The sequence below is a fragment of the Durio zibethinus genome, chromosome 20 (genome assembly GCF_047325235.1).
Source record: "Durio zibethinus cultivar Kanyao isolate XHJ-2024 chromosome 20, ASM4732523v1, whole genome shotgun sequence".
Taxonomy (NCBI): Eukaryota; Viridiplantae; Streptophyta; class Magnoliopsida; order Malvales; family Malvaceae; genus Durio; species Durio zibethinus.
Window position 1 is genome coordinate 9,883,333 of NC_143181.1, and position 72,089 is coordinate 9,955,421.

General features: G+C 28.5%; 2 protein-coding genes across 4 annotated transcripts; one reads left to right on the forward strand and one right to left on the reverse strand.

The window, feature by feature from the left end:
- Positions 1-9,113: 9,113 nt before the first annotated feature.
- Positions 9,114-17,014, forward strand: LOC111315768 (sucrose transport protein SUC2-like). Of its 2 annotated transcripts, none has more exons than XM_022917768.2 (5): positions 9,114-9,335; positions 13,838-15,069; positions 15,779-15,842; positions 15,951-15,994; positions 16,657-17,014. In XM_022917768.2, exons 2-5 carry the CDS (start codon positions 13,867-13,869, stop codon positions 16,828-16,830), a joined length of 1,485 nt encoding a protein of 494 aa, XP_022773503.2. In that variant the 5' UTR covers positions 9,114-9,335; positions 13,838-13,866; the 3' UTR covers positions 16,831-17,014. The 2 variants fall into 2 exon arrangements, with proteins under 2 accessions (XP_022773503.2, XP_022773502.2); XM_022917767.2 differs by having other exon boundaries at positions 9,119-9,335; positions 13,845-15,069.
- Positions 17,015-43,579: 26,565 nt separating this feature from the next.
- LOC111315178 (polycomb group protein FIE2-like) lies at positions 43,580-46,762 on the reverse strand. 2 transcript variants are annotated; one of them, XM_089749517.1, is made up of 9 exons: positions 45,916-46,762; positions 45,656-45,782; positions 45,490-45,569; positions 45,317-45,388; positions 44,683-44,742; positions 44,458-44,554; positions 44,227-44,290; positions 44,084-44,143; positions 43,580-43,988 (listed from the first exon to the last, which is right to left on the reverse strand). In XM_089749517.1, exons 5-9 carry the CDS (start codon positions 44,704-44,706, stop codon positions 43,913-43,915), a joined length of 321 nt encoding a protein of 106 aa, XP_089605643.1. In that variant the 5' UTR covers positions 44,707-44,742; positions 45,317-45,388; positions 45,490-45,569; positions 45,656-45,782; positions 45,916-46,762; the 3' UTR covers positions 43,580-43,912. The 2 variants fall into 2 exon arrangements, with proteins under 2 accessions (XP_089605643.1, XP_089605644.1); XM_089749518.1 differs by having other exon boundaries at positions 45,652-45,782.
- Between the last annotated feature and the right edge of the window lie 25,327 nt (positions 46,763-72,089).

Here is a 72,089-nt window from a genome sequence, read left to right on the forward strand (position 1 = left end):
TATATTCGCTCTGTGGGCGTACTACGCCACCAATAATTGATTTTCAATTAATTATAAAGTAACTAGTTGGGCACACTTTGGGTATCCAAAAATGCGACTTACAAAGAAAAATACCAAAGTGGTTTTCTTATCTATTAAGTCTTGTTAAGTAGAAATGGATTCTTCATTATCTTCTGAGCATCAAATGTAGTGAGATTAATGATTGTTGAAATTTATTTATTATGATCTTCCATATGGATTTTATAAAAAGCAAATGACTTAAATAAAATTTTTAAGATTTAGTTTACTTGTTTTTTTGACATATCAAAAAACATAAGTGAAGATTGATATATATATAACTTTTTCAATAAATTATGAACATAAAAAATGACAAAATTTTGCATATTTCAATTACATTTAGTTTTTTATTTTATTTTAAGTTTGTTTATATATTATTGTATCCTTGTTTATTTTATTTCCATCAGTTCATTCGTTTGACCTTTTGCTTTTGCTCTTGCTCTTATTTAATGCTTTAATAAGAATTTCATCATCTGCTTCTGAAAACTTTTATCTTTCTTTTTTTCTTTTAAATAACCTCCTTTTACAGTCATGCGTAGAATAGTGCATAGGTCAAAGTTCGATTAGCATTTATCAAGGCTTATTCAGGGCCCGACTTAGTCCGTTAAATTTAAATTTATTATTAAAATAATAAAAATACTCATTAATTTTTAATATTAAAAATATACTTTAAATAAAAACAATATTTCTATAATAAAATATTTCTGTCCATCCGATTAGACTCAGGCTTGAAAAATCTTGCTTAGGGTCCATTCCGTAGATAGGGTACTTATGCTCCTATAATTAAAGCAAGTGCATTCAATTATGCTAAAAAATTGTACAGTTCCATGTCAGTGTAAATAATTTTCTACAACTATTTAAATATATATGTTTTAAATAAAATTTCAATCTTCATAAAAGCCATGTGAGAATAAATTTGAAAGTTTTGAATTTTTTTTAAAAGGAAAAAGATAATCCTCAATTCCCAATCAATTATTAAAATTTTACAATTATGTTGATGTGACAGTAATCAATTTCCCACTTGCCTTATTCATGTTGGGTGGGGAGAAAAAGCAATTTATTTTTGAGTCAGACTCCATGGTTGTTTTATTCTGTGTTATTAATATCGATTTGTTAATAGCACTTAATTGGAGTTTTATGGCAATCTTTCATTGATGTCCTCTCATTAAGAAATATTTTTGAGTGTAATGATTTTAAAATTGATCAAATAAGAATATAATGAACCCTAGTTTCAATAGTAGTTCTCATTGAGTGTGAATTTAACCTGATTTTAAGTTGGTTTTATGGTTTTGGTTTGATTATTTATTTTGTCGTAAATTAATTTATTTAATTAAATATATAAAATAAAATATTAAAAGTATTAAAATTTAGAATTTAATTTATTAAAATTATTTTTTAAAAATAATCATACTAATTAATTAAATTAAATTCTAAATTTATAATTATATATTGCTAATATATTGAGAGTTGTTTAATTTCTTTCACGTATAAAATATAAATGTAACCTATTCAAATTTTATTCCTGTTAAACATGTATATTTATCTAATTTTAAGTGAAAAGAATAAAAAATAATTTATTATTGAGGAAAACAAGGAATGACATTTTTTTAAAGACGATAAAAAAGTGATATAATTGGATTGAAGAATATTATTTTTGATTAACAAATAAATATTTATAAAAAAAAATGAGATTTAAAAAGAGATGTATTTGTATAAAAGTAAGAGTGATTGATGAAATTATATAAGTAATATATTAATAGCAGAGAATTATTAGATAATTGGTTAAATAAAATTACAAATTATTTAAAAAAAAAAAAAGAAAAGAAAAGCATTAATTTTGTTGACGCTTTTGCAAGGAGGGATTTCAACTTGGGTTTGGCTTTGATTGCCGAGAGTAGAGGTGCCATTAATCCATATCATTCAAGACTCAAGGCTGTGTGCGTCGGATTCTTTGTCCAAATTCGGTGAATTTTTGGGAGTCGTGATCTTAACTCTCTTTTTAGATGTGGTGTTGGATATGACTTCTTGTTCTATCAGTTGGTTCAGTCCTTACGTAACCTTTTTTGTCGGTGATAGATCAATTTAATGAGTTTTTCGGTCTTTGTGCTCCGTTTTAAATCGTAATATTTATTGAATTGATTTAGCGAAATAAAATTGCTATACATATCAAATTTATGAGCGTTATTCAGCTATATTAATGTAATTATTATTAATTATTTAATTTAAAATTAATTAATAAAATTTAATTTAAATATAATAAAAAAATTTATAATTTAATAAATATATGGTAACACCATTTAATAAATTTCTGTTATTGTAAAAATAATTATTATGTGATAAATTATCATATAATAAAAATAAAAATCACAAAATAAAATTTAAATTTTGATATCATATTGAAATTTAATTTAAAAATCAATTAATAATAAATAAATAAATTTAACTTAAATATAAAATTATAAAAAATCTAGAATTTCATATAATGCTAGTTTAACACATTCTTATTACGTGTAGATGAATCTACACATGATCAAATCGATAAGGATATAAGACAAGAAAAATACAAGCACTCAAAACTCTAAGTTATTCTATGATCATAATTGAAATGCGAAAAAGCTACTTTCTTGAGGTAACCGGCCAACAATGGAGCATATAACTGATCAACTGGCTGCAGCTAAAAAATGGGGAAAGTGGAGCAATATAGTTAAGGAAAGTGATTTAGAACAGGCAACGATAAATAGATGCTTCAATCGTATCATTAAAAAATTTAAAAAAAAATGCAGAACAGGTAGAAAGGAAGATGCTTTTAAGTCACTTAGCCATGTCCGACAAAAGAATTTCAATGTTCCATGGCGAACTAAGCGATAGCATCCGACCATTACTTTATCACAAACTTGGGGTGCTTTTTCAAGAGGAAATAAAATACGACGGAAGACTTGGATTGATAGAGTGGATGGAAGAATATTTTGAAAGTGAAATGACGGAAGACAGTGGAAGCAGCAGAGCGTGGCAGGCTTGAAAGTGGGTAGCAAAATCGCTTGGCTGCTTGTAGGAAACAGTCGAGTCAATAGTCCATTTAGTCGGGAGAGCTCAAGCATGCCATGAGTGGTGTCACAGACTAAGCTTTCTCTCAATAAGCACTAGTCCGTGTGGTACTTGAATGGACGCTTTCACTCAAGTCAGCCTTCAATAGATCGAGATCTGAACAAATAACCATAAATTATGATTAGTCTCAAGCATTCACAATAAGGCACAATATATTGAGGTCAATATCAAGCATACACACACAACAAGGCACATTCACATCGAGAAAGAAAGAAACACATCGAGACAATAATCGGGCATTCAATCGGGGTGAATTTTATTATAAACGAGAATCATACATCGGGACCTCCCACCATCATCAGGGCTAGGGGGCAGCTCTTGGTGGGTGGCCTAAGCTCGCATAGCACCCAGTGAGACAGCCCAATACTACGCTGCCGGCTCACCCCCTAAAGAGCCTTAGAACTTTTAGAGCTATGCTACCAGTAATCGTTACAATGTTTGAAATGGGAACACTTTTCTTAGCACAAGGGATCTACCCGGCCATGGCCCTATACATGGGTGGCTCATGGTAACCTAAGTTCCGGTCATGGCCCTATACAAGGGTGGCTCATGACATCCTCCCCCACCTATTCTATCGACATCCTCGTCGACTTGCTGGCTTGAAATTCTTCAATCTTTCTTTAAAATCTCTAGAGGTCGTGTTCTCTCTCCCAGCTGATTTCTTCTAGTCCTAAGCCCTCCCATTTCACTAAGTATTCTCGAACTAGTCTTCGAGATATCTTAGTTTCCCTGTCGACTAAGATCTCTTCGACTCGACGCTCTGAGGGTGACTTCATGGTGATGACGGCTCTGGTTGGCTCCCTTCGATTAATATCTGTAGGATCTGCATGAAAAGGCTTCAGGTTGCTTACATGAAATACTGGGTGCACCTTCATCCACTTCGGTGAGTCGATTTTTTAAGAAGCGTTTCTCACCTTGGAAATGACTCTTACTGGACCTTTATATTTGCGTACCAGTCTACGATATCTCTTTCTTAAGAACCTGATTTGTTCTGGAACTAGTCGGACCAGAACCAAATCACCAACTTGGAATTGCTGAGCTCTACGATTCTTGTCTGCCCATTTCTTCATCCGCTTTGATGTCTTCTCCAGGTAAGCTTGTGCAATCTCTGTGTTTTGTTTCCACTCCTTGCTGAAGTTGAAAGCTCTCGGATTCTTTCCTCCATATTGTTCCAAGGAAGTGTGGGGTAGCCTTGGTAGTTGTCCGGTGACCACCTCAAATGGGCTCTTGTTAGTGGAAGAGCTCTTGTTGGAATTAAAGCAGAGTTGAGCAACGTCCAACAATGAAGGCCAGTCCTTTTGGTTGGCTTGGACAAAGTGCCTCAAATATTCCTTCAACAATCCATTGAAACGTTCCGTTTGGCCATCGGTTTGAGGATGGTAGCTCGAAGAGATGTTGAGTTGGGACCCCAAAATCTTGAAAAGTTCCCTCCAAAAGGACCCCGTGAATCTTGGATCTCTATCACTGACGATGTTTTGAGGGATGCCCCAATATTTGACCACATGTTTGAACAATAGTCGAGCTGTGCCTTCTGCTGTACAATACTTGTGAGCGGGGATGAATGTGGCATACTTGGAGAACTGGTCAATTACCACCAAGATAGTTCCAAGATCCCCAACCTTGGGTAGGCTCGAAATGAAATCGAGGGAGATGCTTTCCCACAGTTTGGTGGGTACCGATAATGGTTCCAGCATGCCCGCAGGTTTCCTCTTTTCGACTTTGTCTTGTTGGCAAATGAAGCAAGTCTTCGTGTAGTCCATCACATCTTGTCGCATGTAGGGCCAATAGTATCCTTGTTTCAGTAACACTAAAGTGCGTTGCCAACCTGGGTGTCCCGCCCATGGGGTGTCATGGCATTCCCTCATCAGCATCTGTCTCAGCCCTCCTGCTCTCGGCACAAACACTCGAGGCCCCTTGGTCCACAAGACACCATTTTCTTGCCAGAAGTATTTGGACATCCCTTCTTCCACTTACTTCAAGATGGCACAAGCTTGCCATACCGTATTACACAAGTGGTCTTTGGCTCATCTTTCTCAACGATTCTTACCTGATGGTATCCAGATCTCAGGTCCAGTTTGGAGAAGTACTTGGCCCGACTCAATTGATTAAATAAGTCTGTTATAAACAGGATAGGATATTTGTTTCTTACGGTGACTTTGTTCAAGGCCCTGTAGTCAACACATAAGCGTAAACTCCCATCATGCTTCTTTTGGAATAGCACTGACGCTCTGAAAGGAGCCTTTGATGGTCGGATGAACTCGGCTTGTAGAAGCTCATCTAACTGTTTTCTCAGCTCGGTCAACTCTGGCGGGGCCATGTGATAGGGAGCTCTAGCAGGGGGTTTTGATCCTGGGAGGAGCTCAATTTCGTGGTCCACTGCTCGTCGAGGGGGTAGAACCTTGGGTAACATCTCTAGCATCACCTCTTCGAATTCTTCCAACACTCTCTTTACGCCATCGGGTATTGGTTCTACTTCCGACCCTTTTTTGTAGATCGACATGGCCACAAAAGAGGGTTCCCCTCTCTTTACCCCTTTCTTGAATTGCAAAGCCGAAATTATTTTTTTCCCACTCTTTGGCAAGATATTGGCTGGCACCACACATGGGTGTTCTCCTAAAAATAACAAGCAGCTAACAGCGGGGATAGGGATCACTTGAGCCAACATCATGAAGTCCAATCCGAAAACGACATCAAAGTCATTCATGGGGGAGACTGTGAAGTCTACCTTCCCTTCCCATGGCCTCAATCGGGTTGTCACACTTTTGAAGCTTCCACTGATTGCAAAGGCTGACGAATTGACCGCCTTCATTCACCCACAATCTTTATTAATCTGAAGACCACACCTTTTTGCTTCTTCTGGTGTGATGAAAGTGTCTGTTGCACCCGTATCCACCATGGCCTTAGTGGCTTTCCCATTGATCGTCAAGTTCACGTACATCAAGCCTCTACTTTGCTCTTTCTTTATAGTGTTCAATTGGGTGCGGAAGGCACTGAGGAACCTTATTGAGCCCATCCTGGCTGGCTCCTCTTCAGCTTCTTCAACGCTCTCTGGCGCTTTTGAGGACTCTTGGGATGAGGTCCTTAAGGCATTAAGGGCTCCTCGGTGCGTGCATTCAGCCACTCGATGCGGCCCCTTGCAAAGAAAGTAAGCTAGCGGTTGCCTAGGCTTGAAAATCCCTGCGTTGTTTGTCTTGGGCTGGGTGCTATCTCGACCAAAGGACCTCCTATCTGATCCCCCACTGAAGGGTCGGTCCAACCTAGTCATCTTTCCCCTACTCTCAAAGTTAAAGCTACTGCCAGTTGATGAAGGAGTTTTTCGTTTTAAGGAGCCATCATTGTAATCATGAAGACGTTTCGCTGCAGCCATGGCCGTGGCCACATCTTGCACTTTCTGCCTTTGTAACTCTGTCCTCGCCCAAGGCTTGAGGCCCTCAAGAAAATAGAACATCTTGTCCTTTTCGGACATGTCCCGAATATCCAGCATCAGGGTAGAAAAGTTCCTTACGAACTCTTGCACCGTTCCGGTTTGCACCAACTCTCGAAGTCTCTTTCGAGCCATATACTCCACATTCTCCGAAAAAAATTGGTTTTTCAGTTCTCGCTTCAGATCCGTCCAAGTCTTAATCAGGCACTCGTCATCGACAAACTTGGAGTGCCACCACAGTTTGGCATCCCCTGTTAGGTACATCGACGTCATTGTCACCTTGTCTTCCTCTGAACTTGTGTGTACAGCTCGAAAGTATTGTTCCATGTCAAACAAGAAATTTTCAAGTTCCTTAGCATCCCTTGCCCCCTCATAGCATCGAGGCTCCGGCACCTTGAGCCTTTGACCCCTGTCCATCGAGCTCGAATCCGATCTGGCCACAGCCATTTGTAGGATGCTCACCTGGGCCCTGAGCTCCTCAAACTCCTTTTGAAGAATGTTCAAGGCATCTCTAGCCTCTTCACTCACATTGTGGATTTGAAGAATGTTCAAGGCATCTCTAGCCTCTTCGCTCACATTGTGGAGAGTATCGGACAACTCTCGTTGGGTTGTCTCGATCTCCCTCACTCGGTCTTTCGTCACCATATGAGTTTTCATTACGGCCACTGCGGCTTCAAGTTCCTCAATTCTCTGTTGATGATCCGGTCCACCACTTGTGGCCATCTTATCCATTTTTCTAGCACTTCTCAACCGTGCTCTGATACCACATGTCACGGACTAAGCTTTCTCTCAACAAGCACTAGCCCGTATGGCAGTTGAATGGACGCTTCCACCCAAGTCAGCCTTCAATAGATCGAGATCTGAACAAATAATCATAAACCATGGTTAGTCTCAAGCATTCACAATAAGGCACAATATATCGAGGTCAATCTCAAGCATACACACACAACAAGGCACATTCACATCGAGAAAGAAAAAAACACATCGAGGCAACAATCGGGCATTCAATCGGGATGAATTTTATTATAAACGAGAATCATACATCGGGACCTCTCACCATCACCAGGGCCAGGGGGCAGCCCTTGGTGGGTGGCCTAAGCTCGCATAGCACCCGATGAGACAGCTTAACACTACGCTGCCGGCTCACCCCACTAAAGAGCCTTAGAACTTTTAAAGCTATGCTATCAGTAACCGTTACAATGTTTGAAATGGGGACACTTTTCCTAACACAAGGGATCTACCCGACCATGACCCTATACATGGGTGGCTCATGACAACCTAAGTCCCGGTCATGGCCCTATACAAAGGTGGCTCATGACAGGTGGCGTGGTCTATTGACCAATGTGAAATCCCGTTTCCTGTCATCCTGTGTCTTCTAAAACTCTTGTTTCTTTTCTTTTCTTTTCTTTTCTCGTTGGTTCTCAGCTACTATTCTTTGAACGTTACATATGCCCCAATGACAAAATGACCAAATGGCAAAAATATAGATGGGAAGAATGAAGTTAGGCTTAAGTAGGCTACCAAAAGTTTTGTGTAATGTGATATACGATCAATGCATCTAAAAAGAAACCAAGATTGCTTCTCTGTCACACTAAGATAGGCACTAAAGGAGGTAAATACCCTTTACACATGACTGGTTTGTCTTACATTTATTGACTAGCTAGTACTGTCTTGGAGTTAAGATTGGATAACGCCTATATTTACGTCATATCTATTTTGTGTTAAAAATAAAAATTATTTTATCAAAATTTATATTGATACGTAAAATATAAATTTTATTTTTAATTTAATTTTTTTAATTTATATATAATTTTTATTAAAATTTTAAATTATATTATTTTTATTTTTATTTTTTCATATCAATCATCACATTATACTTAAAACTATTAGTTCTAATTGGAACAGATATAATAATTAAAATTTTTATAAATAGATCAAATGTTGTGAACAATTATTTCTATTTTTACTCAAAAATAGAGTCAGAAAATAAGTGCTGCCCCCCTTAACATTTACCTTTCTCCCTTAACAGTTGGACCAAAATTTTCCTTTTAAAAGCAAGAAGCCAAATTTATTGCAATAAAAGGAAAAGAGAATAAAAGAACAGTGTGGATTATGGTTAGCGTAGAACAAAAACAGCAGAAGAACAAAGACAAACAAAGCAATTACAACCAAGCAATATTGACATCTTTATCTTTGCCAACACCTTTGTCTTTGCAATCTCATTGGTCCCAACTCCCAAATGATTAAAATTCTTGCTATATGAGTCATTATATATACTTAATTGTGATTAATTATTTTCTTTAATTATATTATCTTTTTTTTCCTTGTCAGAATTGTGAATTTTTTGCTAGATGAGTTCGTATATATTCTTCGTTTCAAATCATTTTATTTAAAAAAAAAAAAAGAAAAAAAAAAGAATCTCCTTCCAGAAAAATTTCATTGCCCATAATAATATCTGTTAATAACTATACTAAGAATATTTTCTTTGCAGCCAAACAAGTATAAATTCAAGTCAGCTAGCATGATTGAACTATCCATTTCCTATAGAGAAGTACAAAGATAAAGCATGTATTGTTATTGAGCTTGGTTCAAGCCAATCCTATACATATTGATTCTTACTTTCATGCATTCTCAACCCTCAACAAAGCTTTGACAGGAAAAGAGAACTTAGAAGAGATCAGAAGGGTGGTGGAATTTGAAGCAAAATAACAGCAAGCGTTGCAGCTTATAACTATAGCTGGAAAAGTTGGTAAGTTTTTTTAAGCTTTCCCAAGAAAGTCATGGAACCAAAGATTTGATATTATTGTTTTATGAAATGTTACTTGTCAGTCTCATGTATATGCTTTGTCTTTCTAACAAAAGTCATATAGTTAAGTTGGAAAAGGAATGATTTGATATGCTAATGTTTAAGTCATAATATTTCATGTTTAATCTTAAACCATTTGTTTTCAAAGCTTTGCAATCTTTTTTTCAGAAAAAGGGAAAAACAACTTTAGTGTGCTATCCAAATTGTTGTGCAGTGTATTCGAGCAACTGTAGGCATGTGCAATAATTGAGGTTTAGCTTTTATATTATTTTGAAGAGAATGAAAACTCTTGATTTTTTAGTTAATGAGGTTTTGATACTCGAAATATGAACAAAAATATACAAATTTGTATTTGAATATAAATATGTTCTTGAACTTTCAAACTGCATAATGTTTTGAACTATGAACTAACATTGTTAATCAATCTATCGATATGATATTTGACCAATAAAATTATGTCATGTGTAAGTCAAGTTTAAAATAAAAATTTTGAATAATTTTTAAATTTTCACGTGGATGTCACTTGGTAATTTGTGATTGGTGAAGAAACTATTAATAACAAGTTAATTTCTTTTAATTTGTTCTTAGAAAAATGAAAAGAAAAAAAAAAGAAATCGAGTTCAATTTGTTGCGTTTATTTATATATTTAATTATGAAAATATTTTAATATCTTAAATATATTTTAAAAATAAATTTAAATAAAGATTTATTTTTATTAATTAAATAGTAATATTCATGTCTTGATAAATTAAGTCTTATGCCTTACAAATCTAAGTCTAAGTTAAGTAGATCGAATGAGTTGTAGACGTATTTATAATTTAGTTTTAATTAAATTAATCAATCGAATCAATTTGATTTAATTAATCGATTAATCATTGAATTAATTTTGATTGATTATCGAAAATGATTTTAAAAATTTTTTAATTTTTACATTAATTCGATTTGAAAATCGAACTAATCAAAATAACCAAAATATTATAAAACCTATTTATAAAACTAAAAATAAATGAATTTGTCCATTTCATTTTAAGTTATTAGAGTTTTTAACTTAATATTTTAGTATTTAAATATCTTTGTTGGATTTATTTAAATTGTTTCATATATGTGAAAATAAGACTTTAAAATATAATGTATTTTATTATTCAATTAATCAAAAAAATTAACTTAACCGATCGAATTAATTTTGATCGATTAATTTTAAAAATTAAAAAATTTGATTCGGATAATAAAAATAAAATAATATAATTAGGTTAATTTGATTTTAAGTAATTCGATTTGAAATTAATCGAATCAGTCGAATGAACATCCTTCATAATTTGATCCTTAAACAAATTTAATTTTTTATACCAATTAAGAGTTTAATTTTAATTATTAAAATTAAAAATTAAAAATTCTATTAATAATCACGAGACAGTTAACACTTTAATTTCAAACTATGAGTATTTATTCTGAGATTCTCTTAAACTTTTCATAAAAAAAATTCCTTTCAACTTTTGTTATGGTGTATATATATATAAATATACTAACAATTTATCATATATAAATATACATGTATTTTTAATTAAGGCTAGCGTTTCTATTGATCACAAACCCATTTGACTTGTTGCTTACCTTATTATTTGATTATAAAGTAAAAGCAAAAGTAGCAAATAATGGTTGATATTTTCTTTGATATTACCTAAACAAAATTCTTACTTTTGTTAATTAAGTAAATTTTTTATCATATAAAAGGTCAAAATTTTACTATTTTTTTAAAATTAGTTCTTTGGCTCTTTTCACATACTTCCTTTAAAACCAAAAACCCATAATCATTTAGGATTTAAGATAAAACTATTAGTTACTAACCATAAGAATCTTTTTAAAATAATTATTTAATTATTAATTTTTTATTTTACTCATTTAAGTTCAAATAAATATTTTTTATCACTCGACTGTTAAATTTTAATTAAATAATAATGTGACATTGTTACGTCAACTATCAAATATCACATGAAACTTTATATAAATTTTTATTTTAGTTATCAATATATCATGTGATATGATTATTGATTTGATAATATTATAAAACACAGGCTCATGGATGTGATAATATCATTTCAACACATTGTTAAATATTAATGGTTGAATGATAAAAATATTTATTTAAATTTAAGTGATTAATTGAAAAAATTAATAGTTAAATAATCATTTTTTAAAGACTCATATAATTGAGCGATCAATTATAAATTTTATCCTAAAATTTATTGGTAGGGAGGAAAAAATAGAAAAGGAATGAAAAAATTTATAGTTTAATCAGTTAAATTTCATAACCATATTTGCCAATCAGTTCTTAATTCAGTTTATATATATTTTACAAATCCCACGATTTGTTTGGACCGCAAATATTACTGCGGTCGTGGCCAGTCAATTGCCTGTCGCATGGCTGGTTCCGACCTTACCACACAGCCAATCACGAGGAAAAAGGATGAGAACATGACTAGCCTAACCATATCACAGTAATAGGTGTCCATGGATCCATCCATTCGTCTGGATTGTGATACGATTAATTTCGAATTTGATTTTAGATATAAATTTTAAATTATTTGATTTTTATTTGAGAATATTTTTCAATATTAATAAATAATGTATATTAATTAAATTTTAAAATTTTATTTTATTTTAAAAATATTTTAATAGTTAAAGTTTAATTTCCAGGATTTGTTACCTTATTAAGTTAATTATTTCAATCTCTATTTTCTAAGATTTACTAATTTTTTAAAAAGTATACATATCAAGAAATGAATAATAATAATAATAATCTTATAATAATATACCAAAAATTATTTACTTTTTATTTTTGGTCCCTTCAAATAAATTAATTAATTAAAATAAAAATGCCCATATAATAAAAATATTGTTTTCTAAATGAAAAAATTATATCTTTTTATATTTATTAAACCAATAAGTCATATATATACTTCATTTACAAAAATATTATTCATTAAATTTCATTGAGTTATTATTTTTAATAATTTAATTAAATGACAAATAGTAATTGAACTGCTAAATTATTTTTATCAATCACTAATTGAACGCATTGTATGTTTTTTTTCCTCTGCAATGGAAATTTCCCTCAAAAAGAAATTAAGCTTTAATAAAAAAAATAGGACAAATATACCAACTCCTTTTGTAAATATGGTGCTATTTTTTGTGCTACTAACCATATCCAAACCTTAGTAATTCAATTTCCTTTAACGAAAAGAGCCTGCTTTTCACCTCTAATTCGGAGAGATATACAGCTACAAATTGTGTGCTAAATTTAAGTATAGAAAGAACAACTTTTTAATATTTAATTTATTTTTAACTCTTCAAGTTAATTTGTTTGAGAAAAACATAAATTATGCATTTAAATTTTTTCAAATTTATAATTTTTAAAAGTCTTAACCAATATATACATCTTATGAAATAATAATCAATTGCCTTTCAAAGCTTTTCTTTTTTTTTTTTTTTTTTGGTAATTAATGAATGGATTGAACTTTTCAGAACTTAATTATTCACTTGGTCCAGAATCATCTCAAGAATTTAAAATTGGATCAATATCAAACTTTAGCATAAGCTTCTCGTGTCCAAAAATTAAAATAAAAATTAAAAAAAGAAAGTAGTTGTCCCAAAAGGACCTTTGAGAAAAATTATATTTTCGAAATGATTACAAACATGGAATTCAAACGTGTAATCTTTTGTCTTTAATTTCATCTAACTTTTTCAACACATGGTCGGAAAGTGCTTTCACACCATTTATATTTGGTACATATTATCATCTTATAATTTCGCAAAGAAGTTTTAAAACTTTAAAACTAAACTTATATATATATAGTTAACACATATTCACTTAAGTGAATATATATATTAATTTATTATTTTGTATTTAATCATCAAGTGGAAAATTTATAAATCTATTAATAAAATCATTATTTGATTATTTAATAGAGCTTGAAGGACATATTGAACCACAATGATAAAACTTATTACCATGGATTTAACGAAGTTAAATGAAACACTAATTTGTAAACATATATTGTGATTAGAGTTTGTTCTTGTTTCATTATCGATATATAAATTTTATACATATATCATTAGTGAATCATATAATTTATTTGATTCATAAAATCAGAAAAAAGTTTTTGTATATTTATTTTAATGTTTTATAAAAATTTATATTTATTCATTAATAATATAATATCATATGATTCATTGATCAGGTATAAAATCTAGACATAATTATACATTACATATAAGCTCTTAAATTTTTTATTTACTTTTTTTTTTTAAAAGACCCACTTCTTTGAAAAAGTTTATACATGTGACTGATTGCACTGATCAAAGGATAATTATAACATGATTCTATATCTCACTTAATCATCTCATAGAGACAGAATTTATATTATTAATAATACTAAGGAATACAGTTTACAGGTAGACTGTAATTGGAAACCAAATGGAAAACGGAGATATCATCCAGTCTCCAAGCCCGCTAAGGAAGATTGTGATAGTTGCATCCATTGCCGCCGGCATCCAGTTCGGATGGGCTCTGCAGCTGTCCCTTCTAACACCATACGTCCAAACCCTTGGCGTCCCTCACACCTGGGCTGCTTTCATTTGGCTTTGTGGCCCCATTTCTGGCCTTCTTGTTCAACCCATTGTAGGCTACAACAGTGACCGTTGCACCTCTCGTTTTGGTCGCCGCAGACCTTTTATTGCTGCTGGAGCTACCTTTGTCTCTATTGCTGTCTTCCTTATCGGTTTCGCCAAAGATATTGGTCACCATGCTGGTGATTCCTTGGAGAAATCCACTAAACCAAGAGCGGTTGCCATCTTTGTTGTTGGGTTTTGGATTCTTGATGTGGCTAACAACATGTTACAAGGTCCATGTCGTGCTCTTCTTGCTGACCTCTCAGCCAATGACCATAAAAAGATGAGAACTGCAAATGGTTGGTTCTCGTTTTTCATGGCTGTTGGGAACGTCTTGGGTTATGCAGCTGGTTCTTACTCACATCTTTACAAGATCTTCCCCTTCACAAGAACTAAAGCCTGTGATGTTTACTGTGCAAACCTCAAGTCTTGCTTCACCATTGACATTATGATCCTCTTGTTAGTGACTGTAACCGCGATTACGACAGTGAAGGAGGATCCCTTAACCAAGCAAGTCCAAGAGGAAGAAACCAAAGCACCGGCTCCTTTCATTGGGGAGATTGTGACAGCTTTCAAGACTTTGAAGAAGCCAATGTGGATCTTGCTTCTTGTCACTTGCCTCAACTGGATAGCTTGGTTTCCATTCTTGTTGTTTGACACTGATTGGATGGGGACAGAGGTTTATGGAGGCAAGGTAAAGGGAAATGCACATGAAGTTAAGATTTACGGAGATGGAGTGCGAGCAGGAGCATTGGGGTTGATGATTAACTCTATTATCTTGGGGTTAACTTCACTTGTGCTGGAACCCGTGGGCCGCTTGATTGGTGGTGTCAAAAACTTGTGGGGTATTGTGAACTTCATATTGTGCGCATGCCTGGCATCGACGGTTTTGATTACCAAGATAGCTGAGGCTTGGAGAAAACACAATGGGCCCGATCTCGTCCACCCTCCACTAAACATCAAAGGCTATGCTTTGGCTGCGTTTGGACTCTTGGGTGTTCCACTCGCGGTTAGCTCCTTATCTTCTTTCATCTAATTCTACATATATATAAATCAGATAGGGCAAAACTACAAAAATATCATGTCATTTGAATAAAAAATGATTTGATCCTTGAGGTTTAGAAATTGATAGCTTACCAAAATCAGTTTTATTCATCCGTTACAAACTTACTAATATATATTAATAGTATTTTTTACAAGTATAGACAACAACATTATCTTCTTTCATCTATTTCTACATATATATAAATCAGATAGGGCAAAACTACAAAAATATCATGTCATTTGAATAAAAAATGATTTGATCCTTGAGGTTTAGAAATTGATAGCTTACCAAAATCAGTTTTATTCATCTGTTACAAACTTATTAATATATATTAATAGTATTTTTTACAAGTATAGACAACAACATATAAAAAAAATTACTCTGTTAATTTTAACTTAAGGAATTTAAACTTTGCTGTTAAAATTTAGGTTTGATTCTGCTGTCAGTAATTTATTTTGATGCAAGATTTATAAATTCAATATAAAATTTTTTAAACTTACTATCTATCCTAATCTTGAAGTAAAATAATCTCCTCTCATCTTGAATTTTTTTATCAAAAAATAACTAAATGTCACTTTTCAAGCTTCAATGAACAAATTTATTCCCACACAAAAGGGTAACTTAATCCTAATAATCACAAGCTATATATTATAACAACCCTGGCTTTATGCAGGTAACATACAGCATTCCATTCGCTTTGGCATCCATCTATTGCTCTAATGCAGGTGGTGGTCAAGGTAAAGTCTAGTGACCTTTTGTTGCTTCAGTTTTGGTGTGTTAACTATCTTATATCAGGAGGCTTCTCATCTCGCTTACTGATTTTAATGACGTTCTGAACATGGTAGGTCTCTCTCTAGGAGTGCTCAACATGTCGATAGTTATCCCACAGGTGAAAATTCCCCCACTTTTATCATATCTTCTTTGCATTTGATGCCTTCAAAAAAGATTGGGTGCCAGGGAAAAGGCTAAATATGTGGATAATTTATAATATAGTGGGAATTAGAATATGTTACTATTTGGTAAAGTTTTCTACTTTTCAAAATTATAAACACTTTATAGCTTAAAAAATTTTATATATGCGTGTTAAACTTAATATATTTTAATATTAGCTATTTTGATTAAAATAATATTTTAAAATTCAACCCAATAAAATATAATTTGAATTAAAACAATATTTTTAATCTTATTTATTTTGATTCAATGACAAAAAAATATAAAACTTACATTATTATAAACGGATCTCTCCTCTTAGATTCATTTATTTTTTAATAAAAAAAATGGGAAATCTACCTTAAAAAATGGTTTACACCTTCTAAAAATAGATAACAAGAGTTAATTAAGTCTTAAAATTAGACATAATAATTCGTTTATAGTTTATATATGTGATATATCAAACATTAAATATATATATTTTTGTAAAATTTATATATAACTTTTACTAAACTTTTAAATTATATAATTTTCATTTTTTTCATATTATTTTTGTGTAATATAATTATGTCGGGTTTAAAATTATTGGATTAAGTATTGCATTTTGTCTGTAAACGGCAGATGTTTGTATCGGTAGTCAGCGGACCACTGGATGCAGCATTTGGGGGCGGCAATTTGCCCGCCTTTGTGTTGGGCTCCATTGCGGCTGCTGTCAGTGCGTTCTTGGCAATGTTGGCACTGCCAAACCCACCTAAACAAATATCTCTTTCGCCAGGAATGGCTGGTGGCCACTAATAAATCAAGCAACCGTCTCAAACTCTGCCTCCGCCACCATTTTTAGTTTAATTTGTTTTATGTAGTTTTATGTATTAATATTTGCTTTGATGCAACGCAATCATGTCCCGTCCCATGCCTTCCTATGTATTTGTAAGAGTTTATATATATAGGGAATTGCAGGGAAATCCTTTTATTTCTACAATCTAAGCTATGTTTTTATGTATCAGAACTTAGAACATTGAACAGATATCAATATATATATATATATATATATATATATTCATCTGTCTACTTTAATGAATCATAGTAAATTTCTGTTGCATACAGATTATTTTACATTTTTATACTTTCTTCAAATGAAGCAAACGGATATAAAATCATATTGATTCTCTAAATACCTTTATAGATATTCTTCAATGTTCTGATTATTCATAGAACATGATGAGAAGCAGATGAATAATCATCTACTTTCAAAAGAAATCAAAATACTTTTTAAAAATTCTACAAGATCCATTCCTTTCTTTTTTTTTTATCAAAACTTCATCGAAGTTTTAATTAACATTTTATATATATATATATATATATATATATAGGGATTTATATGGTTAAATTCTAGAGGGCTTTTATTTGCACTATTGTTTTTACCTTCTATAAAAGGGTATTTTGGTGAGGTGAGAAAGTTTTATAAACAAGTAGAACGGAATGTGCTACGAGATGATGAAGAAGAAGACTGAAGTAGACTTTGAAGTGTTGAGTACATAGCAGCAGGTGGTGGTGAATCATAAAATAAGACTGAGTAAAGGATAAAATAGGATTTAGAAAGGAATTTAGAAAGAAGGAATTGTAGAGAGAGTTTGAAAGAAAATTGTGAGAAATTAGTTAAAATCTAAAAGCCTCTCAAATAAATTGTGGAAACTCTTATTTATAGGTTCTAAGAATAAAAGTTACATATTTGAGTATTAAATATGAATGATGGTGGAATTTACTATTACAAAAAAAGTTAATGCATTGTTAATGAGAGTTTAAGTAGCTTTTTATGATAGATATAATAAACATAGAAGTTTAGTATTTATTCTGAAAGGAAAAGGAAAACTTCATACTTCAAAGAAAAGTTAAGAGAAGATCTCTTAATTATTTTCATATTTAATCTATCGAGCAAAAGATCTTTGAAACATTTCAATAGTGAAATTTATCTAAAAACATTTTCATATTTTGGAGTTTTTTCATTTTTTTTTTGATGAGATAACATTCGATGAAGTGTCAATTGTAGAATATTTCTCAATGAAGCAACTTTTGTTGAAAGAGCTTTTGGCGAAAGTGTAGGTGTTATTTCTTGGAAAAATTATTTCGTGAAGGTGGTGCTCCACGAAGGAGTTATTTTGTGGGCAACTGCTCCATAAATAGTTGTTCTAGCAACTGCTCCATAAATAGTTGTTCTATGAACAACTATTTTGTGAAACAAGTTTTGATGAAATAGCTTTATTACTTGTTTTAACTTATCCTTAATTTTAATAATTTTTTTAAAAAATTTTAATGAAATAAAATATTAATAACCAAAATCAAGCATTTATATTTTGCTCTTTGAATAAGAATTCTTAATATAAGAAATTCTTATGTACTGATATAATGAAATAGTTAAAAAATAAAATATATAAATAAACAAGATATCTTCATAGTTTAAAGATGAGTAATGTATATTTCATGAAAATCTTGTGTAGAATAAAAATTATATATATTTTTTCTGCACATGGGTGGGTTTGTCGCCCCTTGCATGAAATTTCTTTGATAAAATCAAAGAATGTTCCATGCATAAAATAGGCAAATTTTAATGTAAATATATGAAATAATTGCTTGTAAGACATATAATGCATGAAAGTGTAAGTCATGACCAGTGGCAGAGCCACATGAAAACCCCCTCTCTCCCCCCCCCCCCACCACCCAAGATTTTTTAAACCCTCTAATACATATTGATATAATGTGTATATAATTTATAAGTGTTCCTTTTAGAAATAAAAAATGGCCCTTCCTTAAAACATAAAAAAGTTATTCTTTGTGATTATAAATGTTTAGAATCTTTAAACTTCATTATACTTGAATTTGTTTCAATTTTATGTTGGATTTGTTTAATTATGCTCTAATTTCTTGATTAGTTTATTTGTTTGATTATTCAATTATGTAATACTTAATTATAATTATAATTTGTACTTGTAATTTTCAAAAAAAAAAAACTTTTAAGATAAAAAAATTTAGTTCTCAAATTCCAATTAATTTATAAAAAATATTAATATTTATAATTTAGTTCTCATTAAAAATTTAAAAAAATAAATATATTTATTAAATACGACCCACGTTAAAAAGTCAAAAACTATTCAAAGAAGTTTAACCAAAAAAAAAAGAGATTAATAGAACATAAAGAGACAAATTTTATTCCTTTAAAACTTGAATCCAACACTAAGTCCTATTCCTTAAAAACTTAAATCTAGCACCAAGTCGTTATAGTTATTACAAAAGAAAGTATACTCTTGCCTTCTTAGAGAGACTATTATAATGAAGGCACAAAGGGTAATTAAAACTTCTTTCATAATAAGGCTATTGACCATAATATTTTTATTTTCTGATTTTGAAATCATTAATAGTAAATTATAGGTTCTTTTTACTTTTAAATTTGAGAAAATTATCAATATTTATTAAAAGAAAATCTTAATCTTGTTAATTACATTGAAAGAAAATTTACTAAAACTTTTCAATCTAATACTTTTTTTTTTGTTTTATGAAAGATTGTCATGTACAATTTTAAATAAAATTATTTGAGTTTGTTTTTTTTTATTTTAAATAGTTATATATATATTTTATTTCAATATTTGAATTTTTTATATATCTTACTTATGATTACATTATGAAATATCATATTTTACTTAAAATTTTTATAATTTTTAATAAAATAATAACATATTATAAGTTAAGTGAAAATTTTCAAATTATAATTGTTATTTAATTTGACCACGTCTAACTTGAAATTTTAGATTCACCATTGTTCATGACATTAGTGTTTCTCTAAAAAAATGGAAGAATGATCAAATATAACAAGCAATGAAAGTGTTTCCCTAAAAACAAGAAAACAAATAGTGTGGGTATTTTTCTTAAAAAAAAAAAAGATAAGTAATGAAAGTGTTTTTTTAAAAAATAAAAGAATAAATAATGAGAGTATTTCGTTATAAAAATAAAATAATTGTTAATTAGAATAATTAAGGGAAATATTTTCCTAAAAAATGAAATAATTTAGGAAAATGTTTCTCTAAAAATTAAAAGAATTCTATGTGAAACAAACTTAAAAACATACCAAATGGTAAAAATAATGGACAGGAAATTGAAATTTTGGACTTTGGAGGACGTCAAATTTATTGGTTGGTTTCAAAGATATAATTATATATTTTTTCGCTCTGGACTTCGGGTGGTTTTCAAAACCTAGTAGAACCCATCATGATTATTTTGTCTGACAGCTTCTAGAAAGGTAAAGGGTCTTGCACTTGCGTATTTATGTGTCTTTGTCTTGGACAAGATTTCAAGTTGGAAAAAGACACTCTCACCGACCAGCACTGATTATTTTAAGTTTTTTGGTTTAAGATAAATGATTTGTTGCAAAGAAAATAAGAGAAAAATAAAAGAAAGGAAATCATTGAGTCCTTGAAATTAATAGTATTGAAATCTTTTCAATATAGAGTCTAATGAAATTTAGAAAATAAAATTAAGTCCTTTGAAATTTTACTGAAATTTTTTTAAAAAATATATATTTATTATTAAATAAATTGATTCCCTCGATCGTATAAATATATTAAAAAATTTTTAACTTAAAATTAAATTCAAATTTAATTCCTCTCTAAATTTTTTTTTTTAATTTTTTGAACGAGTGTTCTTTCTTTATTTTATTTATTTATTTTGAGAACATTGAAGTTTGTAATAATATTTTTTCGGAATATGCAGATCCATATATATTTTAGAAGTTTTCATAATTAATGGGATAATCACTGTTCATTCTTCTCAAAATCGCATGTGACTACACAAAAGTTTAATAGAAATTGTTCTCATTCTTTTAAAAAAAAGTTATTCTCCATTCTTCAGCACAATATCTGTCGAACACCAAGCCTTCTTTTATGTAATGGTGGGGCTATACAAGATAAAACCAAACCCAACGCCTAAACTAATCAACGTCTAAGATTCAACCACTTCAATGCCCACTAAGCCTGTCTAGTTCTTTCCTTTTTTGTATTTCTTTTTTTTACTCTGCGGTGAGTTACGATAACGTTATTTATTGATGTAGATCTGTTTTGGCATGCATGAAAATCATAATAATTAATTTCTTTTAGCTTTTATGGAGATTTTTATAATAAATTTAAGTTTTCTAAATTTACAATAAGATTAATAAATAATAATCATTAAATTTATATAATTATATATTAATCATTGATTAAATTCTAAAATAAAAAAAACAATAAAAAACAATCAGGTAATAAAATTAGAAAATAAAATTTATAAAATTTTATAAAAAATTTAAATAATTTTCACCTTCTGTAATAGTTTTTTATTTGTCACTTTATTACATATTTATAAAATTATTTAAAAATAAAAAAATAATAATTAAAATTTTTTTAAAAATTTCTTTTAATGTAATTGGTATCTTCTAAAATAACTATAAAATATTATAAAATAAAGAAATAATTCTAAAGAAATTAAAAATATTAACATAAAATTCTTTCAAAGAAAAAATTAAGTTAAAAGAATTTATATTTTAAAATTAAAAAAATATTAACATAATAGATGGGAGAAGTAATAAAATTTATATCAATTTATATAAAATAGAATGGAGTTGTTGTAATACATTAAAAAATAAGTTATAAAAATTTTAAACATAATTGAATGCAAGAAAATAATTATTTAACGTAAATAATTAAATTAAAAACATAAATTTTAAACTAATTATTTTTTTATAAATATAATAAAAATAGTTAAAAAAAACATTTTCAAGAATAAAAAATAATGTAAAAGAAATGATATTTTAGAATAAAAAAATTAAACAAAAATTTATTAATGTAAGCAAGTGAAAGGAATTTTAAAAATTTGAATTATTTATAGTAAAATATATTAGAAGTATCGTAACACAAAAAAGAGAGCTATGATAATTTCAAACATAATGAATAAAGAATAACCGTAAAAAGATATTATTGAAATGTAAATAATTAAGTTGATAACATAAATTTTTAATTAATTATTATTCCTATATATATAAAGAAAATAGTTACGAATTAAAAAATAAATTAATATTGTAAATAAGTGAAAAGAAACGTAAAATTAGTGTCATTTGATATAAAATGTGTAAAAAGTGTTATAATACACTATAAAAGAATTATGACAATTTTAAACATAATAAAAAGTAAAAATAATTGTAAGAAAATATTGTTGTAATGTAAATAATTATGTTGATAATGTAAAATTTTAACTAATTATTATTTTTAAATATATAAGGAAAATAGGTAAAAATTGAAAAATAAAATAACGTAAAAAAAATGAGAAAAAAACATAAAATGAATATAATTTGGTATGAAATGGATAAAAAATATTGTAATACACTAAAAAAGTGCCTTTACAATTCTAAATGTAAGAACAATAATAAAAAATTCTTATAACGTAAATAATTAAGTTGATAACTTAAATTTTAAATTAATTATTTTTTAAACATATAAGAAAAATAGCTAAAAATTAAAAGATATATTGGTAACATAATCAAGTTAGAATAAATGTAAAATTAGTATCATTTAGTGAAAATTGTATATGAATGACGTAATACACAACAAAGAGTTATGACAATTTTAAACGTAATGAAAACTAAAAATAACCTATAAAAATTTTATTATAAAATAAATAATTATGTTAACATCGTAAAATTTTAATTAATCATCATTCATATAAATATATATAAAAAAACTAATTAAAAAACAAATCGATAACATAAACAAGTGAGAAATATAAAATTAGTATCATTTTGTGTAAAATAGGTAAAAAGTATCGTAATACACTGAGAAAGAGTTATGATAATTCTGAATGTAATAAAAAATAAGAATAATTATAAAAATATATTATTATAATATAAATAATTATGATGGCAATATAAAATTTTAACTAATTATTGTTTTTGTATATATAAAAATTAACTAAAAATTAAAAAATAAATTGGTAACATAAACAAGTGAGAAAAACGTAAAATTGGTATTATTTGGTATACAATGGATAAGAAGTTTTATAACATGCTAAGAAAGAATTATGATAATTCTAAACGTAATGGAATATAAGAACAACTGTAATAGGATATTATTATAACATAAATAATTATGTTGATAATGTAAAATTTTAACTAATTATTATTTTTTAAATATATAAAGGAAATAGTTAAAAATTGAAAATAGGCAACGTAAAAAAGTGAGAATAGTGTAAAATTAGTAAAATTTAGCATAAAATGAATAAAAAAAATACCATAATACGCTAAGAAAAAGTTATGATAATTTTAAACGTAATTAAAGGTAGTAAAAATCATAAAAAGAAATTATTCTAATGTAAATAATTAAATTACCAATGTAAAATTTTAATTAATTTTATATAATTTAAATAAATAGCTAAAAATTAAAAAACATATTAGTAATGTAAACAAGTAAAAAAAATGTAAAATTAATATCATTTGACGTAAACTAATTATGAATTATCTTAATACACTAATAAAAAGTTATGACAATTATAAATGTAATAAAAATTAAAAACAACTATAATAATATATTATTGTAATGTAAATAATTATATTAGCAATGAAAAATTTTAATTAATTATTATTTTTAATATAAGAAAAATATTTAAAAATTAAAAAAAATAAATTGATAATGTAAACATGTGAGAATAAACATAAAATTAGTATTATCTTATATAAAATAGGTAAAAAGTGTCATAGTACATTAAAAAAAGTTATAATAATTCTAAACATAAAGAAAAGTAAAAAATCATAAGAATATATTATTATAAATTAAATAATTATATTAGCAACGTAAAATTTTAATTAATTGTCATCCTTGTAAATATATAAGTAAGATAACTAAAATTAAAAAAATAAGTTGATAACGTAAACAAGTGAGAAATAACGTAAAAGTAGTATAATTTGGAGTAAAATGAGTAAGAAGTGTCTTAACACTAAGAAAAAGTTATAATAATTATAAATGTAACAAAAAATCATCATTGATTAAATTCTAAAATAAAAAACAATTAAACTTGTTTATTAGGTTATGAGATTATAAAAAAAATTATAAAATTTTATATAAAATTTAAATAATTTTCATTTTTTGTAATAGTTTTTTATTTGTCACTTTATTAAATATTTAAAAAATTATTTAAAAAAAAAATAATTAAAAATATTTCTTTTTAAAATTTTTTTAATGTAATTGGTATCTTATAAAATAACTATAAAATATTATAAAATAAAAAAATAATTCTAAAGAAATTAAAAATATTAACATAAAATTCTTTCAAAGACAAAATTAACTTAAAAGAATTTATATTTTAAAATTAAATGAAAAAATATTAACATAATAGATGAGAGAAATAATAAACTTTATATCAATTTATGTAAAATGAGATAGAGTTGTTGCAATACATTAAAAAATGAGTTATAAAAATTTCAAACATAATTGAATACAAGAAAAGAATTATTTAACGTAAATAATTAAATTAACAACATAAATTTTAAATTAATTATTTTTCTTAGAAATATATAATAAAAATAGTAAAAAAATATTTTCAAGGATAAAAAATAATGTAGAAGAAATGATATTTTAAAATAAAAAATTCAACAAAAATTTGTTAATGTAAGCAAGTGAAAGGAATTTTTAAAATTTGTATTACTTACAGTAAAATGTGTTAGAAGTATCGTAACACAAAAAAAAAGAGTTGTAATAATTCTAAACGTAATGAAATGTAAGAACAACCATAAAAAGATATTATTGAAATGTAAATAATTAAGTTGATAATGTAAATTTTTAATTAATTATTATTCTTATAAATATATGAGGAAAATATCTAATAAATAAAAAATTTAGGTAACATAAATAAGTGCAAAGAAATGTAATATTCGTATAATTTGACAGAAAATGAGTAAGAAGTGTCATAATACAGTGAAAAAAAATTATGATAATTCTAAATGTATTGGAAGAACAAATGTAAAAATATATTATTGTAACATAAATAATTTTGATGACAATATAAAATTTTAATTAATTATTGTTTTGTGTGTGTTTGTGTGTGTATATATATATATATATATATATATAAAGAAAATAGCTAAAAATTAAAAAATAAATTGGTAATGTAAATAAGTGAAAAAAAATTAGAATTAGTGTCATTTGATGTAAAATGGATAAAAAGTGTTATAGTACACTATAAAAGAATTATGACAATTCTAAACATAATAAAATGTAAGAATAATTGTAAGAAAATATTATTGTAACGTAAATAATTATGTTGGTAATGTAAAATTTAACTAATTATTATTTTTAAATATATAAGGAAAGTAGGTAAAAATTAAAAAATAAATAACGAAAGAAAAGAGAAAAAACATAAAATGAATATAATTTGGTATGAAATGAATAAAAAATATCGTAACACATTAAAAAAGTGCTTTTACAATTCTAAATGTAAGAACAATCATAAAAAATTCTTGTAAAGTAAATAATTAAGTTGTTAACTTAAAATTTTAATTAATGATTTTTTAAACATATAAGAAAAATAGCTAAAAATTAAAAAACATATTGGTAACATAATCAAGTTAGAAAAAGCATAAAATTAGTATCATTTAGTTAAAATTGTATATGAATATCATAATACATAAAAAAGAGTTATGACAATTCTAAATATAATGAAAAATAAGAACAATCATAATAATATATTATTGTAACGTAAATAATTATATTGGCAATGTACAATTTTAATTATTGTTTTGCAAATATCTAAGGAAAATGGCTAGAAATTAAAAAATAAAATGGTAATGCAAACAAGTGAGTACAAATGTAAAATTAATATTATTTGACATATGTCATAACGATTTTAAAACCTCCAAACATAAATGAGTTTTAAAATAAAAATAAATTAGGGAGTTGCCACCAATCTTTATTAGGATGTGATTGGTCACCAAAAAGTTTATCTTTTAAATAAAACTATAAAAATGGGTTTAAAGTTTATCAAAAAGATAAATTTTGGTCTACGAAAAATCAGGTTGGGTCCGGGAGTCGGTTACATGTGGGAAAGGATTAGCACCCCCACAACGCCCATAAATTGGTACCATTTAATTATGCGCTATTTTCGATGTTGGATAAAAATAGTTTTGAGTTGAAATTTAATACTAATTCCCTTCGTTTTTAAAAAATATTTTTGCTAAAATTTTTATTTAGAAATATTGAGAAAATCTTTAAGTTAAAGAATTATCTTAAAATTCTCCAATATCTAAGCAGAATTTAAAATAACTCTTTTCGCTTAAGATTTAATACAACAATCCTTAAAATAAAATAACACTCCTTCTAAAAAATTGTTGGTGACTCTCCAACATCTAGACAGAGTATCAAGAATTATTTTTTTCATAATGTTATTTTTATTTTATTTTGTAATATAACAATTTTTTTAAAGTATTATTCTTTTTTTATTATAAAATATTTTTATCACCAAGTAATAAATAAAAATTAAAGATAGAATAGTACAAATAAATATTGATAATAACATGCTAACGTATGTATACCAATGAATGTTATGTAGGATAAGATGCAATTTAAAAGTTAGATTCTTAAGTATAATGAGACCACCCCGACTCTCCAAAATCTAGACAGAGCTTAGGTGCGACTGTTTATATTTAAGATCCTAATTTACTGTTATACTTTTTATTTATTAATCTTATTATTAATGCGAATTATGAAATCGTGTGAAAAGACTTAACGTAGTAAAATTTCCTAAATACCCTATCATCTAGGTGACATTTGGGAACAAATTGCTTCAAATGAAATTTTCATACGTGTCTTTAGGATTTTTAGGATGTTTTAAGTAAAGGCTTGAGTAGAGGTTTTAAAGATTAAGGTTTCAAGATTTTGAAGATTCGGATTTTAAGGGTTTGCATTTAAGCTTTGAGGGTTTTAGGGTTTGGTTTTAAGGTATGGAAGGTTTAGGGTTTTGATTTTAGAGTTTGAAAATTTTAGGGTTTTGGTTTTAAAATTTTGGATTTTAAGATTTTGGATTTTAAGGGATTTTGGATTTTAAGGGTTTTAGAAACCTAGGATTTTGAAAATTAAAATTTAGTGTTTAAGATTTCGTTTTTAAGAAAATATGAACCTCTCTAAAAATTTCTAACATCTAGACGGATTTTCGAAGCAAGTTCAATTTTAATGATTTTTGAAAATTAATGAAAAATTTCTTATATTTATTTTTTATGAAAATTTATTAATAATAATTCTCCAACATCTAGGTGAAATTATTTTTTTTAAAAAAATATTTTTTATTCCCTTCAATATCTAGGCAAGGAAATTAATAATAATAATAAATATTTTTTGAGCATTTTTAATATATATTTTTAATTATTACTTGTTTTCAATTTTATTATTATTAAAAAAATTAAACATTTATTCTAACAAATTTAGAAATTTATCATGCAAGAATAAAAAAATACTAAAAATAACAAAAATAATAATATAAAAAATTTAGAAAATTCAAAAAAAAAATTTTTTTACCTGAGCCAAACCGGTCAACATTGGTTTGAACCGATCTGACTGATTCTGCAGTTCAATCAACAGTTCGGGCTAGCCGTCTATGGTTCGGTCCGATTCAAATCGGTTCAATTGGATCGGTCAGTAGTTGTTGGAACAACTGGTCCATGGGTTGGGTTACGTGGATCCCGGGTTGGATCCGGGTCAACGCACGGACCCTCTTTAACCTAAAACGACGTCGTTTTGCTCTTTAGTCTTTTATTTATAACTGAAATTTTTTTTGTTCATTCTTTATCCGTTTCAAAAAAAAAAAAGAGGGAGAGCTCTGGGGAGAGCTCCAGAGCTCTCTCATCGCCCGGTCGTCGAACCGTCACGTCGGTCACCGTCTAGGTCACCGTCGGCGGTTGCTTTCGATGATCATCAGTGATTGAAAAATGCCAAAATACTCCTAGAAGTGCTCTTCAATGCACTCTTCTTAGATCTGACCTTTTTTTTTTTTTATCGAAAATAGCCCCGATCAACGTAGATCGAGGTTCAAAGTTTCTGTTTCCCCATTTTTTTATTTGTTTTGTGAAGCAAGACTGACATGATTTTTTACTTTTACAGGTAGCTTTGGCGCTGGGTTTTTCCCTACGGTGAGGATTATGTTTGTCCCTTTTTTTGGTTTTATTTTTCTGTTTGTTTTTTTTTTTTTGTGGTTGGTGTGGGTTCTGTTTGGGGTTGTTGAAGGAAGAGGTTTGGCGTGGTGTTTGGGGTTGTTGAAAGAAGATGTTTCGACGATCTATTCGAAGGTTTTTTTAGAGGGGTATTTTCTTAGTCTGAGAGTTTTCAGAAAGAGGGGTCCGAAGGTTTTTTTAACAGAGGGTCTGAGAGAGTTAAAGGGAAAAAGTTGAAGGTTTTTAAGGAGTTCAAAAGGGGAACATGTGGTGGCTGTAGGGTGATTTTAGGCTGGTGAATGTGGCCTGCTAGTCGTGGCTGCAGGGTGGCTGGTGGCAGGCATCAGCCGCCCTGCTTTCTGCCATTTTTTGTTTTCTTTTTTTTTGTTTTTTTATATAATTGATAATTATTTTTTAAAAAATATGTATATTTATTATTATTATTATTATTATTATTATTATTATTAATAGTAGACCCAAACAAAATTGGTGTCTACAGCTGCCCCTCTTTACACATTACCAAGAATCAAGAATAGGGCAAATACAAAGACAACGATTTTGTCCGAAAGCAAATCGTGAATTTTTTTTTGAAAAAAGCACAAAATAATTGGGATGACACCGCAAGTTAAAAAATAATGAATCGATCGAGATAACACCACGAATCGAATTTATGCCCGGAGGTCTTAAAAATCTTGTCCGAAGGTCTTAAGAATCATGCCCGGAGGTCTTATAGAATCGACCAGGATAACACCGCAAGTCAAAAATAATGAATCGATCGAGACAACACCGCGAATCGAATTTATGATCGGAGGTCTTAGAAATCATGCCTAGAGCTCTTACAGAATCGACTGGGATAACATCGTAAGTCAAAAAATAAAAAATTGATCAGGATAATATTGTGAATCGAATTTATGTCCGGAGGTCTTACAGAATCGACTGGGACAACATTATAAGTCAAAAAATGAGGAATCGATCGGGATAACACCGCGAATCGAAATTATGCCTGAAAGTCTTAGAAATCATACCCAGAGGTCTTACAGAATCGACTGTGATAACACTGCAAGTCAAAAAATAAGAAATTGATCGGGATAATACTGAGAATCAAAATTATGCCCGGAGGTCTTAGAAATCATGCCCGGAGGTCTTACAAAATCAACTGGAATAACATCGTAAGACAAAAAATAAGGAATCGATCAGAAAAACACCGTGAATCAAAATTGTGCCCAGAGATCTTACAGAATCGATTGGGTTAACACTGCAAGTCGAAAGATAAAAAATCTACGGCTTACAAAATCGATTGGGATAACACCCCAAGTCGAAAGATAAGGAATCGATCGGGATAACACCGCGAATCAAAATTATGCTTGAAAGTCTTATAGAATCGACTGGGATAACACCGCAAGTCAAAAAATAAAGAATCAATTGGGATAACACTGCGAATCAAAATTATGCTTGGAGGTTTTAGAAATCATACCCGGAAGTCTTATAGAATCGACTGGGATAACACCACAAGTCGAAAGATAAAGAATCGATCAGGATAACATCGTGAATCAAAATTATGCTCGAAAGTCTTAGAAATCATATCCAGAGATTTTACAGAATTGACTGGGATAACACCATAAGTCAAAAAATAAAGAATCAATCGAGGTAACACCATGAATCGAAATTATGTCCGGAGGTCTTACAAATCTCAAAATATTTGAATGCTCCTTATAATCAGAGGCAATGAAACTTTAAAAATTTAAAAATCTTTTTAAACATGGCTTTCGCTTGATTAGAGATTTTTTAGACTCTAAAGGTCTTTTCTGATGAAGGTTCCCTCTAAATAGAGGCTTTAAAATCTTGATTGAAATTGGTTCCTTTTAAACAAAGGCTTTGAAATCTTGATTGAGAATGGTTCCTCTTAAACAGAAACTTTAAAACTTTAAAAACATGCCCCATTTTTTTCTTTTTTCTTTTTACTTTTAATACTTACAAAGTTAATAAATGCAAACATGATAAAATGTCTATTCTTATCAAATGATGCTAATGGAAATGTTGATGCAAATGTCAATGCCAACGTAAGAATGCAAATGCTTGATACATTTGACTTTTTCACAATGCAAATGACAATGTCCTTTTCATGTAGATGCCCCTACAAATACATTTTCTTAGGATGCAGATGCCATGATGCAAATGCAAATTCTTCTTATGGTGTGAATGCAAATGTCTTATACAAATGCCAATGCAAGTGATGCAAATACAAATGTCTTTTTTGTGATGCAGATACAAGCGATGCAAATATAAAGACTCTTCTTGCCCCCATTTTTTTTTAAAAAAAATTTTGTTTAAATTTTTATTGTTTCATTTTCACCCAAAAAATGATCTTAGTGTTATGTACAAAATGCTTAAATAATCTTCAAAATTTTCAAAAGTGATCAGAAATTACCCTACATAAAGTATCTTCATAATTAATGAAAATTTTGGAACTTAAGACTTTCGAATCTCCTGGAATTCGATGACCACTATTTGGGAAGCTTATGGATGAAAAGGTAATTAACAATTCAACTTATTTTACTGGTGGGCATATTTCATGGAAAGTTCGACGAGGGTTGTAAGGATTTCTCTTGGGTTCACAAAAGAGATAAATTTTTAAAACATTTTTTTATTAAAAACGTGATACTCCAATGTGAGTCAAAATTAGCCATTACTTTTCAAATAAGATTTGAGAAGAAGATAAGGCTATTTTTTTTAAAAAAAAGGTCTTTAATGGGTACTGGTCTTTCAAAAGGCTTTATATCGAGATCTTTTATTTCGGATAGAACTTTGAAACTCTGAAATTCATTTTGGGGCCTCAAAAATAACTTTAGCTCTAAATTACCTTTTTGGGGTTTTCACCTTAGAGCTATTTTTTTTTTATCAATGAAAAATTCAGCAAGTATATGCAAATTCAAGGATATTGCTCTTCAATCCAAGTATCCATATTTGATCAAAATAGGCTTTTCAAGGTGTGTAATGTAGGCTGAGGTTAAGGGTTCTGAAAGAAAAGATACATAGGTTCAAAATATGTTATTCAGGGTGATTAGGCCAAGGATCCTGATGAGCATTCTCTGACTTTCTTCTTTTGCCCCCTTTTTTAAAACATTTGGCTTTAATTTCAACAACTTACTCACCCCTTTTTTTTTGCCTTGAATTCTCATTTTCAAGGTACATATATATTTTTTTTTATTTGATTTTTTTTCGAATTATAATTGAAGTTTCAGATTCTTATCTCTAAGGTTTCTTTGTTTTGCCTTAGAAATACTTAACTTCATCTTTAGTTGTTCACTTTCTTGAATCTTGAAATTTCAATTGAAGTCTTGTTCACTTTTTACCCTAAACTTTTACCTCCGAAGGGCATGTTAGATGCCTTTAATTATTGGATACTTTTGTATCCTAATTTAACCCCTTAATGTAGAAAATGATCATTGGCTAGGTTTTATTTTAGAACAAAAAATTTAATAGGCTCAAATGGGTAGCAAATGGATAATTTTTATGTACGAGAAGGACAGAAAAATATGGTCATTCATCATTTCAAACATGATCACTTGGCTAGAAGAGCAAATCATTGAATATGTCCCTTTTGTTTATTTTTTTTTCTTTTTTTTAATTTTTTATTTTTTTTTGCCTCATCTTTTTTTTACTTAAGGTTCTAATGACGATCAAGTCGTATATGATCGATCGCATAATTCAAAAAGGCTCTTTAGGCTCTAAAAGTTTTTGAAATTTTCTTGGTGAAAGGAAGAGAAAAGGTATAAAGGTATGAAATAAATTGTCTTAGGTAGAAAGGGATTCTTTTTTCTTTTTCTCAATGTGCCTTAAGACATGGAACAAAGGTTATTTAAGAAAAAGGCTCAAGCATTTTTCTATCCATGGTCATAGCAAATTTTGACACACATTGAATTATCAATTGAAAATTTGAAAGAGTATCTAATTTTTAAAATTCAAAACAAACTTTCAAAATCAATCTCTTTTGTTCTTTGCCCAAGAAAAGATTACCAGCCTTTTAAGGTCTGAACTCAAACTCACATTCCTTGAAAGGTTGTGGTTGATGAGTCTAATCATTTGAGTGATTAGGGTTATGAAAGTATTTGAAAATGTGTGAAAGTATTTGATGAGTTTTTTCCTAATAGTAATCACCATTTCCCTTAAGAATCATTCTATCTTTATTGCAAAAGAAAACTTTTTTTTATTTTTTTTGTTTTTTTTTTAAAGTTACTTATGTGGGACTTTTATTCAAACAAATGTATAAAGAGAAAATTTCATGAAAAAGATCCAAAGTATTCAATTCTTCCAAATAAGTTAGATAACTCCTAGAGACACAATGCACATGTCATACATACATAGTAAAAAAAATAAAAAAAAATCATCCTATCCTGATTTTCAAAACTTGACACCTTCCTCTTCATCTCAATTTCCCACATTTGACAATTGGATGAAGTCAACAACTCCTATTGTTCTATTACCTCCAGAGTCAGAATACCATTCTTGATAAGATCTTCAACATTTTCTTTCAACTATCTATATTTTTCAGTTGAGTGGTCAATTACCCCCATATGATAATCACACTTGCCATTGGGATCATAACTCCTTGCTAATGGATTTGGTGTTGTTTTTAAAGGCACAAGAGTGAGATATCGACCTTCTATTAGCAAAGGCAAAATATGAGAAATAGGGATGAGCTATTTCTCTTAAGTATTCCTTGGTCTTTTTCGACTCTTTATCGATTGGATGGTGGGTTCAAATGTCAGAACAAGATCATGAATGACCATTTGAGGATGAGAATTTACTGGAAAGCTCAAATGCTGGCTTGATTGGTAAAGATATGAGTTTTGAGAGATATGGCTTATGACAGGGGAATAAGGTTGATAAACAGGATAACGATTGTATGGGATAAGGCTATTAGGTAGATGTCCCTCCATTGTGACTGCTTGAGCCTTTCTTTTATTCTGTTCTGATATACTTTTCTCTTCAACATATGTCACATCTTTTAACTTAATCTTGCCACTCTTAATTACATTTTCTATAATTTCATTAGAAAGTACCATGTCTGAAAAATTTTTAGAGATATTCCCAATCATTCTTTCATAATAGGGAGTGTCCAAAGAATTGACGAACAGAACAATAATTTTTTTCTCTGACAAGGGTGGTTGTACTTGAGCTGCTATGCCTATCCATCTATGTGCATAATCTTTGAATGTTTCAGTTGATCTTTTCTTCATGTTTTGCAAAGATAAACCTATCTGACACCATATCTTCAACATGCTTGTATTGTGCTAGGAAGGCCCTAGCCAATTCATTCCAAGAGCAAATCTTACTTCGGTCTAACTAAGCATACCATCTTACTGTAAGTTCAGTGAAATTATCTTGAAAATAATGGATCAATAATTTATCATCATGAGTGTAACCTGTCATCTTTCGACAGTACATGGTGATGTGTGTACAGTATTGAAAATAATGGATCAATACTGAATTGACCTTGTTTCTTATGATAGCTATCCTTTAACCTTCTATTAATTATCAGAAGTCAGAAATGCACAACTTGAATTTTATTATAAAAAATCTTTTGACTTTGAAGGTTTAACAAAAACATATTCATAATCATCATCTTTTATCTTTAACTAGCATGAAAAATAATGAATTCAAACAGATGATGCATGATGTGCAAGCCAAATTTTATTATTTTTAAGAAGGGAAAAACTCGAGTTTCATAATATATTTTGGCTGGGTTATCTAAAGACATTCTTTTCTCTTCGAAAGTTTGCTGAAAGTATATTCACAACCGTCACTCTTTTTCACTGGCTCCAATTATTAAAGGTGGATAGAAGCATCAATTCATAAAAAATCTAGGTTCAAAAAAGTTTTCATTCATTCCAAAAGTATCAAGTTTACACATCATAAACCATTCTAGGGCTGAGGCCAAAAAGTGCCAGACCTGCTCCCACTTCTTTTTATCTCACCTAAAACATAGTTGACTATGATTACTAGAGAGGATAACTCTTTGCTTAAAAAGCTTTTTATTCATCATCCTGACCAATTTTACTGTTGCCTACAGCACTGCCTACCATTTCAGCTTGGATCAAAGAAAGGTTCTTGTGAATAACTGGCTTCATCTTGGGATCAAAAATTAGATATTCGACTTTCATCAATCCCTGCACCCTATGTTTCAAAGCTGTGCAGTCTTCTAGAGAATGGCCCATAATACCAAAATGGTATTCACATTGGACATTAGGGTTATACCATTTAGGGAAAGGTGGTTTGCGAGGTTCAGCAGGGATAGGGGCAATAAGGTAGTTCCCTAGGAGCAACGGTATAACTTTGCGTAGGACATGGGTATTGGATCAATAGGGGCTTTTCCTTTGGTGTTACTAGAGTTTTTCTGTCCTATGGTTGGTTTGCTTTACTGAAAAAGTGCTGGTATAGTTGGTCTCGAGGTGAATTGAGAAACTCTGGGTTAAAGATTGGGCTAATAAAGTGGTGATTGGATAGCATGCTGAACAAGCGATTGTGAAATGTGAGGTAAGGGACGTGAATTCAAATGTGAAATTTTTGAAGGTTGCATGACACTTGGGGGCTTAATTCTAGGTGCTTGGAAAGGATGTTAGAAGTAGTCATAAGGAGGATTTAGGTACGGGTTAGGACTTGAGATAGTTGGTGATGGTTATTTGAAGCCAGGTGACTCCTTATTGGAAATCAAACTCTTAAGCTCAGTCATTTGTGTGGCTAGTTCACCCATTCCTCTCTTGAGTTCACCCAAACTTCGATCACTATTCAAATCATCCAATGCCTTAGTTTGTTTTGGAAAAGTGCTAACACTAACAAAAGTCGATTGATCTTAACTTGATGGAATTGAAAGTGACAACGATCCTTGAGGAGGAACAAACTCAACTCCACCACTACCTTTAACCATTTCTATCAATTAAGCTATTTATCGTTTCATCTCTCGAAGTTCAAGCCATAATTTCTCTTGATTTAACTTTAAAGCACTAATCCTTGCTTCCAATTGATCTCTCATTTTTGCCATTCTAATTTCTACCAAAACAGACATTTCATTTCAGGACTTAGACCAAAAATTCTATACTATTACCCTTATTGAATGAATATCACAAAAACAATGACACACAAAATATGTTTATTAATACATGAATATGAAAATGTCACAAAATACATATATACTTATAACAATGGATTTTTATATGTACAAAGACCCAAATAAAAATTTTCGTCAACCATGAAGGTGTATGCAAAAAATGCAATGTTATGTTGCAAGAATGGTGGGATATGAAATGTAATGTATGTTCCATACGACCCTATTATTCAGGAATCTATATGCATGAAATGCAATGACATATTTACGTGAATGATGAGATGTATTCCTATGACTAATGCAGCATACTTGTATGGAATGCATGAACCTATCAAGTGCTCATTATATTTTTATATGAAATGCAATGCTTGTGTTATGTCATCCTTATGAACTAACACTACCTTTAAACATGTAATAAGATGGAATGTGCGCACTACTTATTAAGACACGTATGGTAGGCATGTATCATTTATCAACAAGTGTATAACATGGGATGCATGCACTATCCATTGATGTGGATAGGATGAAATGCTCATATTATTCTATCATGATGCGCATGGGATGTGATACATGTATTATTTATTACTATGTATGAAATACAAAAGATGAAATAAAATACAAAATTTTTTTATTTTGAGAAGAAAAAACGAAATAAATAAGGCTTGAAAATTAGTCTTTATTCAGCCAATAAACAAAGAATTTTAAAAAAATCCTTAATATTTGAAAATGTTCTTTTGCCTTTTTTTTTTCTTTTTTTTCAATGATCGACCACATATTCAAATATAATGCACACAATCAAAGAATATATAAAATAAAAAATAAAAAAATAAAATGACTCGAGAATTTAAAACAAATAAGTAAAAGAAATAATATAACAACCATACAACAAAATAATATAACGTATAATGTCCTAATTTTTGGTAATTTTCTAAAAAGGTGGCATGGCTCTATCCTAGGCAGGCTTCCTATGGCTCACGATATGATGGGTTAGGATTTATATGTCTAAAGGTTCCCAGACTATTCCTCACATCATTGTTTATTATAGACTAGTAAAGTTCTCCGATCCTCATCCATTATGGGTTATTAATGAAAATGATTCAATCTGAGTGGAAGTGTTTTGCTAGCAAATGCAGAGGTTATCACTTCATGAGAGCGTAGCTACTTCACTTCCTCCTAAAAGGGGTAGAGCCTGGGCATAGAGCTCATGCATGTGAGTGAATATGCAAAGTATGTGTAAAGCAATGTATTAATCAAAATAAAATGAATAAATCATAACCATAAAATCAAAATAAATTAATAACTAACATACAATTTATTTTATTTATTAACTCATATATATATTTTTGAAAAATCAAAATAAGGGAATTAAACTAAATATTAAATAAAACTAATTAAATCCAACATTACTAACAGCGCAAAATTAAAATTTTGGCCTGACTTTCAAATCTCCTTAGTGGAGTCGCCAAGCTGTCATAACGATTTTGAGACTGCCAGACGTAAATGAGTTTTAAAATCAAAATAAATTAGGGAGTCGTCACCAGTCTTTGTTAGGGTGTGATTGGCCACCCAAAAGTTTATCTTTTTAATAAAACTATAAAAACGAGTTTAAAGTTTATCAAAAAGATAAATTTTAGTCTATGAAAAATCATGTCGGATCCGGGAGTCGGTTACGTGTGAGGAAGGATTAGCACCCCCACAACGCCCATAAATTGGTACCATTTAATTATGCGCTATGTCGATGTTAGATAAAAATGGTTTTGACTTAAAATTTAATACTAATTCCCTTCATTTTTAAAAAATATTTTTGCTAAAATTTTTATTTAGAAATATTGAGAAAATCTTAAAGTTAAAGAATTATCTTAAAATTCTTCAACATCTAGGCAAAATTTAAAATAACTTTTTTCGCTTAAGATTTAACACAACAATCCTTAAAATAAAATAACACTCCTTATAGAAAATTGTTAGTGACTCTCTAATATCTAGTCAGAGTACCAAGAATTATTTCTTTCAGAATGTTATTTTTGTCATAACATCTAGATCCGGAGATCTATCGCTAGAGATTGACTTAAGGGAGTCGTCACCAATCTTTTTTTATCTAGGTGCGATTGGTCACCTAAAGAATCTGTCTATTTAGGGAACACCTAAGTTTAAGGGTCCCTAAAAGAATAGGTTCAGGTCTACTAACTAGAACAGGGTTCGAGAGTTCGGTTACCTGTGAGGAAGGTTATAGCATCCTCACAACGCCTATCAAAAGATGGTACTGGCTTAAATTTGTGTTATCCAATGAGCCTTAAAATTTTACCAAGTAATTAACTATTGGAAATCATTCTCAATTGACTAATACTTTTAGCAGAAAATTGAAAAAAATTCCCTCACCTCAAGAGTATGCAAGAAAAACTACTGTTTCACTTGCAGAGGCTCTATCGTCGGATTATTTAACATTAAAAAAAATAAAAAGGAAGAAAAGAATGATTGTTTTTTTTTTGTGCAGGAAAAATTGATATTTTCAACTTTTCCCAAAAATATTCTTTTGAAACTTTAATTTCGAAGAAAATTGATACTTTCAACTTTTCCTCAAAAATTTATTTCTTTTGAAAATTTATTTTTAAGGAAAATTGATACTTTCAACTTTTTCTCAAAAATATTTTTTTTGAAATTTTATTTTTAAGGAAAATTGACACTTTCAACTTTTTCCAAAAAATATTTTTTGAAACTTTGATTTTCAAGGAAAATTGATACTTTCAACTTTTCCTCAAAAACCCTTTTTTGAAAATTTATTTTTAAGGAAAATTGATACTTTTAAGGAAAATTGATACTTTCAACTTTTCCCCAAAAATATTTTTTTTATTTTTATTTAAAGAAAATAGAATAATAAAACAAAATAAAAAAAAAAGAAAAGTAAAACAAAAATAAAAATAAAAATAAAATAAAGATAAAAAGAATATTAAATAAACCTAATCTAATAAATAAAAAATAAATAAATAAACAAATAAATAAATAAATTCAAAAAAAAAAACCTGGAGCGGCTCAGAGAAGTGGCTCGACTCGGCTCAAGGAAGAGAAACGACTCGGAGAAGTTGCTTGGGACCTCAGCTCGGCTCGACTATCAGCTCAGAGGGGGGAAGACACGCATGGGTCAGGAAGCGGGTCGACGCTCGGGTTGGGTTGGATCTCGACAAAATGCGAGGATCCTCTAGGTCACTTAAGGCAAAAACGGTGTCGTTTTGGAAGGGTATATAAGGCTATTTCCTTCATTTTTTGGTAGAAAGCTTCTCTCCTCTCGCTTTCTTCTTCCTTTTTCCCCTTGCTTCTCTCTAAACGGTCGAAGAACTCCGGTTGAATGTTCACCGGATTTTGAAATTTTTCGTCAGAATCTGGGTTTGTCGTCGGAAGTTCATCGAAATTTTGGTCGATTTCTGGGATCCTTCGTCGGAAACTGGGCAGCTCATCGAAAACTTCAAACTTAGTCAGAATTTTTGCCGAAAAATTCAACTTTCGTCGAAAAATTCAACCGGAATATGAAATTTTCCAGAAATTCCCAAAAAAAAAAATCTCCAAAAATCTTCAAAAAATTTCTGCTAATTTCTAGAACACTTCTAAACATTTTCTTAGCCTTCTATAATTTTTTATCCACCCTTTTTCTCTCAATTAGTAGCTTTTGCTCACTGTTTTTTTTCTGTTCTTTGCTTCTGTATTCTGTATCTATTTATAGAGGTTGATCAGAAGAGTTTCTGATCAATCTCTATTCTTTTTTGGATGGAGATTCAATCTTTGAATCCAATTTGGACTCTGATTGAATCCCCATTCCCAGTAGGATTCTTCAACAGAATTCAATCCCAGCCTTCCAAAATAAAAATCAGATAAAAAAATTTAATAGATAATTAGAAAAATAATAATAAGATAAATCAACAATAATATTATAAGATAAATAAAAAATAATAATAATAGATAAATAAATATATAATTAGATAAATAAAAATACATATAAAATAAAATGAAAAAGAAAAAAAAAGGAAAAAAAATATATATATATATTAATAAATAGTAATAATAAATAAATAATAAATACACATGATATAAAGGAAAATATATACATAAAAGATAAAATAAAAATAAAATAAAAATAACAAAAATATAAAACAAAATTGGGCTTACCCATTTGGACCAGGCCCAATTGATCTGGGCCTGGACCAAATTGGGTGTCTACAATTTTTATTTTATTTTGTAATATAATAATTTTTTTAAAAGGTATTATTCTTTTTTTATTATAAAATATTTTTATCACCAAGTAATAAATAAAAATTAAAGATAAAATAGTACAAATAAATACTGATAGTAACATGCTAACGAATGTATGCCAATGAATGTTATGTAAGATGATATGTAATTTAAAAGTTGGATTCTTAAGTATAATGAGGCTACCCCGACTCTCTAATATCTAGGTAGAGCTTAGGTGCGACTGTTTATATTTAAGATCTCAATTTACTGTCATACTTTTTATTTATTAATCTTATTATTAATACGAATTACGAAATCATGTGAAAAGACTTAACGAAGTAAAATTTCCTAAATACCCCATCATCTAGGCAGTATTTGAGAATAAATTGCTTCAAATAGAATTTTCACATATGTCCTTAGGATTTTTAGGATATTTTGAGTAAGGGCTTGAGTAGAGGTTTTAAAGATTAAGGTTTCAAGATTTTGAAGATTCGGATTTTAAGGGTTTGGATTTAAGTTTTGAGGGTTTTAGGGTTTGGTTTTAAGGTATGGAAGGTTTAGGGTTTTGATTTTAAAATTTTAGATTTTAAGATTTTGGATTTTAAGGGATTTTGGATTTTAGGGGTTTTAGAAACCTAGGATTTTAAAAATTAAAAATTAGTGTTTAAGGTTTCGTTTTTAAGAAAATATGAACCTCTCTAAAAATCTCCAACATCTAAGCAGATTTTCGAAGCAAGTTCGATTTTAATGATTTTTGAAAATTAATTAAAAATTTCTTATATTTATTTTTTATGAAAATTTATTAATAATAATTTTTCAACATCTAGGCGAAATTATTTTTTTTGAAAAATATTTTTTATTCCCTCTAACATCTAGGCAGGAAAAATAATAATAATAATAGTTATTTTTTTGAGCATTTTTAATATATATTTTTAATTATTACTTGTTTTTAATTTTATTATTATTAAAACAATTAAACATTTATTCTAACAAATTTAGAAATTTATCATGTAAGAATAAAAAAACTAAAAATAACAAAAATAATAAGATAAAAAAAATTTAAAAAATTTAAAAAATTTAAAAAAATTTTTTTTACCTGAACCAAATTGGTCAATGGTCCGGTCAACATTGGTCTGAATCGGTCTGACTGGTTCTGCGATTCAGTCAATAGTTCGAGCTAGCGGTCTACGGTTCGGTCCTATTCAAATCGATCCAATTGGACCGATCAGTAGCTGTTGGAAGAACGAGTCCACGGGTCAAGTTACGCGGATCCCGAGTCGGATTCGGGTCAACGCGCAGACCCTCTTTAACCTAAAACGACGTCGTTTTGCTCATTAGTCTTTTATTTATAATTGAAATTTTTTTTTGTTCATTCTTTATCCGTTTCAGAAAAAAAAAAGAGGGAGAGCTTTGGGGAGAGCTCCAAAGCTCTCTCGTCGTCCAGTCATCGGACCGCCATCTAGGTCACCGTCGATGGTTGCTGTCGGTGATCATCGGTGATCGAAAAATATCAAAATACTCCCAGAAGCACTCTTTAATGTGCTTTTCCTAGATCTGACCTTCTTTTTGTCGAAAATAGCCCTGATCAACGTAGATCAGGGTTCAAAGTTTTTGTTTCCCTATTTTTCTTTTCTTTTTTTGGTTTGTTTTGTTGAAACAAGACTGACGTGATTTTTTGCTTTTGCAGGTAACTTTGGCTGGGTTCCTCCTTACGGGAAAGACTGTGTTTGTCCCTTTTTTTGTTTTTGTTTTTCTATTTATTTTGTTTTTGTGGTTGGTGTGGGTTCTGTTTGGGGTTGTTGAAGGAAGGGGTTTCGAGGATTTGTTCGAAGATTTTTCAAGAAGGGTATTTTCTTGGTCTAAGAGTTTTCGGAAAGGGGGGTCCAAAGGTTTTTTTTGAGAGAGGGTCCAAGAGAGCCAAGGGAAAAAAGTTAGGGATTTTTAAGGAGTTCAAAAGGGGAACAGGTGGTGGCTGTAGGGTGGCTGTAGGCTGGTAAGTGTGAGCAGCTAGTGGTGGCTGCAGGGTAGCTGGTGTCAGGCATCAGCCGCCCTGCTTTTTGCCGTTTTCTGTTTGTTTTTTTTTTTGGTTTTTTATATAATTAATAATTTTTAAAAAAAATATGTATATTTATTATTATTATTATTATTATTAATAGTAGACTCGGGCAAAATCGGTGTTTACAATATAAAATAGGTAAGAAGTATTGTAACATATTAAAAAAAAAGTTATAATAGTTTTAAACGTAATGAAAACTAAAAATAATTGTAAGAAAATATTATTGTAAAGCAAGTAATTATGTTCATATCGTAAAATTTTAATTAATTATTATTCTTGTAAATATATAAAAAAAAAACTAATTAAAATTTAAAAAACAATCGATAACATAAACAAGTGAGAAATATAAAATAAGTATAATTTCATGTAAAATAGGTAAAAAGTGTTGTAATACATTAAAAAAAAGTTATGATAATTTTAAATGTAATAAAAAATAAGAATAATTGTAAAAATATATTATTATAATATTAATAATTATGATGGCAATATAAAATTTTAACTAATTATTATTTTTGTATATATTAAAAAAATAACTAGAAATTAAAAAATAATTTGGTAACATAAACAAATGAGAAAAACGTAAAATTAGTATTATTTGGTATACCATGAATAAGAAGTTTTATAACATGCTGAAAAAGAGTTATGACAATTCTAAATGTAATGTAATATAAGAATAACTGTAATAAGATATTATTGTAACATAAATATTATGTTGATAATGTAAAATTTTAACTAATTATTATTTTTAACATATATAAAGGAAATAGTTAAAAATTGAAAATAAATAATGTAAAAAAGTGAGAAAAACATAAAATTAGTATAATTTAGTATAAAATAAATAAAAAGTATCGTAATACACTAAGAAAAAGTTATGATAATTTTAAACATAATTAAAGGTAGTAAAAATCATAAAAAGAAATTATTCTAATGTAAATAATTAAATTGCCAATGTAAAATTTTAATTAATTTTTTATAAATATAAGAAAAATAGCTAAAAATTAAAAAACATATTGATAATGTAAACAAGTGAAAAAAAAACATAAAATTAGTATCATTTGACATAAATTGATTAAGAATTATCTTAATACACTAAAAAAAAGTTATGACAATTATAAATGTAATAAAAATTAAAAACAATCATAATAACATATTATTATAACGTATATAATTATATTAGCAATTTAAAATTTTAATTAATTATTATTTTTAATATAAGGAAAATATTTACAAATTAAAAAAATAAATTGATAACGTAAACATGTGAGAACAAATGTACAATTAATATTATTTGATGTAAAATAGATAAAAAGTGTCATAATACATTAAAAAGAAGTTATAATAATTCTAAACATAATAAAAGGTAAAAACCTATAATAATATATTATTATAAAGTAAATAATTATATTAGCAACATAAAATTCTAATTAATTATTATTCTTGCAAATATATAAGAAAAATAGTTAAAATTAGAAAAATAAATTAATAATGTAAACAAGTGAGAAATAACGTAAAGCTAGTGTAATTTGGAGTAAAATGGGTAAGAAGTGTCCTAACACTAAAAAAAAGTTATAACAATTATAAACGTAATAAAAAATAAGAATAATTGTAAGAAATATATTATTGTAATGTAATTTATTATTGCTTTTACAAATGTATAAGAAAAATAGCTAATAATTAAAAAAAACAAATATGTAACATAAACAAGTAAAAAAAACATAAAATTTATATTATTTGACGTAAAATTGGTTAGAAAGAGATATGACATTTTTAAATGCAATGTAAGGTAAGAATAAACGTAAGAAAATTTTATTGTAACACAAATAATTAAGTAGATAACATAAACTTTTAATTGATTATTATTTTTATAGATATATAAAAAATAGCTAAAAATTAAAAAACAAATAGCACTATATAAGTGGAGTTTTTTTAGTGAGGATTACGACTCTCAATAAAAGTCTATATAATCCTCATTCATTCTTTTAGTGAGAGTCAATGTACTTCATAGTTTTTTATCCAAAAAACTTAGATAGATTAGCAAGACAACAAGCAATACACAGTCAAAACCAACAAGAATCCTTTCCTCGTATCATTTCCCTCTATCACCATTTCTCAACTCCCACTCAACTCAACTCATTTGAAGCCATTGTTAGGCACTAAGCTAGATTCCAGTAAGGTTCACCTGCTTGCAGTGCTTCCCTGTATGAGATCCTTCAATAGCAAATAACTAGGCAGGAATAAACCAACTTTTATTTACAAAATCTAACAAAGTTCTGAGCATCATCAATTAATACTCTTAACTGTTATAGCACAAATGAGTTTCAACAATCATCATAGCTTCTCTAGGAATTGCCAAGTAACTGAGAATGGTGCTGCAACAACCAAAAGCAAATGGAAGGTTCGCCTGGTGTATAAAAAGCATCATGATTCATTGACAGAACACCGTTAGAAATCAAGTGATAGTTACCTTCCATCAAAGGACATGGCAATCTGTCTTATTGGAGACTTTGACTGTGCACGAGATAGCCTACCAGAGACAAAATAAGAAGACCATTAAATACATAAACAAGGCATTTCCTTTTAGTAACAGTGAGAGCAAATCAAGCAAACCTGGCAATAAGAACAGGAGGGCTACTTTGCAGTTCCCATACAAAAATCTTTCCTTCTCTATTTCCTGCCAAGTCCAACAAAACTTATAAATGAGTACATACGGTAACAATATTCAGCTTATGAAGATTGTTTACATTAGAAATAAGGATGGCTGTAACTCAACAAGCAAATATACTGCTATTGCTATATTGTTTACATCCAAAAGAGAAAGGCATTTGGCCTTCCACATACCTATAGCAGCAACATTGTAATGAAAGTTGCAAGAAAATTTGATGAACCAAATATCACACTCAGGGACAGGGTATTTTTGAAGGATGTCAGTTGTACCCTAAACAAGAAACATCATAAAGTTCATCATTGTAACAAAAATGGAGGGTATTAGAAAAGATATATATCTGTAACAGGAAAAATAAAGAGAAACTGAGGGCTTTGCAAGAGAAATGGGAAAGTTCAAACATCTCTAGGAGATTGCTCCTTCATCTTTGGTTCCCATAGAACAATTTCATTGTCAAGACTCTGCAATTATACCACACAATAACTTATATAACCAAAAGTAATATACATAATTCAGGCTTATAATAAAACAACATACTCAAAAGGTGTATGATAACAAGGTCAAGGAAAAGTTTCCAACAATACTTCAACTGAAACTTTTTCAAGATATAGGACTCCTAACTTAAAAAGAAAGTTTCTAAATGTTGTATTTTTAACAATGATTTTACTATAAAAAAAATTTGTAACCTGACTTTGGAAAAAAGGTAACATGCCATTTTAGGAAATGATTTTTTGGCGAAGCGACATGCAACATAAGTGTTTTTCATCTTAGATCCCAATTTCCAGTACCAAAGCACAATATCAGAAAAAGGGGCAAAGGTAATGTTAACTAGCTTTAATGTAAGACATCAGAAAGCTGCCTGCATTTTATACTACTCAAGCAAGTGATGTCCTAAAAGGTTGTTCAAAGATGCTTTACAAAATGGTTCAACTTTCTCGGTTGAGTAAACAACAAAGCAATGTGGAAATACATATTAAATTATATTTGAGCTTTCCGTGAAAGATGATGTAATAGTGGATAGAGCAAATCATTTACCTTAGACAGAATGAAATCACCAAGCCACCGATTATAGTCCACATAGTTTGAATGAATTGAAGCTAAGAACACCTAAAAATAATAGATATAACTATAACAACAGTCATCGTTTACATAGATAAGAAGAAGCTACTCACAGGGAAGAAAAAGAAGAACAAGAAGAAGCTACTCACAGAGAATTGTACATATTTTGTAGGGAATTTTGATGGAAGATCTGTCCAAGTGAATGATTTCTCGACATAAGTCCTGAACTCTGTAGAAAGATTAAGAAAATTAAGGAAAGGAGTGAACACTTAATTGATGTTTACTCACTGGTAATTCTCGTATTTGATCACCTGCCTGACAGTTTAGTGTTCAATCAAATCTGCTGACAATCATATGGCACTCAATTCTTTTTGGTGCTAGATAACATGTAATTTCGGATCCAATCATTCCAGCTCAAGCCAGTACCCTCAAAGCCAAGGCCCTGAAATTGACTTTTGATAAATGACATATCCCTAGTTTTGACTGTAATGATTCCATTACATCTGATAAATTAGTTTTTTTCCACAGAAAACAACCAAAACAACGCTCCATAATGATAAGTGTCATACTCATACCTATCATTGGCCAAATCTTAACAGTGTTATTCATGCCACAACTAACAATTCGATGAATGTCTTAAGGATGGAAATCCTACAATAGCCATCATAACCATCAGCATATGAATAACAAAATTTTTGCTAGCAGATGGAAACATGCTTTATGGACTGGTGCCTTACTGTTTTGTATGGTGGTCAAAAGATATGATTGGCCCAAGCGTAATAGACAGATTAAAAAACATATGAATTATGTGATGCCCCACAAAGAATAAAAGATAATAAAGGAACTAGCGAGGGACTTGCGCACCATGTATCTTATATAAAAGGAACAGCCCCTATTCGATTAAAAGTAAGAAATGCTTCTAGGCACAAAGGTATAAGAAAATAAAACATAATGCTGGCAATGCAGAACTTTGTAAAGAGGGGATATAAAGTTGTCAAAACCAAAAATGAACATTCATGTGATCTAATAACTGACTACTACAGTTTTTTTCTTTTAGACTTTAAAATCAAGAAATTTTACACAAAATCTGCAATAAATGGACTTAGTATTCCGCATGATCCATATAGCACTTGCAAGAAATTTAACATGTATCTACGTTAAGATGCCCAAAGTTCACAAAGCTCCATTTTCAATAAAATCAGTAAAAAACATGTTCTTATAATCCTATAGAATATATATAATCAATTCATAACCACCAAAATTTGTACCTAATCTATATGCTCTATGCCAATTGAGCTATTCTAATTGAATCATCTAAAAGGAATACTACAGAATTCCACCCACCAAATTTTAAAAGATTTAATAACAGATCAAAACAATGTAATAGAATTAGATCTAAAAAACCATATTTAAATTCAACTAAGACATGAGATCTATGTTAAGTATCAAACTTAAAATTAATTGACAGTAAATGAAGAAACCCAACCTGAATATAAGATTATAAGAAATTATATTTATTAGATGTAAAATAATGCCACTTTGACATATACCTATCACGTGATAGATTTAAAAAAACTAACAAAACAAAATCCTGATATTATATCAAATATCAAACTTAAAATCAATTGACAATAAAATCAATTGACGATAAATGAAGAGATCTAACATAAAGATAAGACTACAAAAAATTAAATATTTATTAGATAAGAGATAACATCACTTTAACAATCTATTCTATTCGGATGGGAATTGGAGATCAAATCCAAAATAAAGCCATCATTTATAGCAACACAGCATTTAAAATCTAAAGGAAGATAAAACAAGAGAAAAGAAGAACTCGCCTGAGTCAATTCGGAATTCATATTGTAACTTCGGAAGCTTTTGGAGATGCCTGTTTAATATCTTTGACTAAATTTCCTTTTGAATACTAATTGTGAGCTTGCCTTTCAGTTTAAAAATATACAGATGGAACTGCTGAGCACTACCATGTAGCACTGGCCAATCACTTTCTGCCACGGCACAAATGGAAGCGATAGAGGACAAAAATTCTGGGGTGGAGATACCAAATTTGCAAAATGACTAGTGTTCTTCGATTTTTTTAAATGATTTGTTTTATGGATTTTTTTTTTTTTTTGCTTTTTAAAGGAATGGTTTTTGGTATTTTTATGGCTTTGCTTCTTTAGTGGAAAAAAAAAAAAAGAAATAGGTAAGGCTATCAACAGTGAGGATCCTGATACTAATGACGACCGTTATTAAATGTTTAGACGATACTTTTTTGTTTTTGAGTTTTTTTTTTTTTAAATCGAGATTTTTTTCTAATTGTAAAATTGCTTTTGTTTGTTATTTTTGTAATAGGTTAAAAAAAGTATTCAAGTAAAGGTAATTGAAGAACAACAAATAAAATCTATTTAGTAAAAATTATTTTGATTCTTGACTTTTATCAAAATAAAAATAATTTTTTAGTATAGTTTTTTACAAAATAAAATAGTCATAAAATAAATAAATTTAGTGAAATTTATATACAATTGTCACTCAAATTAAGTTTCATTATCCTACTTTCATTTGTCTTTAATGCAACAATTTAGTGAAATCAATTAGAAATGATCAAAATTAATTCTAAAAAATTTCCTTTTAGTGAGAGTTAGAAGTGACTATCACATATAAATAACAATTAGTGGGGATAAAAGCTAACTTTACACTAAAAATTACTTTCACTGATGGTTTCCAGCGGATCTCACTAAAATGAAATTTTTAGTGAAAGTCGGCATACGGTCCGCACTAAATTCCTCACTAAAACATATTTCTTGTAGTGTAGGTGCCATAAACAAGTCAGAAAAATATAAAACTTGTATTATTTACTATAAAATAAATAAGAAGTATCGTAACATATTATAAAAGAATTATAAAAATTTTAAATATAATGAAAAGTGAGGACAATTATAAAAGATGTTATTGTAATATAAATAATTGAGTAAGTAATGTAAAATTTTAATTAATTATTATTTTTGTAAATATATAAACAAAATAACTAAAAATTAAAAAACAAATAAGTAACGTAAACAAGTGAGAAAAGTTGTAAAAATCATATAATTTAACGTAAAATGAATAAAAAAGTCATAACAAATGTTAAGAGAGAATTATAACAATTCTAAACATAATAAAATGTTAAAAAATACCCATAAGAAGATATTATTATAACATAAATAATTAAGCAAACAACATAAAATTTTAGTTAATTATTATTTTGTAAATATACAAAAAATAACTAAAATCTAAAAAAACAAATAGGTAATGTAAGCAAGTGAGAAAAAGTATCAATTTTGTATCATTTGACGTAAAATGGATAAGAAGTATCATAATTTATTAAAAAAGAGTTACAACAATTTTAAACTTATTGGAATACAAGAATAACTATACAAAAATATTATTATAACATAAATAGTGAAGTTGGCGACATAAATTTTTAATTAATTGTTATTCTAGTAAAAATATAAGAAAAATATCTAATAAATAATAATAAAAATTTTTTGGTAACTTAAACATGCAAGAGAAAACTTAAGATTCATATCACTTGATGTAAAATGTACAAAAAATGTCTTAACTCAACAAGAAAGAGTTATGACAATTACAAATGTAATAAAACTTAAGAACAATTGTAAAAAACTATTTTTGTCATGTAAATAATTAAATTAGTAAAGTAACACTGCATTTTAATTAATTATTATTTTTATAAATATATAAGAAAAATAGGTAATAAATAATCAAAAAAATTTTAAAGTAAACAAAAGAGAGGCATAGTAAGATTTTTTTATATATTTGAAAGCTATTACTAAGCCGTTTTTAGTCTTAAAAATTTATTAACATAAATATTTGTATAGTAATTTTTTTCACTACATAGTAAAAATATTTATATAGTAGTAAAAAAGTGTTACATCTTGATCAAGTGGCGTTCAAAATTTGTTGAATTTTTTATGAAAAGACACCAACATTTGCAATTAAAGTATCTATGAAAAAATTCATACAAATAAAATGTACAATGGTAACTTTCATTCTTATGGTTTATGTTACAAAAATTTTAAGACTAGATAGAAAAATTATACAAATAAAATCATAAAATATATAACAAAATAACAAAAAAATAAATTAAAAATTAAAAAAGATGGCATAAAATAATTGATATTTTAAAATTAAAAAATAAAAAATTATTAAGATGAATACTAAAATTTTATTAATTATTGTTGTAGTATTGTTATTTGCTAATAATGAAGAAATAAAAAAATATTATTTATTAAAATAATATATGACATAACTATAGTTGAATTTTTATTTTAATGTTATTGTTTATAGATGAAAACAAGTATAACATATGTAACTTATAATTGTTTTATTTGTTAGAAAAAAATAAATAAAATAAATTTTAAATTTTTTAGTTGACCTGTTAGCCTGTTCTACTATTTTTCATTTTTTTTATTTTTATTATGTTTTCAATTTCTTATAAGATATCATGATATCTCATGACCTTATAATAAGGTCGATAAAATTGTGATCTTATTATAAACAAACCCAGCTTTCACTACATCTAGCTACACGCACACATTCTTGGAAAATGACACCTTAGCAAATGCTTATTATTTGTTTAAGAAGTTCTGGGTTGCCAGAATCTTAATCTCTTTTTCTTGTGTAGTTTTTTTCTTTTTTTTTTTTTTTTTTGATAATGTTAAAGAAATAATATGAATAAAAACTTATTTCAATGTCATTATCGATTTCTCGTAGGTATTTTTTACTATCCAAGGTGAGAATTAATTATGGCCAACTTTCTCGCACTACTTGATCTCCTTTTAGGAAGAGGAAAAATAGTATTCCAAATTATTCTATTCAAAACGTTCCTTTTGATAAAAAAATATGCTTTATGTAAGAAAAAGTTATGCGCTTCCTTCTGTTCATAAAGATTGGTCAAATCAAATTATTAAAAAAGGAGAAAAAGAAAATTTTTGGAAACAAATACTTAAAAGAAAAATTGCTTCTTATTCAGATCCTCCTGCTGGTTACTTTTAGTAAAGTATTGGTTCAAAAGCATCAACTTATAGACTCATTTATTTTGAAATTTAAATTTAAACATGGAGAATTTTCACTTTTTATCACCAAGTCTAGCTCGAATTCATAACTTGTTCAAGGTTTGGAAGATTGGGTAAACAAAGTAATTGGAAAACTTGCTTATTTAAAAGCTTTATCTTCATTAAAATGCTTGATATCACTTCCAAACTTTGTATTTGAAGTAAAGGTAGAATGGATGTGTAGCATGGTATTCTTACCAGATGGAGTACTTTTCTCTCATAAAATGATTATAATTTGGGGATAGTTCACTTTCACTCTTGAAGATGTATTTGTTCTTCTTGAGGTACTTTATCTTGTGAGACACAATATTTCTGCCATTGAATTGTCTGAAGAGAAAGAGAAAGTTCATAGCTTATTTTGTGATTTGCTTAAGTGTCAACGGGAGAAATCAAATGCAGCTTGATTCTCTAGTTGGATTGGTATTTTTTTTTTACAAGTTCAAACCCCTAAAAAGTGAAAATAACTGTCATAAATATCTTGATTCCAAGTATGAATTGGAAGCATTGTTGATTATGTGGCTAGCTCAACATGTGTTTCCAAGATGTCCAAATGATCGAATTAGTCTAGCCTTCATTCCTATAGCTATTAAAATTGCTAAAGATATGTGTTTCTCATTAGCTCTTTTCTATTTAGGATTTTTTTATAGATAGTTGGGCTTACGCCTTTGTAAGACTGAAACATCAGCTGATTGTATAAGATTATGACATATATGAATATTTCCTTCATTCAAAAGTGCTTGTGGTAAAGGTTCAGTGCTTGTGCTCCCATACCTAATCCATATCTTTGGCCTATAGCTTATTCTTCTAGCTTTCTCTTAAAAAGTAACTATAGAGCTTGGGCATGGCATAATTAGATTACAAAGAGAAATATTCTTAAAATGTTAGATATGGCCAAGGAGTTCATTTAGTGCCTATACTTGTAGATGAAAAATAGGTATGGTAATCTTGATTCTTATTACGATACTCTAAGCCAAACTTGTTCCCAGACATTAAGCAAGCAAGAAATTTAGTTCTATTTCTGGATCAACTATTTTATGTTACCTTTTATGATAAAGAGAAATAGTGCTGACATTGATAGAGATTTGCATTTTATTGAAGTATATTTGATGTATAGAGTTGCACTTTAATTTGGGTATAATCAAATGGCTCCATGTGCTCCTCTTACAACTATGGATGAATATTTCCCTCCTTGTGTTTTTGTTTTTTTTTTTTTTTATAAAGTTAAGAAGAAATTTGTTATGTTATGCCAACATTTGATAGAGTTAGCTACTACAATCCTATATGGCTTACTTATTAAGGTAAGCGTATTTCTCATTAGGAAGCCTTTTATATATCATTACCTAATTTTAAGAAATATCTTTCAATTTTCAATGTTGCCTAGAGTGATATATGTCATAATAGTTTTGAGGCTGCTAGAATAATTTTAAAAATATATGGAGTCACCATCAATCTTTTTTATTAGATGCGATTAGTCACCTAAGAAAACTTACATTTTTAATAAAATTTTCAAATTAATTAAAACTTATTAAAAAATTTTTGGGTTTGCAGAAATAATTTATATACGAGAGTATGATTACGCGTGAGGAAAGATTAGCAATACCTACATAATGTCAGTTTAAAAAATGATACAATTTAATCGTGTGTTGTTTTTTAATCTTGACAAAGATCATAATTTGGTATTTAAAAATAATTTCCTTAAATCCCTTTTTATTATAACAATTTTGGTTTTTTATTTTTATTTTTCTTCACAAAATTTTCTTTTCTTCCTTTAATAAAAATTATTATTTTATTTTTTATTTTAAAAAAATAAATTGGAACCTTGTTATTGAAAAATTCTTAAAAGATACTAGTATGTTCGTAGCATTTAAAAAAAAATTTCTCACTTAGAAATTTTTCAGAAATCACTACTCAAATTTTCTTAAAATTCCATCTTTCGATACTTGTTTTTTTAATTAATTAATGTAAGTAATATCCATGCATTATTATATGTAACCTTATTTCTTAAAAAACTCTTTTCTTTTATTTTTGTTCCATTTTTTAATTAAAAAAATAAGTAAATGAAAATCATTTTGTATTGAATATCTTTCTAAATATTCCAATACATTGGTAGCATTTTAGAAAAGTATTATCACCTAGAGGTTTTTAAAACCTCATTATTCAGATTTTTTTAAATATCTCATCATTAAAGTTTAAAGTTTTTCATTTTAAAAAGATTGTTTAACATTTTTTTAATTATATTTATTTTTTAAAAATTTAAAATTTAAATATGTATAGATAAACAAATAAATAACTTAACAAAAATATATAAAGAAATAAAATAATAAAAAATATTAGCCCAAAAAAAGATTGGCCAAAGTCGATTAACAATACAATGATGGCTTAGACTAGTTCAGCAGCAATTTAGTAAGCCATATCAGGTGTTGAAAGAGATGGTTGGCAATCCAGGTGCTGTTTGACCAGTTCAATTTGTGTTTTTTTTTATTGATTTAATTGGACTAGTCTAACACTGTCTAATAGGGGATGGGTGCAGCTTGGATGCACGGATCATGCGTTAAGTCCGGTCTACACGCAAGTCTTCTCTTTTTCTTTTTCTTTTTTTCACTATTAAAGCAAAACATTTTGTTTTTCATTCATTTCAACACCTCTCCAAAAAAAAAAAAAAAAAACTCCAAAATCTCTTAAAAACCTAAACAACCGTCCATCATTTTTCAAATTTTGGTTAGCTATTGCCCTATTATTGGCCTTCATCATCGTCAATCACCACCCACCAATGTTGGTTTGAGCCCAAAATTCACCTAAAAACTTCTCTTAACTCCCTTTGTCACCTTGTCTACTTAGATTTTCCAAAAAATTAGTAGATTTCCCTATATCTGAGCTGAAAACCCATAGGTTCAATTCCAAAAATCTCATCTTTCTACTGCTCCAAAAGCCACTAGCTTCAACTATGTATTTTTCCTACCCATGGCTTTCCACTTCTCTAAGTTTGAAACACCCTAGGACCCCTAAATCAAAACTTTATTTGTATATTTTTCTTTGTTGTTTTTCTTTTTTGCTTTTCGGTGCCATGGTTCCCCATTCCTAGGAGGAGTTTTTGTGTTTTGGTGTTTTTTTTTTGGTAAGCTAGAAATTTTTTTTTTGTGTTTTTTCATGTCTTGGGTAGGTAGGTTTTTAGGTTAGTTTAGATTATTGTTGCTAGCAATAATGAGGTGGGATAAGCTGCGTTCATAGTGTGTGGTTCCTGGTAAGGATGAGAGGTTTTTATTTATTTAGGTTGATGGGTAGTTTTGGGTTTTGTTGTGGTTGGGGGAAATGGAATTTCTTTGGTTGATAGTGGCAATTTGAATTTGATAGGCAGGATTGCTATGCTGGCAATGGTAAAGAATTGTGGTGGTTCTGTGAGTGGTGAGTTGATGTAGGTAAAAGACAGGTAGGTGACCGAGAAGAAAATGGGAGTGGTAAGGTAGAAGCAAGGTTGCTAGTAGCTGAAATTCAACTGCAAAATATGGCCTGTAGGGTGGCTTTGCAAGGGTAAAGGAGGCTGGGCGGATGTAGAAGAGCAGCCAAGGTAGGGTAGCTGTTAGGGTAAAAGGCAATAAGTGTTACTACCATGCATGGCACCTCTGTGCTTTTTTTTAAAAAAAAAATCAATTTAATGAACTAAATCTAATTATATGAATTTTGGCCTTAATATAAAAAACTGGATAAAGCACAATGGATATAAAATTTAGTCATAGCTCTTACATTTATAATATTAAATTTAAATTAGACTTATGTAACCCAATGAATGTAGGCCCAAATAGTTTAGTAGAAAATCGATTGAGATGCCAAAATGGATCCAAATCGAAACCCTTTCCAATTACTTTAGACAAAATTAGTTATCTATAATTAACTTTCTTTGCACATTGCTGAGAATTAAGAAGTGTGCAAAAATTGTGCAAAAACATAGACAATAATTTTATCTAGTTTATTAGCTTAATTTTTTTTAATTTCTTCATTTAAAGAAAAAAAACTATTCTCATTAGGGGCTTCACAACTTAGAAAATTAATTAAAATGAAAACTCTTCTCACTACGGACTACAACTTTAAAAATAAATTGAAATGAAAACTCTTCTTATAAAAGGTTCCATAACTTTTAAAAATAAATTGAAATGAAATCTCTTTTTACTAAAGGCTTCAGAAATTTAAAATAAATCATAATAACTTAGAGATTATGTTTGTAGATCTTATAAATCATGTCCGAGGGTCTCTATGGTTATGTCTAGAGGTCATTAAAATTTTTCTATCTTGGAAATCTTAAAAAAATTCTCAACATTTTCAATTTTAAAAAAAACTTTTTAAACTTTTCTAAAACCTTTTTTGTTCTCATATTGGAGGTTTTAAATCACAACATTATAAATTTTGCTTGAAAAACTTATGAATTTTGTCTAGAGGACTTAGAGAATATGGTTAAAGGTTTTACAAATCTCGACATTAAAACAGATTTAGTTCAAAAGATTTACAAATCTTACCCAAAAAACTTAGAGACTATACCTGAAGGTCTTACAAATGTCGTCAATAAAATAGATTCAGCTTGGAAAAATTTCAAATCTTGTCATAAAAGACTTAAAGGCTATATTCGGAGGTCTTACCAATCTCAATACTTAAACAAATTTAGCTAAAAAAACTAATGAATCTTGTTTGTAAGACTTAGAAACTATGCCTAAAGGTCTTACAAATCTCGATATGAAAATAAATTTAGCTAAAAAAACTTACAAATTTCACTTGGAGGACTTAGAAACTACACCCGAAAGTCTTATAAATCTCGAGACTAAAAGAGATTCAACTAAAATGACTTACAAATCTTGTCTAAAAGACGTAAATATTATGCTCGAAGGTTTTACAAATCTCGACATTAAAATAAATTTAGCTCGAAAAACTTACAAATCTTGTTGAAGGATTTAAAAACTATGCCAAGAGGTTTTACAAATCTCAACACTAAAACAAATTCAACTTAGAACCCTATAAATTTTGCCTAAATGACTTAAAGATTATACTCGGAAGTCTTATAAATCTCAAAACTAAAGCAAATTCAACTTGGAAGACTTACGAATCTTGTCCAAAGGACTTAAAGACTACATCAGAGGTCTTACAAATCTTGATACTAAAATATATTCAACTTAAAAAGCTTACAAATCTTATTCCCGGAGGTCTTATAAATCTTGGAATTGATAGAGAATCTCCAAGGGCATAGAATCATACAAGTAATATAATGATAAGAAAAGTATCCTTCCCTTAGAGATTGTGTATATGAGATCATAAGTACTAAAATTGTTTCACTCACACTTATTGTTAGATAAACCAAAATAAGATAGACTATAAACTAAACAAATTAAACCTAAAACGTGAAAACTAATATAAACCAATATCAAACTAAACTAAACAAGATTCAATTAATTAAAACCTTGCTAAACCAAAATCAACTAATGCAAATATAATGAAATCGAAATCAAATAAACATAAATCAACTAAATTAAAAGCAATTGAATATAATTTAACATGCAATTAATCAAACCGTAACTAGATAAATCCTAAGAAACATAAACCTAATGGAATTAAACAAATAAACATGCAATACTAAGCTATGGAACTAAATCTGAAACTGACTTAAACTAACTATGCAATAATTGAAAGTGAACTAAAACAATTAACATGCAAAATGTGACAACCAACAAAACCACATAGAATTATGCAATAGATTAAACTTTATCTAAATCGTGCAATAAAGTTAAATTAATCTACTAACATGCAAATAAATCGAATTAAAACAAAATAAAATTGAAATAAACTTTTATGCAAGAACCAAATCTAATCACCATAAATTTCATGTAAACAAGCAAACCCTAATCAATAAACCTTAAACTGAATGTGAAATCAATCTAAAGATGCAATAATTCAACTTAAAATCAACCTAAAAACTAAATAGAAACTGTTTTAAACAATAAACAAGCAAACTGAATTGAATATGGAAAAACTCATGCAATTAAACTAGATAATTTATGCTTTAACCAAATTAAATTGACTTTTTAAAACACAAATCGAAGCCTTAAAGATGATTTAACATGGAATTGAAAGATTTATACCAAAATAATAGAAAATTCGAATGGATTAAACAATAAAAAAGCAAGAACAATAACTTGTATAAGCAAGATTAATATTTAAACCAACAGCCATAAAATCTAATAAAAATCGAATGAAAAGAAAACTTACAAACAGAATTTGATTGAATTGAAAATTAAAAATATTGTGCATAAACTAAAATTTAACAAAACAAAGAATTAAAGCTTAAAGAACTTTAAAATCGAAAGTCGAAAGCAAGAAAGTATTAAAGAAAACTTAGAATAAGAAAGCTAAAAAATTGGTCTGTCACCCAACCCCTTACACCATTTTCTAATACTTGTAAAGAAGTATTTATATGCACAAGAAACCTAGGATATTTGGCCAAAGCTTGATCTCTAATTGGCAGCACACACTTTTAGTTGGAATAAACTTTACCTAGGAAAGCTTTTTAAAGTTACATATAAGTAGAACTTTTTAAAATGAACTCTTATAAATTAATCTTGTCTTCTAGATCACAACTACCATGTGGCAATTTAAAAAACACATAAACTAAACCATAAACCAAATCTTGCATACAAATAATGTAGATTTGGCCAATGTGTACTCACATTCTAAAAATTATCTTCAAATGCCTGGATCTTGAACTTTTAAATTGCTTCACAACTTGTTCTTGAATCTTGGAGAAAAAAAATTAAAATTTTACTTCAATAGAAACTCTTTTTTTGCCTTCCATATAAATGGCATTTGTAACTAATGCAAATCCTACTCCAAGTACAAATAAGAATAACAAATCCTACTAAAAATAGAAAATTCAAATCCAAATAGGAATACTAAATAGAATTGTCACTTTATCATGCCACATCATCCATTAGTAATCCCATATATGTGCACTACATAAGCTACCATGGACTTGCATTCACTTAAAATTTTAATTCTACCCTCTTTCATGGTCGAAATTACCTACTTTGAATTTTGCATAAATTTTCTTCATTTTTCTTCAAGATCGCATAAGTTCAACTTTTATAAACTCCATAAAACCAATCTTGAATATCATTCCCATTCTTTAACTCCAAAATTTCAAGAAAACCAAGAATTTCTAAGAACATAACAAAACATACCAATAATCCATATTATGCATCAAGAATCTTCCAAGATTGATCAAGAATCATCAATAATCTTTAAGATTTAACAAGATTCATTCTTTCCTTCAAAATTTCCTACAAAACATAAAATTAAGCCCATTAGGAGTAAAAAGAACATTATTTTGCTAAAACCTAAGCAAAAATCACTCATTTAAGCACTAAAAACTAGTCTAAATAACTCTATGTTATAAAGTTATCAAGAATTGAGATAGATTCTGCTTAGAAGACTTAGAGACTATACCTAAAGGTCTTATAAATCTCAACACCTATGAATGTTCCTCTAAATAGAGGCTCCACAAATTTAAAATTTCATATGAAAAGGGTTTACCTAAACAAAAACTAAAAAACTTTACAATCTCATATGAAAAAAGCTCATTTAATTAGAAGCATTGAAACTTTAAAAATATCATTTGAAAAGCGTTTTTCTAGTTGGAGGCATTGAAATTTTAAAAATCTAATCCGGAAAGAGCTCATTTAATTAGAGATGTTGAAACTTTAAAAATCTCATTTTATGCTACTTTAATTAGGCTTGACATCCTTATGTGCCAACTAGATCGGGCTTAAAACTCTCATCTCGAGCCCATTTAGTTGGGCTTAAAACTCTCATCTCGTGCCAACTTAACTAGGCTTAAAACATGTGCTAGCTAAATTTGGTCTTAACAATTCTAGTTGATGTCATAGTTTTGAATTATCAATTGGTGCCATAGGCTTAAAACTTATCTATGCCAACTTAATTAGGCTTAAATTTTAACTGTGCCAACTAGATTAGGCTTATCAATTCTCATCTCATTACTTAAGTGGGCTTAAAACTTTATGCCAATTAGATTAGACTTGAATTCTAACGATGCCATGGGCTTGAATTCTCAACTGGTGCCATAGGCTTAACTTCTCAACTTGGGCCAAGAGCTTGAATTCTCAACTTACACCATGGGCTTAAAATATCATCCTTCATGCAAACTTAGTTGGGCTTAAAACTTTATGCAAGCTAGATTAGGTTTGACAATTGTAACTGATAAATCTCATCTTGAAAATCCTGAAAATATTTATCTCTTTTTAAGAAAAACTTTCAATAATTTTTTTTCCAAATATGATATACCTTTTCCAAACTATTTGGAAACCTTTTGTTCCACAAACTCTTTCATTTCCCCTTATTTATTTATTTATTTTTTGAAAGTCTTTTTTTTTTCATTTTCTTTTCAATATTTTAAAATTTGACAAGCACCATTATTATGCAAATATCTATTCTAAAAATAATGGTGCAAATGCAATGGATGCAAATGCAAATGTTCTAAAAAAATGGATACCAATAGTGTAAATACAAGTGTCATTTCCCTTATACAAATGCCCCACACAAATGCAAACAATTACGCAGATGCCTTTTACTACGCAGATTTAGGTGAATATATAAAAATGCTAAACTTTTCTTTTCAAAACAATTTTTTCTCAAAACAAAATCTTAAAGATTCTTGTTTGAAAATTTTCAAAGATACATATCTAAAAATCAAATATTCACACTTAAAGAGATTCGTATCCAAAAATAAAATATTTACATTTAAAAACTGTCAGAGATTCACATCTAAAAGTAAAAAATTCTCATTTTCACATCTAAAAATTAAAGATTCTTATTTGAAAATTTTCAAAGATTCACATCTAAAAATCAAATATTCACATTTGAAAAATTTTAAAGATTCACATCTAAAAATCAAAGATTCTCATTTGAAAATTTTCAAAGATTCACATCTAAAAATCAAATATTCACATTTCAAAGATTCATATCCAAACGTCAAAAGATTCTCATTTGAAAATTTCAAAAATTCACATTTAAAAATCAAAGATTCTAATTTGGAAAATTCAATGATTTTCATTTAAAAATAAAAAAATTAAGAGATTTACATCTAAAAGTCAAATATTCACATCTAAAAAAAATTTAAACATTTGAAAAAATTTAAAGATTCACATCTTTAAATCAAATATTCACATTTAAAAAATTCAAAGATTCACATATAAAAGTCAAAGATTATCTTTTGGAAATTTCAAAGATTTACATCTAAAAAATCAAAGATTCATATTTGAAAAATTTAAAGACTCAAATCTAAAAATCAAATATTCACATTTGAAAATTTTGAGAGATTTACATTTAAAAATCAAAGATTCACATTTCAAATATTTAGAGATTCACAATGAAGTTTGAGATTCACATTAAAGATTTCACATTTTATTCTAAAAATCCAATCAAAATCTTATCTTTGGCAATTTTCCTCAATCGAGGATTGACTAGTTCAAATATCTTTTCATCTAATTTTCTTAAGCCTTTTGCTAAATTTGATTTCAAAATCCAAAGTTGAAACTTCTATTTTTTTTCTTGTTTATTGAATGTATGACACTTTCATAATGCAAATGAATCCTTAACAATGGTAAACATGCCTACTTCTTTTTCATGATGCAAATACTGTAATACAAAATTCTTTACCCCATATAAAAATGCCAATATAAATTTTTTTATAAGTAAATATCCTTTCTAAAATGCAGATGCCCCTTTTCAAAGATGACAATGCATGCCAAAAGATGCAAATGCTAAGAGTCTCTCTTTTTTTAAATTTTTTTATTCTTAATTCTGTTTATTCCATATTTCTTCACTTTTCTATTTTCCCTCTTGTTTTTTCACGGTTTTCCTCTATTTACTACTCCATCGATAAAAAAGCTATCTTTCAAGTTTTGTTGCCCTAAATTAAGTTCATGTATACTTATCAATTTAAATTCAGGTTTTAATGCCTCATGGTCATATGCACTTTGTCATTAGAAAATGGTTCCCTTTGTTCTCCTCATAATTATTTCACTCATTCTTAAAAACACTTATTTTTAAATGGAAAACGTTTTATTTCATGTACCAAAACTTGTCTCACAATAACGAAATTCTCACCATTTATTTTTTTATGAATAAATGCCTAATTAGTCACTTAAAATTTTTCAAAATGATCCAAAAAAATTACCCTACAAAATTCAATTTCATGATAAAAAAATGATGAAATATTAAAAAATATGTGACTTCGAATCTTCAAAGAATTGGTAGTCATTATTAAGAATATCTATGGATGATGGTGATCATTAATTTAGCTTTTTTCAATGATTGGAACAAATATCAAAGAGGGCTTTTCTAAAATTTAACGAAATTGAGATGATACATTTTTTCTATATGGGCTCACAAAAGAAATAAGTTTCCTAAAACATTTTTGTTTAAGGTCTAGCTTTTATTGTTGAAATTCTTTTCATAACACAATATGACACTCTTTTAATTTCTTAATATGATATTTTGACATGTGTCAGAACTAGCCCCCAGATGGCTTGTTTGAAAGGGAAAGAGATTTGGATTTCATATCTTTAATCCTTTAAAAGATATGAATCTTCAATCGATGTTGATCTATTAAAAGTCTTTCATATTAAAAGATGGTCCTGTATTGATATTTTCTTTTAGGTAGAACCTAGGAGCCCTCTTGTATGAGAATTTCATGTGGCATCACAAATGATCATTTCAACTCTAGATTGACCTTTAGTGTTTTCACCCTAAAGCCTTTTTTTCATATTTTTTTTTTTCATTTTAATTTCTCTTTCTCCCTTTCTCTCTTTTTAATCAATGGTTCTATCATGTATTTTAATATTCAAAATCTTCTTGAAAGGAACATATTTACATAATTCAACAATTTCTAATAGTGAAAGATTGGATCAAGGCTCACTACTAAATATATACAAAAGTGCAGGGATAAAACACTTCAATTCAATTATCCTTATTTAATCAAAATGGGCTTTTCAAGGTACATAAAGTAGGCCAAGGTTCGAGATTTTAAAAAATAGATAAATAAGCTTAAAATATGTATTTGAGGGTAATCAAATCAAAATCACTTTATATTGTACACATAATTATTTTTGTCTTTTTTTGTTTTTGAAATCTTTAATTGTAATTCTACATATCATCCATTTTTTCTTTGTTTTTCTTCTCTTTTTTTTTTCATTTTTGAATTTAAATTTGAAATCTGATCCACTCATATTTTCCTTTTAAAATGATATAATTTTTGAATAGGACTTTGTCAGGCATGATTCTTAGACATGCCTTTCTTCTTCTTACCCCTAATAGGAGAGGTGATCTTTGGTTAAAGTTTTTTTATATACAAAATTTTAATAAGCTCATAAGGGAGACAAATAGATAATTTCAATATTCATGAAAGGGTAGTAAAAGATGGCCATTCATCATTTCAAATATGGTTACATAAATTAAAGAGCAAATCCCTAAAGAAATGGGTAAACATGAAATTTGATTTTTTTTTTGTTTTTTCATTGTTTTTTAATTTTTGTTTATTTTTCAATTTTTGGGGGTTTTTTTTTTTAACAATCATTTGAATATCTCAAGTGCATAATATAACCACTAAAGTTTTTTTTTTTCACAATGCATGAATGATGCCTTAACTTGTTTGCCACTGAAACGAAAGTTTGCATAACGAAAAAAATATGTTACATGAAGTCTCTTAAGTTCCATCTTGTTGTGCCTGCCAAAAAGGCACATTTTGGTTTCAAATTGTTCACTTTGTTTTAATGAAACAGAAACAATTTGATGGAAAAAAAAACTTCTCTTAGTCAAAGAGAAATTCATTTTTTTTTTTTAGAAGAGAAAGATGTGGAACAAAGATTGTTTTAGGAAAATGAATTAAGGTGTTTACAAGTTTATGGTCATCAAAAAGGATTTAGGAGGTTTTGACATTCTAGCATAATTTTGATACAAGTCAAATTATCAATATTCAAAAATTTTACAAAGTGGCATATTTACTCAATTTTTATAGAATTTGAGAGAGAAATTTAAAAAATAATCATTTCATTGTTCATTGCCCAAACAAAAGTTTTTGGCTCTTGATATCATGCTGAACTAAAACGGGAACAGGGTTTATAGAGCCCAAACTTATGCCCCTCAAAGAATTAGGTCGATTTAAGATTTGAAATGTGAAAGTAGATGACGAAAAAAATGATTTCTAAGTTGAGTTTATTTCTAATAATCATCACCAATTTTTTGAGATTCATGAATTTTTTTTTAAAAAGTCATTTTTTCTCTTCTCATGATCTTAAACTTTATTTCAGAGCAATTTTCCAACCCCTTTTAAAAATAACATGAATCAATAACACATAACAAGAATTATTTATTCACAATGCATTACGAAAAAGAAAAAAATAAAGAATATTTCTTAAGCTTTCAAAAAAATTGCACTATTTAGTCACAAAGATGCCTTGAATTAAACTGAAATATATACAAAACTCAAACTAAAAATCTTCCTTACATTTGCATCACTAGAAGGAGGGTTAAGGCATTATAAAAAGAGTAAATATAAAACATGTGAAAAACATAAAAATTCTTTCTAAAATATTTTTCCTTTTCTCATAAAGATCAAGAGTAATTTTTTTATATCCTCTAAAGTATACATTAAGCAATGTACTCTTCCTTACCAAGATAAGTTACAAAGATGACTAAAATGTGTGTATGCATGGTTGATGGCACACATGAGATGTGGTAACATTATCGATAACAAAGCATGTGTATGCACGATTGGTGATGCATATGAGATAATGATAGATATTCATACAAAATGCAACATACTTATAACGATGAAGATCATGCTATTTACAAATGCGAACATGATGAAAATGAATATGGAAAAAAAGACTATACATTGTACAAAGTAAAAAGACTTATAAACTTAAAAATCTTTTTCTCTAGCAAAAGTGGCTAATAACAAAAATATTTTCATCCTTTTTGAATCCTTTCTTTATACCCTCTTTTATGCCAAAATAAAGCTTTTTTTTTTAAATCTTCTTTTTTATTGTTCCACAATATTATTTTTTTTATAATCCTTATCAAACAACTTGATCGATCCATAATCTCTTCTTTTTTCATCATTCATTTTATTTTTTTCACAAAAAAATACTTGTTCCAAATTCTTTACCCAAACTCTCTATGCAATCTGATTTTCTTTCCTCCTTTTTTATACCTTTATTGTTTTTAAGCAATATGACTACATTTTTTTTTTCTAAAGATTTTTTTATTTGAAAAATGAATATCTAAAAAATTTATCATATATTTTTTGACAACAAAAACTTTTACCTTTTTTTTGAATTTTTTTTTATGTCTCTCTTTTTTAATTCTTTTACCATTTTTACTTTTTTACGTTATTTTATTTTATTTTGAAGAAATTTTACATTTTCGAAAAAAAGGAAAATCATATCATTTTTGTATTTTTTAGATAAAAAGGAAAAAATAGAAATGTAAAGCAATTTTAATCCCTCATAAAATATAATATTTTTCCTTATTTTTGTTTTTGAAAGAAAAAATACACAATACTTTTTATTTGATTTGCTTTTACTAACAAGTTTTACATCAAAATAAAGCAAAAGTTCTTTCTTGTGCTCTAATTCCTAGTAATTTGTAAATAAGGATGGGCATAGCTTTACCTAAGGTTATCTTCTTATAATTCACTATATGCCTGGTTTGGATTGACAAGTGTCTAGAGGTTCACAAATTATTCCTCTTTGTCACCCATGTTAGACTAGTAAGGTTTTTCGATCCTAACCTATCATAGGTTATAAACGAAAAGGATTCAATTTGAAAGGAAACATTTTGCTTGCCATTGTGGAGGTCCTTATGAGAACATAGGTAATTACCTCTTCCTATAAGAGACGGAGCCCAAGTATAAAGCTTATACATGATATGAATGTGTCATGTGTGAATGAGGAAGCCTAACATTACAATTTTCATTTTAAATGCCCCACAATTTATTGAGAAAAATATATATATAAATAAAAATTTACATAACTAAATGACATAATTAAAATGAGATGTAGATGATTTTCTTATATTTATTTATTTATTATTTTTAAAAAAAAAGCAAGATCAAAATCAAAGGAATTAAAGTTAGATACCAATTAAGATTATTGAATCAAGATTAAGGATAATATATAATTAATGTTTGGCTTAATTTTTAAAAAATGTGTCATCAATAAAGTCACCAAACTGTCATAATGGTTTTGAGACTGTAAGATAATTTTAAAAACATAAGGAGTTACCAATAATCTTTTTTGGATAGGTGTGATCGACCACCTAAGAAAACTTACTTTTTTAATAAAATTTTAAAATTAATTAAAACTTATTAAAAAGATAATTTTTAGGTTTATAAAAATAGTTTAAGTTCGAGAATACGGTTACGCATGAGAAAGAATTAGTACCCCTATAATGTCCATTTAAAAAACTATACCAATTAATCATGTGTTATCTTTTAATCTTGACAAATAAGTTTAATTTTGGTATTTAAAAATAATACCTTAAATATCTTTTTATTATCACAATTTTGATTTTTGATTTTTTTTTTCTTCACAAAATTCTTTTTTTTTCTTTTAATAAAAATTATTATTTCATTTTTTATTGGAAAAAATAAATTGAAAATTGTTATAGAAAAATTCTCAAAATATCATAATACGTTGGTAACATTAAAAGAAAATTTTTCAACTAAGGATTCCTTAAAAATCATTACTTGGAATTTCCTTAGAATCCCATTCTTGAATGTTCATATTTTTAATTAATGGTTGCTGCTTTTTAAGCCTGCAAGTATATAGGTCGCATCCAAGTAATAATAGTGAATAGGTAGAATACCATTCCCACGATAATTATGTTTAGGGTATAAAACCAAGTACCAAAAGAGATTCTTTCAAACTTTATATTTAAATAGACTGAAAAGAGTGATTGATTGAAAGAAAAAATAAAGGTTGGTAAAAATATAAGAATTACGTGCTAAACCAATCAACTATTACTTGATAACTATAGGGGCTAGCCGATTGTATAAGAAATATAAAAGAAAGCTTGTTGCAATTATGAAGTAAATGGAAATTGAATGCCTGTAAAATAAAGTGGCTGAATGTAAAGAGTAATAACAGAACCAAAACTTGAAAGCTTTTAAAGTAAAGAAAGAAATCTTTAAATGAAAATGTAAAAAGAACTTATATTAAAAGAAAGCTTTGAAAAACAAAACTATGGAATATTGGCTAGTTTATAACCCTAACCAAATAAACTAAAAAGAATTACAAAGAAAACTAAGAAAAATCAAAACTAGAAAAAAAGAAATAAATAAAAGAGTAAAAAATGGGATGCTTTACAAGTGAAATGGCTTAGCCTACTTACAACACTAAGTTTGGCCTAGGGAGATTGAATCTAAATAGTCCTACTTTAGCTTAAAGTATTAAGAGATCGAAATGTAATCTTAAACTTCATAAGAATTTGGCTGAATGTGAGAACTTCAAAGATAAGATGGAGTTTGTGTTGGTCGAATAGGATTTCTTCATTGGTCCTCTAAGCTTATGTAACTTACCAAGTTAACATTATCTTAAATTCAAATGAAGTATTTAGCTAAGGTAAATTCCAAGACTAACTCTTCTTTATTTAGTTTACCTGAATTGAAACTCTTTTGGATTAAAATTCAAAATGTCCTTCTTGCACCACAACTATTGCTTTAGCCCTCTTGAATTGTTTTACTTAGCTTAAAATGCTTTTAAGACTAAAAAGAGTCTTTATGCAAATAAACTTCTACTTTGGCCTAACTTATTATGGTTATTCATTAGCACTAAATTCATAAAATTTTTTAAAATTTAAAGCTAAATACATTTATAAACAGCTATAAATTTAACAATCATCAATTAATTAATGCAAGTAATATTCATGCATTATTATATGTAACTTTATTTCTAGAAAAACTCTTTTCTTTTATTTTTGTTCTATTTTTTAATTAAAATAACAATAACTAGATGAAAACACTTTTGTATTGATTATCTTTATGAATATTCTAGTACTTTGGTAGCATTTTAGAAAATCTTTAGTATCATTACTCATAATTTCCTTAGTAACTTACCATCGGAGGATTTTATTTATTATAAGAGGATTTTTTTAAAATTTTTTTACTATACATTTGTTTTTAAAAAAATTTAAAATTTAAATGCCCATAGGTCAACAAATAAATAACATAATAAAAATATATAAAAAATAAAATAAAGAAAATAATAAAAAATTACTTGAAAAAGATTGATCAAAGCTAGTTAATGGTTCAATAATGTTTGATTAGATTCGGCAACGATTTGTTGACTTGGTTTAAGTGCTAAGAGAAAGGGTTGACGGTTCAAATGCTTCGACCAGTTTAGTTGGATAGGTCCAACGCGGGTTGTACGGTCGATCTCGAGTCAAGTCCAACTTCATACTCGGGTTTTCTTTTTTTTTTTTCACTGTAAAAGTAAAGGCTTTTTTTTTCATTCATTTTAACACATCTCCAAACAAATCTCTAAACTTTTTAAAACCTCAAACAGCAGTCCATCCTTTTTCTAGATTATTGCCAGCTACTACTATCGTCACTACTGTCCATCATCACCAGCCGCCACTTGCCAATGTCAGTTTACGCTCAAAATTCATTTGAAAACTCTTCTTGACCCCTATTTCACCCTATCTACTTAAATTTCCCCAAAAACTAGTAGATTTCCCTAGATTTGGGTCAAAAGCCCTTGAGTTCAATTCTAAAAGTCACCTTATTATGTTGCTCCAAATGCCACCAACTTTAGCTATATATTTTCCCTACTCATGGCCTTCATTCTATCCAAGTTTGAAACATGGAAACACCATAGAACCCCTAAAAAAAATTTTTTTATGTGTTTTTCTATGTTGTTTTTTTTTTTTTTTTCTTTCTAATGTTATGGTTCCTTATTCTAGAGGATGAGTCTTTGTTTTCTAGTGTTTTTTTGGTAAGCTAGAAAAAATTTTTTATATGTTTGTTCGGGTTTCAAACAAATGGGTTTCTTGGGCAGTTTAGATTTTTGTTGTTGGCAATAGCGAGATTAAATGAGCTATGTTCATAATGTGTGGTTTTTGGCAAGGATGGGAGGTTTTTATTTATTATTCGAGTTTATTTAGATGTGAAACAATGATGCATATGTTAATGATAGGTAGTTTTAGGTTTTGTTATGGGTGGAGGAAAATGGGATTTTTTTGGTTAACAGACACAGTTTGGGTCTAATGGGTAAGATTGTTATGCTGACAATGGTGAGAAAGTGTGGTGGTTCTATGGGTGGTGGGTCGATAGAGGTAAGAGACAAAAGGCAAAAGGCAAGAGGTAAGAGGTAAGGATTTTTTGGCTGAATGTTCTCAATTGTTCTCCTTTTGCTATGTTTTTTTTGCCAGCTTATGAAGGGCTTTTGGGATTTTTGGAGGGAATGAAAAGATAACCAAAGGACTGAAAGGATAATAGGAGTGGCAGGGTAGAAACAAGATTACTAGCAATTGAAATTCAACTACAAAGGTGGCTTTTAAAGTGGCTCTACAAGGGTAAAGGAGGTTAGGTGACTGTAAGAGAGCTAAGATGGCTACAAAGGTAGGAAGTGATGGGTGCTGGTGTCGTGCATGACACCTTTTTATTTTTTTTAAAATCAATTTAATTAACAAAATAAAATTAATTGAATTTAGGCCCTAATATTAAAAATTGGACTAAGCCAATAAACATATTGGACCTGGCTTTTAAGCTCAAAATATCAAATTTAAATTGGTATCATGCAACCCAAAACATAGGTATTTACAACATATATTTACATTTGAGTTACCAAAATGGATCCAAATCAATTGAGATGCCAAAATGAAAAACATGGATCCAAAATGGAAACCCAAAAAAAACAAAATTGAGATGCTAAAATGGATCTAAATCGAGGCTCATTCTAAACACCTCAGACAAAATTAGATGTTTACAACTTATCTTTATGTTTGATGTATGTTTCATCCAAGGAAAAATGAAGATCATGTGAGGATCAAATGGATTAAAAAATCCATTCATGTTGCTATTTCTCATGCTTCACGTCAATCAAAGAAGAAATGTGTCTTCTCTTTTTTTTTTCTTATTCTTTCTTCTTTCTTTTTTCGTGCGTTAAGATTTATATTTTATTTTCATGTTTCGTTTTTGTAGGAAAAATCTACTCAGAAAAAAAAAAAACTTATGTTTAATGATGCTGAAAAGTCTTGTGATAATTAAGCTGATGGTGAATACTTTTCAAATGCTTATGATGAGGTTGAAAAAGATGATAATGAAGCTAATGCTAAGAATGCCCAAATAGAGAATTCTAGATCCTTAGCTAATATTGATGCTAATGATTTTTTAATAAGTTTGTCAATGATATTCGTAGTGATGAAATTGCTATCTTGAAAGTGGACAAAGTTGTTAGTGATGTTATTCAAAGTGTTCAACCTCAAACTGTTCAGACTGTTGTTGCTTTTGATATTGCTCCTCATGTTTTTTTTGCCCAATATTAGAACACAATGATGCTGCTAGTACTTCAGATACTCTAAAAACGTGTTATGGGAGTGTTCTAGCCATTGTGGATTTCCATGGCTTTTCTATTCTATCATAGTATGTGAATATTTAATATGCATTTATGAGAAAGTGAATTTTGGAATACCTATATCCTTTAAAGTAAAGATTTTATTTCTTGCACTTTAGATGTATTGAGAAAAATTTTATTGATTACAGATGCTTCATGATCTAATATATCTTCAAAAAAATTACGATTGATTTTACAATTTATCGATGATGCATTAAAAGCTAGATTCATGCTAAAGTGTGCTGATACATGTAAGTCTAAAGCCAAAGCTTTTCTTTTTATAGAAGCTAAGAAAACTAATGTCGAAGCAGAATCGGAAGAGGCTATAGAAAAAATTACTTCACTTAAAAAAGAATTAGAGTTACAAAATGGCAAATTAAGTTATGAAAGAAGTTGGAAGCCATTTCTTAATTTAGTAGGACTGATTCTTCTCCGTAGAGTTACATTGTTGACTCGATTTACTTTTGTTATTTCTTTCATTTTAGAAATTTTCTACCTTAGTGTTGGTTAAACAATGTTTTTATGATATTAACATCTTCTCTTCGGTTGCTAGTAATTATTCTTTTTTTCTACATATATATGACCAAGGTGAGCTTTTCTTAATTTTACATTAAAGAGATAGTATCTTTTGACTCAATACTTAAGAAATTAATTTAATCCTTTTAAAAAGCATTAAAATTACGATGAGTTTATAATTTGTAAGTATACATAATAAATCTCAGCCAAAATATGAGTGATAAAGCTACAGGTGAAATATAGGTTGTAAAATACAGCTAAAACATAAGCAATAAAAGCTACGATTATAAATAGTGGAGTATAGCCAAAATATAAGCGATTGAAGTAAAATTCACTTTTCAAGTATCAAATTTTGTTGTAGGAAAACAAATGTGTAAGCATGAACTTGGTTTATGATTGAAATTTATTCATGATATGAAATCAAATAGAAAAAGTGAAGTGTAAGTCTCATACATGAAATTACTTTATATACTGAAAGTTGATGAACCTTATGATAGCATTAGTTTTTGGATTCATCAACTTGCAATAGCCATTGTTATTTACTTCATATATAATGTTAAGCCTTTCCATTTTGGACTGAACTTTGAAGCTGGTGTTCCTCTTTTGACATGTTTTGTAACATATTGTACCAAATCACATTTTTCAAATTTTTCTTCTTCCTCAATTTATCATAGGCTCTAGACAACCTTCTTTGATACACTACTAACATAGTGACACTTTGATTCTCATACAGAATCAAATTTTAGAAGCTAAGGTAGCAAGTGCATTAACATATCTATTTATGGATCTTGGGCTATGTTCGCATCTTATATTCTAACACTTTTTCCATAGAGCCTAAACAAGAGTTTTGTAAAAAGTTAACATTCATTTTTCAGTACAAACTTACCATTGGCCTACTTAAAATGAGATTAGAATCTCTATGAATAAAAATATTGTTAATTCCAATCATATTTGTTGTGAACAACCTTAAAATCAATGTTTCATATTTTACTTGACAATTAATGGATGGAAACTCTAGTTTGAAGGCTAAGGAGATACGTTCTATACTTGATTCTAGGGAGTTTAACTCTAAACCTTAAATAAAAAAAACATCTTTCTCTTCTTACCTTTTTATCCAAAGAAATGTATCTTCTACCTAAATAAAAGCAGTTTAACTCAATACTTTCTTTCAATGAGTCAACTTCTCTACTCGGTGGGATCAAAACTCTACCAGTACCTTTTCTTAAAATTGTAAAAGAACTATCAAAATATAAGTTCCACTCCTCTTCCATATTCACTAAACATACTTTTTTATGAAATTCATTTGGAATAGAATAATGTAGACCTTGTTCTTATTAGGTTGGAAACTATGCTATTATACTAATATATCTAAAAGTGCTTGAGACTTGATAGCATTAGGCTGAACAATTGATATATCAAACTTTCATAAAATAAGAAGTTATTTTGCAATTCTTCTTAATAAAATTGGTATAAAAGTAAGAATTTGATGGGATCTTATTTACTGACCACTAAAAGCTTATAAGACAAAAACTAATGATAAAGTTTTTAAGTAGTAAATATCAATTTAAGATAATGTTTATCTATTGGTGAATAGGTTAACTCACTTTCATGTAGACATTTGCTCAAATAATAAATAAGCCATTCTTGCTCTTTCATTTCCTATACTAGTAAAGCACCAATTGAATGTTGAGTAGAAGTAAGAATAATACCATTGGTTGATCTTTCACAAACACTATCATGGTTGTTGGCAAAGTTAATTTTTTTTTAATCTTGTTAAATGCTTTATGTTGTTCACCCCATTTAAAAGAAATTTCCTTTTTCAACAAAGCTTGAAAAGGAACTATTATTTCATCCAAAGCTATAATGAACCTCCAAATAAAAGAGACTTTCCCGAACAACAAACTCTTGAGTTATTTTTTATTTACTAGAGGTGACATGAACTCTTGTTGGATTAACATCAATACCTTTTCTATTAATCAGAAAACCTAAAAACTTTCCAATTGAAACTCCAAATGCACATTTTAAAAGATTCATTTTTTACTTGTACTTTTTACACCGTAAGCACTCAACATAAATATTTGAAATGATCTAAGACTTTTTTAGATTTCACTACCATATCATCTACATAATCCTTCATACAATCATGCATCATGTCATGGAAAATGGCTATCATAGCACGTTGATAGGTTACACTTAAGTACTTTAGTCCAAAAAAAATGAGGTGTAATAGAAATTTACAAATAAAGTTTGGATAGCTATCTTTTTTACATCACTTGCATTCATTTTAATTTGATTATAGTCACTGCTCCTATCCATAAATGAGAACATTTCATGGCTGACAATAACGTCAGTTAAAGTATCAATATTGGGAAGCAAGAAATCATATTTAAAAAATGCTTTGTTCAAGTCTTTGGAATCTACACATACCCTTATTGTTCCATTTTCTTTTTTACT

What these genes read in the sequence shown, in the direction of transcription:
- LOC111315768 (XM_022917768.2), top strand. Translation starts at nt 13,867, where the DNA reads ATGGAAAACGGAGATATCATCCAGTCTCCAAGCCCGCTAAGGAAGATT. An exon ending in TCTTGGGTGTTCCACTCGCG is followed by an intron (nt 15,070 to 15,778) that starts GTTAGCTCCTTA and finishes GGCTTTATGCAG; the next exon opens with GTAACATACAGCATTCCATT. An exon ending in TAATGCAGGTGGTGGTCAAG is followed by an intron (nt 15,843 to 15,950) that starts GTAAAGTCTAGT and finishes TGAACATGGTAG; the next exon opens with GTCTCTCTCTAGGAGTGCTC.
- LOC111315178 (XM_089749517.1), bottom strand. Translation starts at nt 44,706, where the DNA reads ATGAAGGAGCAATCTCCTAGAGAT. An exon ending in AGGAGCAATCTCCTAGAGAT is followed by an intron (nt 44,555 to 44,682) that starts GTTTGAACTTTC and finishes TTTCTTGTTTAG; the next exon opens with GGTACAACTGACATCCTTCA. An exon ending in TTACAATGTTGCTGCTATAG is followed by an intron (nt 44,291 to 44,457) that starts GTATGTGGAAGG and finishes TGGACTTGGCAG; the next exon opens with GAAATAGAGAAGGAAAGATT.